The 72,089-nt window shown below is 40.4% G+C and overlaps 4 protein-coding genes across 9 annotated transcripts in view; 2 read left to right on the top strand and 2 right to left on the bottom strand.

Moving 5' to 3' along the window:
- Window positions 1–443: 443 nt before the first annotated feature.
- On the bottom strand, window positions 444–30,983 carry TFDP1 (transcription factor Dp-1). Of its 3 annotated transcripts, none has more exons than XM_053455228.1 (12): window positions 30,965–30,983; window positions 26,904–26,973; window positions 19,389–19,455; window positions 12,617–12,723; window positions 9,026–9,147; window positions 6,652–6,817; window positions 6,357–6,503; window positions 6,152–6,220; window positions 4,725–4,876; window positions 3,934–4,100; window positions 1,876–1,951; window positions 444–1,620 (listed from the first exon to the last, which is right to left on the bottom strand). In XM_053455228.1, exons 2-12 carry the CDS (start codon window positions 26,913–26,915, stop codon window positions 1,470–1,472), a joined length of 1,236 nt encoding a protein of 411 aa, XP_053311203.1. In that variant the 5' UTR covers window positions 26,916–26,973; window positions 30,965–30,983; the 3' UTR covers window positions 444–1,469. The 3 variants fall into 3 exon arrangements, with proteins under 3 accessions (XP_053311203.1, XP_053311202.1, XP_053311204.1); XM_053455227.1 differs by lacking the exon at window positions 30,965–30,983 and adding an exon at window positions 30,295–30,580; XM_053455229.1 differs by lacking the exon at window positions 30,965–30,983 and adding an exon at window positions 29,471–29,544.
- Window positions 30,984–37,626: 6,643 nt separating this feature from the next.
- On the bottom strand, window positions 37,627–50,482 carry TMCO3 (transmembrane and coiled-coil domains 3). Its single transcript, XM_053455223.1, has 13 exons — window positions 50,182–50,482; window positions 48,495–49,028; window positions 47,562–47,741; window positions 47,222–47,407; window positions 46,242–46,370; window positions 44,575–44,667; window positions 44,102–44,288; window positions 43,387–43,504; window positions 42,333–42,528; window positions 41,683–41,833; window positions 40,670–40,749; window positions 39,429–39,578; window positions 37,627–37,972 (listed from the first exon to the last, which is right to left on the bottom strand). Exons 2-13 carry the CDS (start codon window positions 48,942–48,944, stop codon window positions 37,859–37,861), a joined length of 2,034 nt encoding a protein of 677 aa, XP_053311198.1. The 5' UTR covers window positions 48,945–49,028; window positions 50,182–50,482; the 3' UTR covers window positions 37,627–37,858.
- A 610-nt stretch (window positions 50,483–51,092) lies between these two features.
- DCUN1D2 (defective in cullin neddylation 1 domain containing 2) lies at window positions 51,093–60,497 on the top strand. 4 transcript variants are annotated; one of them, XM_053455239.1, is made up of 8 exons: window positions 51,164–51,196; window positions 53,009–53,049; window positions 53,784–54,000; window positions 56,642–56,810; window positions 58,232–58,362; window positions 58,912–58,994; window positions 59,230–59,326; window positions 59,967–60,497. In XM_053455239.1, exons 3-8 carry the CDS (start codon window positions 53,826–53,828, stop codon window positions 60,044–60,046), a joined length of 735 nt encoding a protein of 244 aa, XP_053311214.1. In that variant the 5' UTR covers window positions 51,164–51,196; window positions 53,009–53,049; window positions 53,784–53,825; the 3' UTR covers window positions 60,047–60,497. The 4 variants fall into 4 exon arrangements, with proteins under 4 accessions (XP_053311211.1, XP_053311214.1, XP_053311213.1 ...); XM_053455238.1 differs by lacking the exon at window positions 51,164–51,196 and adding an exon at window positions 51,363–51,939; XM_053455236.1 differs by lacking the exon at window positions 53,009–53,049 and having other exon boundaries at window positions 51,093–51,196.
- Window positions 60,498–71,353: 10,856 nt separating this feature from the next.
- ADPRHL1 (ADP-ribosylhydrolase like 1) overlaps window positions 71,354–72,089 on the top strand; it is a 13,410-nt gene continuing 12,674 nt past the window's right edge. The window contains exon 1 of the mRNA XM_053455233.1: window positions 71,354–71,636. Coding sequence (XP_053311208.1) covers window positions 71,423–71,636 — 214 coding nt within the window. The 5' untranslated portion in view covers window positions 71,354–71,422. The remainder of the gene's footprint in view (window positions 71,637–72,089) is intronic.

A 72,089-nucleotide genomic window follows, 5' to 3' on the forward strand; every position in this document is an offset into this window, starting at 1 on the left:
CCTGCGGCCACCACACAACTGCCCCCAATGTGTTGCAGAGGATTGCCCACAAACTGGTGGAACAACTTCACGCCTCAGGCTCTGTGTCTTAAAAGTCAGGCACAAACTTCACCTGCGCATCCATCTTCTTCCTACTACGCCCCAGAATACGACATCATAAACTGGTTCTTCACCTCTTGCGGCACACGATGATACCACATGCTATGGAGGCTGTGCTAGAAAGGCACCTCTTGTGTGAATGGGGCAATTTCAAGTGAGATCTCGGAACTTTCCAACTGGCCCATTACATGCTACTCCAGACCTGCTGTTAAGCCTACTCATCTCAGGCCACAAAATGCCACTGACCGTGGTATTGCTTAACATCAATTAATCATTTATACATAAAGTAAAAAAAGCAAAACAAAAACATACTATACAAAAATCCTGTTAGAAAAACACTGAGCTTTTTTAAAATGCCCATGCATGTTTTATTAATAAAACTAACAGTGCCAAGTTAAACAAATCATTTAATAAGTCTCTGTATAGTTAAAATTACATAAGTGTATGTTTCAATAAAAGGAATATGATTGTAACAGGCAGCCGTCAGTTCTAATTTTGAGAATTGTCCGAAATCACCAGCGTCTGCTGTTAAATTTCTTATATAAAATATGAACTGTTAAAAAGGATTTGTAAATCTTGGGTTAAAAAAAACAAACTGTTAACGCTATAATAATTTTAACATAATAGATTACAGGTAGAGGTTTTAGGAAACAAATACAAAACATTTGTTTCAGTACATACTTTAAATGATACTTATGTAAACAACTATAGAATTAAAAAAATCAAACATTTACCTGCAAGAATTCAGGCAAATTTTACTAAAAGCAAAATATAGATATTTCATATAGCTGCACCAGCAATGACTTAAAATGTATTTTTTTTCTCCCAAAATATACATTACATATTTTTTTTTAAAAAAACACACAGTTCAGGTTAATTCTGAACTCCCAATTCATTTATGGGTAGGGGGTTAAAAAAAAAAAGTATATTTCTTTGGACAATGCATGATTTGAAAAAACCATATTGCCATTTTGAAATTACTGGCATTATTGAAACACTCCAGATAATTTTTAATTAGATGAACCCATTTATTTTTTACATATGAGGATACCATTTAATTTTTGTGGCTGAAATACAATATTATAAAGTGTAGCCAATTTCACTGGGGGCAAAACAAAACATAAATAAAATATATTTAAAAACTCAAAAGGGGCTTGTGAGAAATAACATCCACACCTCAAAAGGGGAAAAAAAAAAAAAAAAAAAAAAAAAAAAAAAAAAGTTACAAGCAGTCCTTGGTTGGTAACTAGGACTTATTAGTCTCAACAATATTATACCAAGACTGTTGTAAAAGAAAGTACACCTCAAATAACTGAACACAAAAGATTCCTGAAGCTTTTTCAACTGAAGACACAAACACCATCTACAAATCATTCATCATCATCATTTTCATTGAAGTCATCTTCCTCGTCGTCTTCGTCCTCTCCAACGTAAGACACAGGTGTTTCTACTCTGGAGCTACTATACTGAGATCCGTTTGAACTAGTTGCCAATATACCATCTGTACAGCCTGTCAGTTCACTGCACAAGGAAAATAAAACAAACACGTTACACCACAAAGTCTACTGTACGAGAAGCACAGCTTAACTAAATATATGCAGCGTTTTAAAAACTAATATTCTGCACTTCTCCAAAGCCTTGGAAACCTGTAGAATAATCTATCCATTGGCAATATAAATGTATACTTGTACTGGATTAGACAATATTTGCAATAGAGTTGCTTTATTAACTTTATGAAGTGCATAAATCATGTAGATTGTTAAATCGTCTCTGTACCTTGTAGAAAACCTCCTTCCATTCGATACAGAACCTGATGAGACATACACACTGCTGATCGATCCCTGAGCCATTTCTGCAAAACAAACACAAAAGGGATGTATATACACAGGGGAATTTGAAAAACACATTCTGTACAGTTTGCAGCCAAAAAGTTATGAAAACCGTTATCGAAACATGAGTAGTTTGATGCACACAAAATACCCCCCCCAATTATGTTATTTTATCACAGACTCTTATTCTGAACTTTGGGTAGTATATAATGGAATAAGGAATAAAAAATTTGGTTGTATGTCAGGTTTGGCTTTAAGTACCAACGATTTGGTGTGTGAGCCTTATTTTTTTTTTTTTTTACGTTATTATGCTTTAGCCTCTGAGTACTTCAGCAAAAGGGGGTTCCCTCCACTCCTGCGGAAGTACCCAGATAACGAAGCTGATACCCAGGAGACGGGGTGAAGAAAGAACTGCGGAACAGGAGGCGGGGACACAAAAAAGGTCAGAAGACATTGACTGAGCAAGTGTCTAAGTGACAAAAGCAATAAATGGTTTTCATTTTTTTTCCTCAATGGTGTCATCATCTTATATTCAGGCATTTACTTCAAGATGCAAAGTTTTGGGGGCTTTTGAGTAAATACAGTAAGTTCCATGTGCAAGTAGTCTAAGTCAGGGCTCGACAAATCCCAGGCGCCAGGTCGCCATGGCGACAGAGAATTTTGTCCTGGCGCCTAGGTTTTGTCAGCCTCTTACATCCAGAAAAAAATGTGGATGTAAGAGGCTGAGTCACCACACGGGGGCGCTGCTGCTGTCTGCCCAGGAGTCTGGGCAGACAGCACAGCCACTCCGAGCCCGCCCCCGAGCCTGAGATCCCTCCCACGGAGTCAGCCTGTAGGCTGAAAACGTGGTTGCTGCAAAACCAGCAATCGTGTTTTCAGCTGCCACAGGCAGCTTCAGGGAAGGAGGTTGGGTGTTAATTGGGTCCCCACACAAGTGTGGGGACCGGACCCAACACCCCCCAGCTGCCTGATCGCTCCATGAGAGCGACAGTGCAGCGTTAACCCCTTTAATGCCGCGATCGCGGCATTTAGGGGTTAATTCCCATTTTTGTAAGGGGCTCTGCTGCCAGGCAGACCAGCAACAGCAAAAACGAGCCCCCACAAGCCCTTTGATGATTCCTGTAGGTATGGAAGCCTACAGCAGTCATCAGAGACTCCCCCTTTAATGGCTGGTCTATAGACCAGCAATTGAGTCCCAGCTGCCAGAGGCAGCTTCAGGGACAGGGGAGAGGGTTCTTCTGTCTCCACATGAGTGTGGAGAGCAGCCCCAACACCCCCCTGCTGCCTGATCGCTCCCTGAGAGCGACAGTGCAGCATTAACCCCTTCAATGCCACAATTGTGTATGACACATTCGTGGCATTGCAGGGGTTAACATTTGTCCCCACAAGCTTGTGGGGACTAAATATCAGTCAATGCTGTGCTCCAATGGAATATCAGCATTGAAAGGGTTAAAAAAATAATAATAAAAACAGCACTGACCTGAAAGTCCAGGGTGCTTCCAGGTCAAATGCTGTGAGTTTAGTAAGTGGGCTGATGATGATCGGATCACTCCTGACCATCTGTTAGTTTAAAAAAATCCTGGCTCCTAACTTTTTTACCTGGCGCCTAGATTCACAACAAATTTGTCAAGCCCTGGTCTAAGTGTACTTTATACTAGTGATGAACTGAAATGAAAAGTATGGACCAAAACCGAAAATTCAGCATTCACTTGGCCGAAACCAAAAGTGACCCCCGACAAAAAAAACAAAACTGTTTTAATGAAAGTATATCTATACATATATAATTGCTAACAGCAATAACATTCCTTTCATGCCAAGGCAGCCAGTACATGCTAGAACCTGGGCATGATAGGAGTGTGATTACAGCCTCCCTATGTCATGCTAAGCACCCACCCTTACACATCCATGCTAATGCACACACTCATTTGCATTCATTCATGCACACATACTTGCTCCCTACTTTATACAAAAAACGAATTCAATCAACAAAGGAAATACCACTAACCTGTCACATACGGTTCTAGAGCCTTTGGCACCAAACTTCGTGCTATCCTAAGGTCTTCTGCAGAGCAACTTCCGGATTCCAGTCCACAAGCCATACCCATCCTTTTTAATACTTCTATGTCATCGTGAATTTCAAATGTGTTGTCGAAATTAAAGAGATATTCAAATCTTTAAAAAAAAAAAAAAAAAATCCAGGCTTATTATTCATATAGGTCACTAGTCACTCATTTACAATTTGTAACAAAATTGAGCACAGCTCAATTGAAAAAGTTTCTCGGGTAACAAAGTTCCTTGAACTGTTAAATATATACATAGTATTCACACCATTCGCACATGCAGCTTTCAACCCTCTCAAAATGGGCAAAAAAAAAAAGCTATATTGTAAATAGAAGACAAGGAAGTACTCAATACCAGCCTAACCCAAGAACAGCCCTGTGAGGAAATTAAGTTACTACTGAAGAGGTATCAAATTAAGGTGTTAGCAAATTCAAACCACTCTACTTACATGCTATACTAAATTTCACTGCTTGTGAATGCATGTTTTGCGTAGGTTAGTGATTTTGAATTACATTTACAGACATCTCTCTAAAAATGCCTTTAAACATACCTCAAGTATAAAGATAAAAAGTACATAGAAGGTAACACTACTGAGAGATCATGAGTCAACTTATCGTTAACCTGTTGAAGGTGACCTTGTAATGGAGAAAAATATTTTACAGACTACGCAAGCGTACATTATCACAGTATATAATTTAATGCTTATTCACAAAAAAAGCATCGATATTAACATACTTGTCGTTAGAAATGCTACAATCAATTACGGTTTTCTTGCTGGTGTTCACAATAATAAACGGTAAGTGTATGACTGAATTGGCTGGAGGAGGTCTGTTTGCCAGCAGCTCTGTCTGACGATTTCTCTGAACTAGGTTCTTGAATGCAATTTGCTGGAAAAATAGAAAATTAAAATTAGAGCACAAAAGTATATTTCTAATCGTGGGCAGATTTTGAGATGCTCTTTTTGTTTTATATTTTCTACAAATACCAGGCAAGAACAACCCCCCATATGCCATTTTTTGCAATTTCTGATATTTTATCAGTTATTGAGTTTGTGCAGCTTAGTTTATAAGAATACTTCCTGCTGTTTCTATGCACATTCTGACTTTTAATGCTGTAGAACCCTGAAACTGCTCCAGAATGTTTGCTATGTGACAAAATCCCAAACAAAGGACATCAGGGGAGGTAAGAGAAGCAGAGGGATTTTGGTCCCAACAAGGTGATCTAACCCGCCTCCCCCTCCAGGTAGGTCAACACTTCAGACCTAGAAATATGCTACTTCTCCACAAGACTATACCAAGCAGTTGCTTAGGATGTCCAGGGCTATGTCTGGTCCTGAACAGTGAAATGACATTAACGAAAACTAGGTCTTGTGAACATTTAACTGTGTTATGTTAAAATAGATTGGGACCTTTCAAAGAAGGGCTCCTAAAATGGTTGATGGTCTACAGGATAAAAACTCAGGCAACACCATTTCAAGTGCTTTTACCTTAAAACATGTGGCAAAAAACCCATTAGGATGTACAGGTACATCCTCACTTTGGCAAGGACCTCTCCCTGCCACTGCACAAAAGATTGTTGGCTTCCTGCTGTCTGATTGTGTGTAACTGCACGAGTGCCTGTACACTAATTCAAGGAATGTTTGATCACAGCTGACATCCACCGCAAGTTCGCTTGAGATCAGGAGAGCCTCAGCAGGATCCTTCTAGACCCTGCTGTGCTCTCCCATTGCTTTCCCCACTGACTGATTGCAATAGGTAATGCAGTGTTATGTTTTTCCTCACACTTTCAAAATTTAGGTAAGAATTTACAGTTCGCTGTATATGTTACTGTCAATACGTATTTAGCAATATCTCTTGAGTACAGTGATATCATCCATGCAGGGGTTTTTGCGGTTAAAAGGGCACATTTGGCACATGAGCAATAAAGTTTTTCAAATTGGTATTTTGACATGGGGTCATTCTGCCCCATGTCCTATTTGGGACATCTTGGAATCCAGCCAATTCATTTATGTATTCAAAAAGATATGGCTTTATGGGGTAGACACCACATGGGTATTTCATGCCAGGATATACACACACACACACAACTCACACTACTCTACAACCCATCACATTTTAACACTCACGTATGAAGTTTAAACATAGTGCCGACATTTTAATCACCTGTAGTATAAGTTCTTGGAGCTGAGACTGTTTTTGCTTTATCCTTTCAAGCCGCCTTTGTCTCTCAACCTAAAGACAAAATAAAATATTTTTATAAGCTTTGCCATTTCTGGGCACTTCAAAGTGCATTCTTATTCAAGAGCGACCAATCTTGCATTTATTTTATCTCAAACTGAAGGGCCAGTAAATTTTAGCTACCACGTACCTCTAAGTTCTGACATTCCTGAGCAGAGTTTGTGGGTAGGCCAATCCACTTAATTTCTTTCTTTTCCTTAGAAATAATATTCATTGCCATAAGCACGTTTAAGGCATCATAAACTCGACGTCTTATATTCTTCTGATCATACGCTTGCTGAAAAACAGATGGGAAAGAATGAAGTCAAAGCTTTCCGCCTGATTGCAGCAAACATGAAACTATGATACAGCATTTCTGTACAAGATGCACAAAACTGAAACATTTTAAAAAAAAAAACCACAGAACTCTGAAATCACATATTTACCGATTCATTTGGTGATATATGGTTATCCGCTGAGCTAAATTCTGCAACTAACTCATCTGCCACTTCATTGTACGACGTAGTTCCCTTCTTCTGTACCTTCTCACATACTTTCATGGAGAAATGACGCAACCCCTTTCCATTTTTTTCACCTTTCTTACTTCTCTTCCTAAACAAAATGAAAACAAAAAAAAAACAAACAAAAAAACACATTAAGCATAATAAAATAAAAAACAGGCTTACTTAAGTGTTCAACTGCAAACCTATTACTTGGCAATTAAAACTATACAGAATTTTGTGGAAAAGCCTTTGGTACAGCACATTTCCAGATCACAGATCTCATATACATCATGAAGGGACAAGCCCTTGCACAGTTCTTCAACATCAATTGCTGAGATGACCTGGTATCATGCATAGTTCATCCTATAAGCTGTTAGCTGTACAATAATGTGTAATGTAATTTTTTTTAAAGGAAAGCAGATTAAAGTACATGATTTTGTAAAACTTAGGGAGAGAAGGAAAATAAAATCTCCAATGTAACATCTCCTCCATGCTCTGACATTTAACAGTGATCGGTAGCATGAGGCAGCCAATCAGTGGCTGGAAAGTTCTACTGTTGAAATCAAGGGGGATCTTTCTTGTGCATGCGTTTTCAGCTGAGCACGGAGGGTGGTCTGGGGCCGTAAAATAGCAGGGGAAATGAGCAAATGTATACAATGGGATCCTACAAAATGCCCCATTTATTTGCAACAAATATTTAACTATATATTTGTTTCAGTAATAGTTAAGCAATGTATAGATTGCTCCTGACACGAGATACACTTAACACAAGAGAGCTCCAGAGCTGCCGTGGCAAATACTGGGGCAGGGGTGTATTATGTGCATATGCGTGGAAAGTGCCTCCTTGTGGATATGGTGTACATTATGGGACTCCAATAATATGAATTGCTGACAATACAAATTGAATTCTGTCAAAGGTTGACAAACATCTCCAGACCATCAACAGTTCTAATAGACTGCTTCAGGAATTCTGCTACCTGCGGATACAAATATTTTAAGGAAAAGAGTTTGTGCTCCCCAGTCACGAGAACCAACAGCACTGGCAACTGTCATAATTTTTAGGCCCACGCAGAAGAGAGCCTAATTCAATGTCACCGTGTAGCCACCAGACAGGGAGAAACTTGAAAAGGCAGAGGGGCAAGGGAGACAAATCCCAGAGCAATAATGAAATCATATAACTGTCCAAGGAAAAAGCCTTAAAAACATGTGCTTAAGAAATTAATAATCTTGGGTAACAGATGGACCAGATACCGCATTATCATAATCCTGGCAGAAAGACCTTCACTGTTCTGGAATGGATAATAAAGTTTAAGAAACTGAACTCCAATCAGACATTATTTCTCCACAATTTATGACCCAGCACAGCCTTTAAAGAATGCACCAAAACGTGATTCCCTCTTGCTTTTACTAGGCACTAGTAGCAACAGCTGCAAGTATGCCGCAGTTATACAGCTAAGGTCGTTTTAGGCAGAAGCTTACCTTGTAGAGGCGACGTCTCTCTCCTGTGAGGGCCACCTAAGTTGCCTAGGAAATACATATTTCCAGAAATTTTGAAACTTTAGCGTTTCTAATGGCTACAAATAATTTGGGCTGAGTTCATGCCCACAAATGCTAAATATATTTTTAAAAATGAGAATATATTCTTATAAACCTACATCTACTTATTTGTTTTTGCAGGGCAGGAGGTCAGAGTGGGGCATACCTGTGAGATCAATTGCTGCCACACTATACAATATATGGTTGGAAGCCTGGGGCCACTTTGCCTATCACATAACATGTGCATGAGCCCTGTTAGGCTCATTTAAGAATTTCAGTGGCAACATATGCTCACTAGTTTCCCAGCAAATCTCAGGATGTGTATAAGATGGCACTACAAAAAGTCCGTTTCACTGGTTTAAATTCTACTTGAAACTCAACATGAGAGGGTTACACGTTTACAGGTGTGTATGCAGGCAACATACTTAAGTGCTTTTTTGAGTCACTTTCCCGTAGGAAAGCAGACAAGAAAAAAAACAAAGAAAAAAAAACCATTGTTACATTTTGCGACTGCCCATTAAACATGGAAGGTATGGCATACGACATGCTGATTGGTGCTTTAAGCTAGTTCCAAAACAATTGGTAATACACATTATAGGTTAGGCTTTTTTAAAAAGCAATTCTATTGCAAAGTTTGAAAACTGGTCTTATCACCATAGGTACTGGAAGTCCCAATCCGCAGGGATCTTCCAAACTTTTTAACATTGCACTAGAATCACTTTTTAGTGCTTTTTTTTATATATAGCTGTCACAAAAATGCTTCTAAGAAAACTCCGCTTACCCTGCAGACCAAGGTGAGGACTCTGTAGTTTGGTTCTGCGATACAAAGTGCGTGTTAGGGGTATGTGGACTTCCTAATAAGATTGTACTGGCTGCAGATTGTCTCTGGGGTGTTCCAATAACCTGCGTTTAATTGTGAAAAAGTAAAAATATGTAAATTGCATATTACAAGTCAATAAACATACTCAGACTTCTATAAGAAACCAATTTAAGAAAGCGTATCTGCGTCTAAGGTTTTAGTCTCTCGGCAGAACCAACAATGCCAAGTAATACGGCATACAATTCACACGGCAATACAAAGCTGTTATCAGATATTCCAGCCGAGTAGCTACACTTTTGATTTAAAATCATCTTCAGGTATTCTTTAGTAAGTAGGTATAACTACCTTCCTGTTTTATAGAAGATGCAGATTTTTGGGAATAGTGACTTTGTAAGTAAGGCCCAAATGTTGACAGCGTGCTTTGTTCAGGTATGTCAGATTAAACGCAAGATATGAAAATTGATTAGAGAAAAAGTTTTACTGCCCTTCTAAAATTCATAAGAATAAGGAGAACCCCCCCTCCCCCAGGCTGAATGATCGTGTCAGGTATGAATTTAAGTTGTTTTGTGAATTAGGTATTAGTCACATGCTTTAAATATATCCTCTGACCTTAGAGATACAAGAGAGGAGCTACAAATACTGGATAAGTTTGCCATTCTTCCTACAGCTTGGTTGTCTGGCTTCCATGTAGCTTCATACTACAGTAAATTTATTGTAATATTTTATTTATATAGCTGCAATGTATGCCACACTTACAGGTAATATATTTAAAGCATACGACAAAACTAGAGTTGACATGCTAAGATGGAACGGATACAGTAAAGAGTGTCCTGCTCCAAAGTTTTGAATCCGGGTGGATGTGGTGTGGAACATCACAAAGCATGGAGAAAGGGTCAGATAGTGCCGGATAACATGACATTTTAGGCAATAACATTGTGCACGTCTCTGAAGTAGATATGGAGGTATTTCTTTAAATATTAAGACGGAAGGTGAAAGTGAGCTGCAGAGGAATGGGGCACCATGACAGAAGGCTTGTAGGCAAAGAGGCGAGGAGGCAGGCTGAGAGCCTTCGTTTGTGGGAAGAACGTAGAATAAGGGAATATTGTGTGATAAAGGTTGGAAATTATGGGAAGCGGTACCATGAAGGGCTTTATGCGCACGTTAGTGTGATATTTTAAATGCAATTCATGATGAAATAGGGTGCCAGTGGGGGGCTTCCATATTGGGGACACAAAAAAAAGTTGTGTAAAAAAGATAAGCCCAACAGTAGCATTTTCAATTGACCGCAGAGGAGAGAGGTGGGTTTGGGTATCCCCTGCATGTAGGGGATACTGGGGATAATCTAAAATATTTTTCCAAGAGATCACGTGTAGACAGAAGAGCGTCAAGGACTGATCCTTGAGGGGAACAACTACAATTTGGTTGGGTTGTTACATTGACGTCTTAATTTGGACAGGTTCCTAAGAAGCATTTCACAAATTCGTGCTCTGATTGAATTCAAATTCCATTGGACTTGAAGTAACATCAGTAATAGACCCTGATGAGCTGATGTTTTCAGATTTGAAGATTTCACTGTTATTTCTGAAGGAGATGGTGACAAAGTTTGCTACATGTTGATCGCAGCCATCCCAAATCTACCAAGGACGTTGAGGTCAGGTGATATAGCATCCATTGTGAAGAAATTGCAGAGATATCATTAAAGCTAAAACCTTTATGTCAGCATTCAAGGGAGGAGAGTTACTCTAAAAAGCCCTTCACCAGGCCTGGAATCCTGCTAGGGATAAGGATGCAGAGTCCCAGGATAAGGATGAAGTGATCATATGTGTGGGATGCTAGAAAAATACTAACACATCTTGAAATTGAATTCTTCCTTCAAATCTAAATTATTAGAAAAGCATATAGTGACATCACTGAGGGAACATTACATTAGGGATATATTGGTTCATTCCCAATAGGAATGATGATAAAATACATCACCAACTGTTTGAACAGTGGAAGTCACAATAAGTATGTGGGGGTAAAACTATTAAACCACCAAAAAACAGAATACATATTGGTTGCATGCTGGGGTGTCTATTACATAACAATGATGCCACTTGTCTGACACTCAGTTATTGAAATACTTATGGCAGGGCCCAGGGGTGAGGGCTGATGTGCGAGACTTTAGATGTTAAAAACTTTGGCAACTTTAGGCATCAATAAGGAGTTTAATTATAAGCCTGTTTTACTATCCGGATAGAATGGATTCAGTTACCTGTTACGCTGAAAGCATTATTTAAAGATAGATAGTTTATCACATTGTAGTTGTGAGACTGGTATCAGTACTGTCATTTGGATAGACATTATAGATTAGTGGCAAGTGATATATCCCAGTACAACCTGAAGTTAGTAAAACAGCACAAATCTATCTTGAATAAATAACTATGCTTAATATGATATTTAAAAAATATATATATTTATATCCATCTTAAAATGCACTTTATTGTGTAAGTTCCCCATAGCAAATCTATCCAGACATTCACCAGGTAACCGACAGCTCTGAGTTACAATGGTTAAAATATAGGATAGGGTACTTTAGGTATATTTGAGGAAAGATCATTTAGACAGCCCCACAAGTAGACTGACCTAGCCTGCAGTGTTTAGGTTGTTTTACCTAACGTTGTTTACGTTATGTTAGACATGCTTTTTCTGTAGAGGAGAGAGCGTCTTTGTATTCACCACTTTGTATTTTAAGTAAAGGTTATGTTTCAGAAACATTTCTTAGTAAATCCATGTATTCATGACTACATTTCCTTCTTTATACCTTGTTTGGATAAAAGTGGTAGTGGTGTTAATGATTTTTGTTCTCGTCAGTTTTTGTTAGCAGGTTGTAATTTGGCAGTTTCGGAAATATATGGAAAACCAGAGGTAGACATTACAAGGGGCAACCGTGCAGCCCTTATCTATGCAACCAATTACAAGAATAGAATATATATTCTATTCATATATATATATATATATATATATATATATATATATATATATATATATATATATATATATATATATACACATATACATATACACACTAATTTATTAACAGAAGAATATGCTGCTTTGATGGCAAATGCATACCTTATATTACAGTAATTCATTTTGCTGCCAAGGACCAAGGTTAAAAGCAAGCACTGATTCATAGAAGATAATATCTTGAGTTATTTTAAGCTAGCTATCCTTTTGTTCTCCTCCTTAACTGGATAAATGCACTACTTACCATGACCCTATTAGTTGCTGAGAGAGGATTTTTTTTATCATCTGCTTTAAGTCCAGATGACCTCGTTCAATGTTAACTGCCCAAACCAGTTCCATAGAGCATCACAATCAGCCAATAAATTATACAAACTAGTGCACTCAAATTTGTTTTTGAGAAGGAAAAAAAAAATTGACAATTTTTTTTTTTTTAAGTAATTGCTTAAAGCATAACCTGCTCCAAGCGCAATAGTTTTAAGGGTTTTCTATACAAATGAGACCCAGCTCAGATGAGCCCAAACACAACTATTTTGGAATGCTTACCACTTGCTGAGAAATGTTAACAGTAGACTGTCCAAAAGTTTTCGGCAGGAGTTGCTTTCCGACAGAATTTACAGACGTTGGATGTACAGCCAATAACGATACTACACCTATAAAAATATTGAAATGATTACAATGCTTCGCAATTATACCATAAAATGTTATCAGTGTGAGCATATACACATATATGTTGATATATCTTTATTTATATAGGAACACAATAACAGTGATAACATTACCACACTATGTTACTGTACAGAGGTGCCCATGTGTGCTGCTCGTGTGTGTTACATGTTTTTGAATGTTGAAGGCCCCCGGCTATGTCTGAAGGGTTACGTTATCTATTTCTGTAGCGTGCAGGGAGGAGATGGACAGCCGCTTGGTGAAGTGTAAAGCGGCAGTGGAAAATCAAATTATCTGGATCAGATTTTCACACGGTTGACAGCTTATTACACTTTCTATGTCACATATTTACAATGAATACTAAAGTAGTAGTTGAGATCAGAGCTTTCCTGCACATTCTCTCCACAAAGAGTGCAAAATAACATTTTAGTGCCCACTTTGAGCTTTATAGAAGAGATTCTAAAAACATGCACAATGAAAGAATTCTGGTTATGTTTTCAGGGCTTGTGACATTTGTTTCAGTTAATTTTGAATTGATGGGGTTGAAAAGTTTAAAAATGGATGATTGAGAAAAGAGGCAAAAAACAAGTTCTTGTTTAAAGCTACTGAACTTATAACAGGCAAGGCAGAGCTGATGAGAGGGGAGATTGGCGTTCATGTCTGGAGGCACCCGTAGAATCAGCTGATAAGAGACAAGGGGAGGTGGCGTAGGATAAGGGCAACAGCAAGAGAGGTTTCTTGCAGGTAGACTTATAGCGCAAGGAATTGGATTGATGGTATGTATAAGAATACAACCATTTACTTCTGTGCGCAATGAGTATTGTCAATCAATTTCAACACCCTACATCCAAATAAGAGCGATATTTATAAAAAAATACACAAAATTATATCTAATTTATTTACGCAACGCTTAATACAATACATATATTTGAAGGGGTATGACAAGACGAGAATAGACAAACCGATACTTTAGGAGGAGAGAGCCCTGCTCGCAAGCTTACAATCTTGTACATGCTTGTAATCATGCAAAGTCTGTAAACAAGTCAAACAATGTAGATCATCCAACTCCAATGCTGCCCTACATTCCTAGATGAGCTGGTAGCCCTTTCTTCGGTTGGATCTGCAAACAAGCTAGGTAGAATGCTGCCAGAACATCAGTTAATCACTGCCAAGATATACTATATGCAATTAGGAGGGCTGTCCCCATGCTTTTTGTCAGAGTTTAGGCGTTTCAGTCACACCCATGGCTAACTGGTGCATGAAGCACATATGCAGCCACCTCCTTAGACAAACAGTAAATCCATCAAACTGAAGAGCTCAATGGCTTTAAAAGTGGCATGTGATAGGATGCCACAAGTCAGTTTGCGAAATTTCATCCCTGCTAGGTCTGCCCTACTACTATCGTGAAGTGGAAGCTTTTTAGTCACAAAGCTGTTGACCATGCACGCTCAGAGAAAGGTCACCAATTACTGAAGAGCATAACAAAATACTTTGTAGCATCACTCACTACAGAGTTCCAAACTGCCTCTGGAAGCAACATCAGCACAAGCACTTTTATTGGGTTTTCATGGCGGAGCAGCTACACAAAAGCCAAAGATCGCTATGTGCAGTGCCAAGCGCCAACCGAAGTTGTGTAAAGCACACTGACACTAGACTCTGGAGCAGTGGAAACGTGTTCTCTGAAGTGATGAATGTTACAGCACACCAAGACATTTTATAGAATGCTATGCTTCCAACCTTGTGGAAGGTCCTTTCCTGTGCCAACTTCACTGTGCCCCAGTGCATAAAAGCAAGGTCCATAAACCAATGGTTGGATGAGTTTGGTGTGAAAGAATGTGACTAGCTTGCACTTAGCCCTGACCTGAACTGCATCTAATAGCTTTTGGGATCAACTGGAACAGAGATTGTGAGCCAGGCCTTCTCGTCCAACATCAGTGCCTGACCTCACAAATGCTCTACTGGATGAATGGGCAACAATTCCCACAGAAACACTCCAAAATCTTGTGGAAAACCTGAGAACAGTGAACGTTTTTACAGTGCCAAAGACTAGTGGGTAAACGCTATACTAATGTCCTAAGCTCATTAGGGCCGCAACTAACGATTATTTTAATAATCGATTAGTTGGCCGATTATTTTTTCGATTAATCGGATAAAAAAATGCAATTTTTTTTTTTTTATTTAAAATAATGTAATAAAAAACGTACAATTTACACTTTCACCTCTTTATTGCAATGGCCTCTCTATTCACCTTCTTATTTTACTGACATAATAAAAGCTACAAGAACCCAAACAGTGTTTCTCAAACTAGGTTTTAATACAAATATTAATTCATATGTTAACTATTTTTCATATTTAATAAAAACTGAGAAAAAAGCCTTGTTTATATTTTCTTTTATTTACCAAACTGCCCCCAGTTATGCACATCTGACCCCCAGCTTGCCACTCTGCCCCATATATGCCTTATACCTCTTATATGCCAGAGATTCCACTGGGCCCCCAATATGCCTTATACCCCTTATATGCCAGTGATATCCAACTGAGCCCCCTGATATACCTTTTACCCCCAGATATGTCTTATGCCCCCCTGATATGCCTTATAACTTCCAATATGCCACTCGCCCCCATTTATGCCTTATACCTCCCTATATGCCACTGTGCACCCTGATATGCCACTCCACTCCCCATAAATGCCCTGCACCACCCTGAAATTCTCCCTGATTCACCATTCTGCCTCCCCCAGATATGCCACTCTGAAATTCATTATACCCCCCATACACCACTCTACTTCCCCCTATACACCACTCTAACTCCCCCAGATATGCCATTCTGCCTCCCTGATATTCGTTATACCCCCATACACCACTATAACTCACCCATACACCACTCTGCCTCCTCCCCCTCCCATACACCATGCTGGTTCCTCCCCCTCCCATACACCACGCTGCCTCCTCCCCCCTCCCATACACCACGCTGCCTCCTCCCCCCTCCCATACACCACGCTGCCTCCTCCCCCCTCCCATACACCACGCTGCCTCCTCCTCCCTCCCATACACCACGCTGCCTCCTCCACCCCCCTCCCATACTCCACGCTGCCTCCTCCTCCCATACTCCACGCTGCCTCCTCCTCCCCCCTCCCATACTCCACGCTGCCTCCCCCTCCCCCCTCCCATACTCCACGCTGCCTCCCCCTCCCATACTCCACGCTGCCTCCCCCTCCCATACTCCACGCTGCCTCCTCCTCCCCCCTCCCATACTCCACGCTGCCTCCTCCTCCCCCCTCCCATACTCCACGCTGCCTCCTCCTCCTCCCCCCTCCCATACTCCACGCTGCCTCCTCCTCCCTCTCCCATGCTCCACTCTGGCTCCTCCCCCTCCCATGCTCCACTCTGGCTCCTCCCCTCTCCCATGCTCCACTCTGGCTCCTCCCCCTCCCATACGCCACTCTGCCTCTACCCATGGGGGGACAGGGGGTAATAGTTGCAGTATCTACCACAGGCAGGTACTTTTTTGTCAAAAAGTACTTTGATATTCCTTAGTAGGGACAAAACTATTACATCTGTAGTACCGAGCTGTAGCAAACATTTGTGAATTCTAAATTTGGGAATAAACTTTTTGCTTAGTTGTACACATTTCCTGTTACCTCTCCATCAAAATATTTCTACTTAAAATTAATTTTCTCACTGCAGGTCTTTACGGTACCCAATGGTCGGCAAGAGGTCCATACATTGTGTCCGCCACAAAGAATTCTGGTGTCACCACTGGAAAATTAAAGAGTGCCACATTGCGGTGACCTAACTTGGTGCCACCATGTGGTCTTTTTAAAAGGCAGTCTTCTCTCTTCACTGCCCACTAGAAAGTGATGTAATTTTATTTTGGGTTGCTAGGATTTATTTCAATTTAATTGGTGGTCGCTCATGCAAGCGATGCCTTCCAGTCCCTTTTCTCTTTTATCTCCCCTTTACTGATTCTTATATCATTTTGCTATATGTTTTAATTACTTCTGTGCCTCTTTTTTCTGTTTTTCAAGCTTTCCTGTTCTTGCGTGTAGTCTAATTTTTTGCGGTCTTGGATTGACATACAAAAATAAGGCAGAAAAAAAGGACAGCAAGAGAAAAAGGGGAGAGGCATGAAAAACAGAAAAAAGAAAAGTCAGCACAGAAAGATATAGCAAATCAGAAAGATTCAAACGGAAAAGATTGCAAGGAGGTGGCAGTGTTGAGCGGTGTCACGTCAGAAAGACTGGCTAGGACTTCACGATAGTAAGAGTTGTGTGTGGGTATATTAATGTGGTGACTATGTGTGTCTCTATAATGTGTATATATATATATATATATATATATATATATATATATATATATATATATATATATATATATATATATATATATATATATATATATATATATATATAATGTGTATGTGTGTATATATATATATATATATATATATATATATATATATATATATATATATATATATATATATATATAATATGTGTATGTGTGTATATATATATATATATATATATATATATATATATATATGTATATATGTATGTAATATATATATATATATTTGGGCTACTGAAAGTTAGGGGAGGTGGGGGTTAATTTAGGGGCAGTTATGGTTAGTGGGGTGTTTAGGGTTAATTTAGGGGCAGTTATGGTTAATTGGGTGTTTAGGGTTAATTTAGGGGCAGTTATGTTAATAGGGTGTTTAGGGTTAATTTAGGAGCAGCTGTGGTTAATGGGGTGTTTGGGGTTAATTTGAGGCAGTTGTGGTTAATGGTGTGTTTAGGGTTAATTTAGGGGATGCTGTGGTTGATGGGGTCTTTAGGGTTAATTTAGGGGATGCTGTGGTTAAGGGGGTGTTAAGGGTTAATTTAGGGGCAGTTATGGTTAATGGGGAGTTTAGGGTTAATTTAGGGGAATCTAAATCCTGGGGGCAGTGAAGTGACATATCTGGGGGTATAAGGCATATACAGTATATAAGGCATATGTGGGGAGGGCAGTGTGGCATGTCTGGGGAGGACGGAGTGGTGTATCAGGGTGTATAAGGCATATCTGGGGGTGGAGTGGCATATCTGGGGGTAGAGAAGTGGCATGTCTGGGAGGCAGGGTGGCATGTCTGGGGAGGATGGAGTGGCGTATCAGGCACAGTGGCAGATGTGGGAGGCAGCGTGGAGTGGCAGATGTGGGAGGCAGCGTGGAGTGGCAGATGTGGGAGGCAGCGTGGAGTGGCAGATGTGGGAGGCAGCGTGGAGTGGCAGATGTGGGAGGCATTGTGGAGTGGCAGATGTTGGAGGCAGCCTGGAGTGGCAGATGTTGGAGGCAGCCTGGAGTGGCAGATGTGGGAGGCAGCATGGCGTGGCATATGTGGGGAGGGCAGGGTGGCATGTCTGGGGAGGATGGAGTGGTGTTTCAGGGGGTATAAGGCGTATCAGGCACAGTGGCATGTGGGGGGTAGAGTGGAGTGGCAGATGTGGGAGGCAGCGTGGCGTGGCATATGTGGGAGGCAGCGTGGCGTGGCAGATGTGGGAGGCAGCGTGGAGTGGCAGATGTGGGAGGCAGCGTGGAGTGGCAGATGTGGGAGGCAGCGTGGAGTGGCAGATGTGGGAGGCAGCGTGGAGTGGCAGATGTGGGAGGCAGCGTGGAGTGGCAGATGTGGGAGGCAGCGTGGAGTGGCAGATGTGGGAGGCAGCGTGGAGTGCTGTGGTAGGCAGCGTGGCATATGTGGGGGGGCAGCATGGCATGTCTGGGAGGCAGAGTAGCAAGCCTGGGCTCAAATGTGCATATATTGGGGGGCTGGTTGGGAAATAAAGACAAGAAATTTATTATCAAAGTTTTTTTATTCTGCTGTTTGTATTTAACATCATTTGTTTAGTAAATAATTTTAAATAAATGAAAAATTTACATTCATTTTTTTAATCCGATTAATCGAAAAAATAATCGGCCAACTAATCGATTATTAAAATAATCGTTAGTTGCAGCCCTACATTATACATCACTTTTTAAAAAGTTTGAAAAGTTCAAACCATGGAATCATTTGCAAAGCTATGGGCCCTTATAAAGGGAATATAGTGACTGTTACAAATAGATCATTAAAACATTAACAAAGGGAGTCTATGAAGGCTTGCTTTAAATGAATAAAAAAAAAGCATTCTCCACCGATGCAGTTGGTTTTAAAAACGTCTACCGTTAAACATGTTTGTGATTCCACCTCTATTAAGCTTACAAGAAAACTCTAAAACCACAAACCTATGTATTGCTCACCTTGTATGTTGTAAATTCCTAACATTACAGCAGCGATCAACTGAAAAATAACAGGATTTTCACTTTGCCACAGTGCCACAGTGTGGTAGACCATAAACACCACCACACAAAAGCGGCAAATACATACTTTATCAGAAAAGCTCTTTGGCTGGTGCGGCCTGACAGGTAAAAGTGGACACGACATGTGGAAAACCAGAGGGTTTTGCTTTAAAGTAAGCAGGGAAAAGAATGGATTCCCAAAAGCAGCAGCCTAGGAATATGCCCCTCTTGCTTTGGATATCCAGGTATCATGTGTAATTATAATATCTATACACACACACTATAGCACTTTATGGTTGTTATGATTTCAAGAGAAGTCAGCAATTGGCAAGCACAGTTACCTTTTCCAGGACTGAGATTTTGATCTACAAAAACCTTGAGCTCTCCATTTGCTTCAATTAGGCCAGCCTGCCAAAATAAAAAAAAATAAAAATCACTGAAGCAACGTAAAGTTATTTGTACAGCATAACACAACGGAAAATATACATTTCAATTTATAGTCTCGGCAATTTCAACAAGAAATTCAACTCTTGGTGCCAGGGATGCAGAGTTCCCCAGTCATAGGTGGTGTTAGAATGAGAACATTGATAACATTCACCCCTTATTTCCAAATCAAAATTTGCTCACATTTCATACCCACAAACATGGTATAAATACAAGGTGGGGAATGGGTTGTTTAGAAAGAGGATCCTCCTCTCTGGCATCCGGTGAACATCTGCGCGATGCGCTCAGACAGCCTCCACTGCTGCTGGCCCGTACTTCTGCTTGGGCTCCTATGGTGGAGCACTGGAAGGTCACGTAAGGCCAGGGCTTCTATAAACTGAAGCGCCGGCAGCAGCTGGGGTTGTCTGCATCGCGCAGGCATCCTCCAACTGCCAGAGAGGATCCAGGTCCCCAGAAGTGCTGTCTTGCAGCAGGGCAAAAAAAAAACCCGGAACTGCTTTTTTTTTTGCAAGTTATACGGCAATAAAGTAGTCTCTTTGCTATTGTGTTCTGGGGTGGGTTTTTCATGGCCGATGACAAGACCCGCCTGCAGGTTGGAGGTCACTGGCATAAAGTAGCGACATTACACCTTACCAGTGATCGTGAGCAAACGATCTTTTGGGCAACCCCCGAAATTACCAAAAAAAAAAAAAATATCATAGTTCATGGTCTAAAATGATCTTTCCCGTTTAAATGGTGCACAGACAACCTAAAGCACCAGGGGTTCTGGCTCACCAAAGATCTGTCACTTTTGTACCAAGACAATTTTCTACCTCTCTTGAGCACTTACTACAGACCAACATAAATGGAGAGACTTTTCTGACTTGGAAGGGTTGCATAAACACCTTAAAAAGCTGAACATCCTGCCAAACTACAGTCTCCTGGCCCTCAAAGCACAACAGCGGGGTAGTGCTTCCCGATTTCCACAAATACTTCCTCGCTACGCACTTCTTCCCAGTGGCTGCGTGGGGGTCTACAACAACGCCTAAGCTGTGGGGCTCCTAACTCCCATGGCTGGATCCCAAGATGTGTAGGCCACTGGTTAAGGGACAGGCTTTGGTTTGTGCCACTGCCGGATTGCAGTAAATATATAGCACTAAATTTCATCTTACCACTTTCCCTTTGCCCCTTACTACGATGCACTACAACCCCACTTTCCCATGTTGGGAGGGCTCCCCAGATCGAGTGTTATATTTGCCCAAATTGAGACATTCACTAGGTTAGCGGATGAAAATGGCATATGCGATCTTTAGGGCCTGCTCTTGCACTAGATCCACCAGGCACTTCCGATACCTGCAGATCTGTCACTACATATGCTCCATCCCACATAGGCAACTTCACAAAGGAATTCACTCCCTTTGACAGCGAGATTCAACTACATCATTTGCAGACTACCGATTACACAAGCATACGCTAGCCCCATCTCAATTCAAATATAAGGAGTAAGCACTGGGGAAGCAACTAACCCAGAAAGAGGAAAAAAAAAAAAAAAAAAAAAAAGTGTTATACTCTATCAACATTGCTGCGCATTTACGCATAGCCAAGAAGACACGTATAAGCTCCAATACTATTCCCCAGGATAGGAACTTTGTTGATGCTGTGGTACAGATCGGGGCTCTACATTAAATCTGTGGTAGAGTTGCAGGGCTCTCAGAGCCTTTTAATATTAGAATTAGAATATAAGGGATGCGTTATCAGACAACTCGCCGCACTTCCGCCCTACACCACATCAATTTTTCCATTATAAGAAATCTATACTCAAAACACCTACTGAACACCAAACTCCTGATTCTCTCTCGGTGGGGGGGGAGGTCAAAAAACCCAACCCCATAGCGCAACAGATTGGATGGAGGAACAGTGCCACATAATCACTTTGCATTAGCTCCAGCCAATGGAACTAAGGCAATGCCTCACCAATGGTGAGCGTGTGTAGGTGTTGCATAAAAGGGAGGAAAGGGAGAAAAGGAGACTCACTGTCTCTCTTCCATTTCCCTCCTCCCCCTTTCCCTAATACTTCTATTTCACTTGGCAACACGCATCCGATTATCCAGCTACTTATACATGAACAGCAACAAAACAAAGCAAAAGCAGAACACATTGTAATCTATTAATTTTCCTTTTTTTTTTATTACGTGGGACATTGAAATGTAACATTGGCAAATTTTTAAGGCAGTGATGTGTGTTTTCTTCGACCTTATGATCTATATTTTGAATGTGTGTATACCTGAGAAAAGCTCAAAAAAAAAAATTTCAAAAAAAACTGGCTTACTAGTATTAGTAGCACAAACATTCCACAACTATACCAATATAAAAACCATAAGAACTGTGCTAAAGTGTAAAAGTGTGCCTTTACACGTACAGATGCCACCAAAAAAGCAGAAATTAGCACATCCTTGTGGTTACACCAGAAAGGAAGGAAGTTTATGAAACACTGAAAGGAGTGTTAAAATGAGACATACCGTAATCTAAGGCAGGTCTTGACAAATTTGTTGTGAATCAAGGCGCCAGCTAAAAAAGTTAGGAGCCAGGATTTTTTTTTAAACTAACAGTTGGTTAGGAGGGATCTGATCATCAGCCCACTTACTAAACTCACAGCATTTGACCTGGAAGCACCCTGGACTTCCAGGTCAGTGCTGTTTTTTTATTATTATTATTTTGATAACTCTTTCGATGCTGATGTTCCATTGGAGCACAGCATTGACTGATATTTAGTCCCCACAAGCTTTTGGGGACAAATGTTAACCCCTGCAATGCCACGAATGTGTCATACACAATTGTGGCATTGAAGGGGTTAACGTGGCACTGTCGCTCTCAGGGAGCAATCAGGCAGCAGGGGGTGTTGGGGCTGGTCTCCACACTCATGTGGAGACCAAAAGGACTCTCTCCCCCTTCCCTGAAGCTGCCTCTGGCAGCTGGGACGCAATTGCTGGTCTTTAGACCAGCCATGGCAGGGGGAGTCTCTGATGACTGCTGTAGGCTTCCATGCCTACAGGAGTCATCAAAGGGCTTGTGGGGGCTCGCTTCCAGGCTGACCACCAGCAGCAGAGCCCCTTGCAAAATGGGAATTAACCCCTAAATGCCGCGATCGCGGCATTGAAGGGGTTAACGCTGCACTGTCGCTCTCATGGAGCGATCAGGCAGCAGGGGGGTGTTGTGTCAGGTCCCCACACTTGTGTGGGGACCCAATCAACACACAACCCCCTTCCCTGAAGCTGCATGTGGCAGCTGAAAACACGATTGCTGGTTTTCCAGCAACCGCGTTTTCAGCCTACAGGATCACTCCGTGGGAGTGATCTCGGGCTCGGGGGCGGGCCCTGAGTGGCTGTGCTGTCTGCCCAGACTCCTGGGCAGACAGCAGCAGCGCCCGCGCGTGGTGACGTGGGGGCAATTTTTTGTAGATGTAAGAGGCTGACAAACACCTAGAAGCCAGGACAAAATTCTCTGTCGCCATGGCGACCTGGCGCCTGGGATTTGTCGAGCCCTGATCTAAGGGATTATTTTGCTGAAGCAGGAGTCTGCCGGGTGAGTTGCCGTTTCAACTTGCCGCCTTCACAATGCAATAAAAGGGGCCAGCCTCAGTAAGCGGCTTCTACTCTATGGTCCTTGTAGGCAACAGTTCAATCAATTAGGTGATTTTCAAGAGTATTTACCGTTATATGTGGAAAACATAGCAACTCATTAAAGAAGCTTAAGCGAATAAACCCAAGTGCCTAAAATCTGAAAATGGCAGGTTTCGACAAAGCCCAGGTCACCGTGGCAAGAAGAAATCCCTTGCTGGCATCTAGTGATTGGCAGTGAAGCACTCGGTTAACTGTACAAAAGTACAACGTGATGCGCTAAGGTGGTATAAGAAAAATCATACTGTTGAAGCAGTGAGGATAAATTACTTGCCAGAGTTTGAATGAACATATTTTGTTTTCATGGGAAAAAAATGCCTCTGAACTGCCTCGATGCAGGTGAAACTAACAAAGCACAACCCTTGTATCCAGTTTAAATGAACATTTAATGATACAACAATGTGGTTTATGCTCACACAAGATCTTAATTAACATAAGCCATTGATTTATCGAAAGCATCAATCAAAAATCGTGTTTTGGAAAATTTAGATACAGCCGGCGCAATCAGCAAATTAGGAGCTACATGGTACTGAGATGTGATGACTGACCTGAAATACATGACCAGCTTAGACTGAAAAGGCTACATACACTCCATAAATGCACACTAGCTCATAAAACTTTACTCTTCCAAAAAACGAACAATGTCCCTTGAGACCAGTGTGAGTCTCGGGTGAGAAAAAGGGTTTACACCTAAAGTAGAAGCTGCAGCACCCAAATCCTGCAAAATACATCCAGGTTGCAAATTATTTACACACTTTCCGCACACGGGGGAACGAGGATACCCTATCTGCAGAATTCACTGACACAGCGCAGGAACAGACTGGAGGCAAGAGTTCGGCCGACACTGAAAATAGCTGGGGGTGGGGAAGAGGCAAGAGTCCGTGGAGAGATTCTCAAGGGTGCCCCCTTGCAAGGTTTCATGTGCATTAAATGCCCCACGCATATCTAACTGCTCGTGGAGCATCTTTCACATTTGCAAGACGAACACAAAGATTTTGGGGTCAAACAAGAAAATATTTCTAATACACGTTTCAATGTGAATAATATAACCTGGTACTTTTATTCCTCGCGGCCTTATTTCCTGTTTGGTGGATTTTAACATTACATAATCAGGGTAAATCTGTATTAGGTGGTCTAGTATCAATACTAAGCAATAGAACATGCATATGCATTCAAAAATCAATTCAACTCCTAGGCATCTGTACAGGCGAAAGTAGCCAAAATGTTATGACTGGCAGCTATTTTAGAGTGACTATTATCTCTATGCATGTACATCCATGCATGGCTCCAACTAAAGAAAGAGTGGTTTTGTCTCCTCACAATACATGGTATGCAAACCCCATTTAACCATGTGAGTTATTGTACTCAGGTTAGTAAATTAGGAGCATTGTTTGAATGTATACACTCAGAAAATTCATACAACAGAAACTATAAGCTGCATAAAGTTTTTTTTTTTTTTAAATAAGGAAATTTATTTGAAGCTGAACTGATAATTCCATGCTATTTAAAGCTATTTCAGTGCCAATTATGGACAAGCAAGTAGAAACGATGGTTTAAACGATTACCAGACTACAAATGAGTTCCTGCAAATTGCATGCAGAATGCGGAAAATGAAACGCTTCCTGTACTATATAATGCTGCTTCTAATAGCGTATGTAAAATCAGTTTCCCACCTTTCAGCATTAAAAAATAAATAAATACTGCTACTCTCTTTACAGAAAGGTTTGATGTGGATGCCTGCTCAGCATGAGGGTCATTCTGCAAAATGTGTTTTGCAAAACCATGTATATATTGGTGAGTGTATAACTTCTCATTTGTGACAAGTTATGAATCATCCCAAATTGCAATCATACTGTATATGCTCCCCCCCACTATGTTCTCTGAATTTTGGTAATCCTAGTTTCCCGTTTTCATAACACATAAGCACGTAACTGATAGGAGGGGAGGTCAGAATGATCGCTCGTAGAAATGCTACACCATGAATATAAAGACTAATGAATTTCAAATTTAAATGGACAGTTTAGTGCCCCTGACAGCCTCACCAAAGAAAATTAAAGTACTTCATGAGAACAATATGCACTCCTCAAAGACGTGCCAGGCATATCACAAGGGATAAATGGTGTTGCTACAATGCATCAATGTCGAGGCATTCAGGAACACCAAAATCTGCTACAGGGACCCCATGTGGCCTGTTCTAGGGCATCAACATCTACAGACATCGGACTAAAAAAAAAAAAAACACCAGAGGACACACTGATCGCTCTGGAGAGTCACAAGCGCCATTGAGAGATTTTACCTCTCACAAGATATCAGCGCACATTAAAAATTAAACAAGTTTCAAAAAGACCAGACCCTCCTGAGAACCCTGGGCTCCCCCTACAGTTTGAATACAGGTAATGCAGCTTTCTAATCACAAGGTGATTAGTAAAATCTATTAAGAATAACTTTTAAAAGAAATGTGTGTTAAAAAAAAGAAAAGAAAAAAGATAAAAAACTTTAACAAAGGCTGGCAGTAGAATTATCACGTGGAAGGGTTAAAATAAGACCATCTGAAATAACCTGTGGTATCTACTAATGTGGTTGGATGGGTTCAAAAATAGCCCGAATAAGACATGGGGACAGAATGACCAGATGGTAAAATTCTAAATTGAAAAACTCACACCTCCCAAATGTGGCCTTTTAGCACCCAGTCATTCAAACATATGCATGGGTGCTATCACTGTACTCAGAAGTTTTTGAACATACTGGGGTGTTTTGAAGAGGCGCATACCAGGAGCTGTAAGTTTATACCTGAAGTACAATTTGTGTGGAGGAAAAAAAATTTACTACCACAAACTTTGACAAAGGCTGGTAGTAGAAATGATGCATGAAAAGTGTTAAAATACCAGCATTTGAAATACCCTGAGGTGTCTATCCCCATCAAACCATATATATTTTTGATAACTAAATTGAGTTGTCCGGCTTCAAAGATGCTATATACCTTTCAGGAAAAAAATTGGGTATTTCTAAACTTAGGACAGATATTAGAATCTATTTAGCATGATTTTTTGCAGGCTAGTAAAAGATTTTTTTCCAATTTTTACCATTTTTTTTTTATAGGAAATTAGATATAATCAAAAGAATGGTATCTAAAGAAAGCAATTCTTGTTCTGAAAGAGTATATAATTTGTGCGGGTACATAAAACAAAAGAAAAATACAGCTAAACACGAGCAGCACCAAAACATTAAAACAGCCCCTGTCACAAAGGGTATGAAAGGAAAGAAGAAAAAAAAGAAAAAAAAACTCCCCACCACCATGATTCAATGGGAAGCCCCCACCTGGCAACATGTACCAGGAGAAGTGTTTCGCTAAACACATCTGTACAGAAATAGCTGGGGCATATTCTACAGAATCCCACCAAATGCATTTGCAAGAGGGCACCACTTCAATTTAGGTACTTTACAGCTACATTAAAGGGTAAATAAGGCTACAGTGTCCATTGAATGTTTGAAGCACCACTTTTGGAAACCAAAGACTGCCTATATAAGCTTGCCAGTCACTGCATGTTTAATTTAAAGATTTCAAAGTGTATGTGTATATGGTATGTATGCATTAATATATATTATATACACAAATTACATGTATAAAGATTTTGAAGAAGGCACCAAGTAAATCTAGAATAGATTGAAGGCATAAGAATATGTATTAGTAAAAAAAAAATAAATAAATAAATAAAAAAGCTACAGCTCCTTAGAGCCAGGAAAGCATATACTTACATCTTTTGCCATGTTACCAGGTACTTGAAGTCAATGAGATGTCCAGCCCCCCAGTGTGTTGGAATTTTGTCTAAAAGAGGAAAACAAAGTTGTAAATCAAAGTAACTGACAGTTTTATAACGATAATGGACAGCTATAAAGAACTATAAAAAAAATTTAAAGAGGACCTGAAAAATTACAGCATCACGTATACCGCCTAGTGACGCTTTGGTGATCAGTGATCCACTTGCGTTCCCGCATTCTTTTTAGCCACAATGGAGGCTGTGCACAGACAGCTATGCAAACTGCTCTAAAAGGCACTTTGTGCCTTTAAATCAGGGTCCCAGAATGACGACATATCCAAGCTCTGCACAACAAAGATGGGTGCTGCCTTGGGTCATGCCTAAGGTAGTCCCTGAGCCAACAACTCAGACTCAATCACCCAGCCTGACAGTCTAATGTCCAGGGAGGAAAAATATTTTATTGTGCAAGCAGGATTAAATTAACTTTGCTATAAATTAGTTCAATAAGGCGTTTGAGAAGTAGTAGAGAAAATAGCAGATCACCAAATCGAATTGGAAAACCTGGGAGAAGAAAAAAAGTTGTCTGTGACATGGCAGAGAGGATTCCAGGTGCACACGCAGCACACCGTTGTAATGCAAATTTTGATTACATATACATATCCTATTGACTAGCACCACGTATTCGTAGAGAATTAATCTACAAAGTGACACCTTATTTTGAACGAGTAGGTTGTCAAGGATGGAGTAGCAGTTTTGGCTTCCAGTATTTACTTCCTATTTGAAACTTCAGGCCATAAGGCTCAGGTCTGTAGAATTTCAAACCCTTCCTTTACCAAGAGAAATGTGATTGAAAAGTGTGGAAACATTGTTAAATTATTAAACGCTAAATCTTTGTAAAGAATATAACAGTGTACGATCAAAACCTCACAAAATGACATACTCAAGGATTCCATGATCACCTGCTTTAGCATTCATAACCTGGACAGGAGTCCATTTAAACAAAAACTAATGAGAATACAAATCTTAAAGCGCCGTATGTAGAAAGGAACAACCACATGGGGACTTAAAGGGGAGTTGCACATTTATATAAGAAAGGTTTGTTTATCTGCAGTTTTGGCAGTCATCTCAAACAGGCGGAACATATTCTTTATGGCAATGTTAATTAAGCCCTGCTCATGTTAATGATGTCTACTAGTTCTTCATGGGCATTTGATGACACTTAGGTGATTAAAGGTATACTTGTGCACTTTCTTGTTACTATTTGTAAGCTTCGTGCCACAAAAGCTAGTGCAGAGTGCAAAAAAAAAAAAAAGGGTGGCAAGTATTTTTTCATGTCTTTCTGACTGGTAAAACGTAACAAGCAAACATTCTGCAGCTTACTACAAGGCAGTATGACAAGGTAGTGGCTATCTAGATCATGGATATTCGCTATGCCGCTATACAGACATGTCATTTTCTGTTTTAGCAAAGAAATTTCACACTTTAGAACAGTTTTAGCGACACGTGAATTATGGGTGGGCTATGGTGGGATATTGCTGAAGTGAACAAGCATATAGTATAATAAAGAGTGCAAAGATTCAAGAAGGAAGCTGGTCAAGCTCCATTCTCTTTCAGAGTTCTGCACATAGAGAATAGCCTCTCAGATTCTGTCCAATCATCCAATAGCCTAAAATCCCTGACAAACTTCTAAATTAAAATTCCTGTTTAATTACAAACTCCTATTTACACTTCTATACTTGGTTTAGCCGGTATTCCTCCTGGTAAAACACTTTCTAAATAAAAATAAGATATAAACACCTTAAGAGTTCAGATGCGGATTGTTCTAAGAGGAGAGAAGCAGAAGAGTGATGAGTTCAAGCCCTACTGCTCTCCATATGTTCCCAAGACCTGATTTCAGATCAGAAAAGCATAAAACAAAATATTACGCCATAAGATCGTGTTTAAAAAGTAACCAACTACTTTCCCTATGTTCTATTCGCATTAATAGGTTATATCCATTGTAGAGTAAGACCATAAACAAGTTTAAACATTTCTCCAGCTATGTAAAACACGAAGCTCCCAAGAGTGGGCCCCAGTCTCTTGTGTTTAGCTGCCAAAAAAACCAAACTCCTTGAGAGCATGTTGGTGGGAGGTTTCGGGGACGTGCAGCCAACCAGTACCCCCTGCCAAAGGAGAAGCCAACTGTACCTAAACTGTGAAAAATAAAAAAAGTTTATTACAAAGCAGATGAGCACCCACACAGAGCTATGTGCCCCATGGCAATAATCAACTGATTAACTGGTAAAGCACCAAGCACACTTGCAGTCCTGATTCTACAATTTACGCAGCAGCAGCCAGGGTCACTTCAGGTCGGGGGATTGTGTATCTGCTCGCCTCCCTCCCGTCCACCTCCAAAATAAGCCGAGGGCACACAGCAACCCTCACACGAAGGATCACGCATACACCGAGCACAGAGAGAGAGGGAGGGAGGCAGGCAGGATGGAGTCTCATGGAAAAACACAACGTACATGTGCAGCAGCTTCACCGTCTACACACAGAAGATGAGGACACTGATCTTCTCCCTACCTTCTCGCAAGAAATGTCAACATTCCATGACCCCTCCTTTGCAAGGGCCACGGGTCCCACCTCCCCAGCCAAGCCTAGATCACCAAGCAAAGGAAGAGGAGGTCTGAATCGAAAGCCAACAGGAAACCTACAACCAGGGACACCAATACAGGCCTTAAAGTGTGGTAGCCAAGAGACATGCCCCACTCGCGAAACGCAGTAAAACAGAGAAAAGTGATCCATTCGTATTAAGCCTCCTCAGTAACGTATTAACCGCATGCAGCTCAGAGGCTAACCCGATATCTAATACAAGCTTAAAAACACAAATAAGGCCACATGCAGTTTGTGCGAATGGGGAGGCGAGCAGATGGCAGAGCAGCGCGTAACTTCTGATGCACACACAAAATAATGGAGCAGGGCAAACTGAGGGGGATTAGGTAGCCATTTTACCGCCTGAAAAGCACTCATTCACTTCAGTCACACACCATGCAGTGGCAATTGGTATGCAAGGACCTCATGTCAAGGCTCAGGCCTGTACGTGCATGCATAGCGCATGATCATTCTTACTTCCAAATAGCACATAAAGGAGCAAGAGATTCCGAGATAGTAGGAGAGGCAGCTTGTGTACCTGAGAGGAAAGCAGCACGGAGCAATGTGTTAGGCCTGAGCACACAGCACAATGCCTTCAACAGGCCATAGGGTTGAAGTGAACATACGCGCCCTACAACATGCACCTTTAAGGTGAGGAGTACAGTTTCCTCATCTAAGACTAAACAGCCGTCCACCAGCCCTTTATCCCACACGGTCCCAAGCCACCCCACTCAGGCCTAGTGCAGGATACCAACCTCCTAGGTAGCCACAAGAGACGCCACTCTATTACTTCCGAGCATAAAACGGGCCTGTGGATCCAGATAGACCCCGACTCATGTGAGGGACAGTAAGCTGTTTGAAAACGTGTGTATGGAGGGGGGGCGACAGGTGCAAACGCCCCACGGGTGTAGGGAAGCGGGGGCGGGAGGGCAGCGAGCAGAAAGAGGAGGAGCAGGGGTTTAGCCGCAAACTACAGAGCGGACAGATGGTCCCCGAGCCTGAATGACACAGGAGGGTTGGGGTGTCACAGTGCGCAGTGAGGTGGTGCTGGCGCGGTCAGTCTGCCTTGCTGCATCTTCAGTGCCAGGAGACTATCCCGAGTGCCCGCTTCCACGGGGGTACCGCTGCGAGAAGAGTGCAAACAGGTTCCCGCGCAGTGTCGCCGCTTCCACCCAGCGTGCGGTCGTCTCGAGTCTGCGGGTCCCCTTTATAGCCTCGCACCTCTGCACGCGGTGTCCGCGTTCACTGCTGTGGGAAGGCGCGCCAGGCTGCAGATGTTCTTCCTGTTTACACTTGGTTCCGGGGTGTACCACCCGCGTTCACTTCTTTAGAGCTATTACTAGTTATAATTACTCGCACTGCAACTATTCTACCCCCAACCCCTACTCCTTTCCCTCTGCTCGCTATATCCTCCTTTCTCGTCACCTCAAACAAAAAACCGAGCTTGGCGGCGTCTGGACCATGCGCGCACCGATTGGTTGGTTGGTGCCTGACGTAACGCAACGTAGCCACGCCTTGCGCCGGCACCGGGAGACTTTCTTCTTCTCTGTTTGGCTGGGAGATATCAGCTTGGAGCTTCATCCGTCCGTCTAGAAGTTGATTGGTTAGAATCAATGTCATTGAAAAGGAAGAGGTGTGAGTTAGGCTACTCGAGCACGAAGTGATGACGTAATTAACCGTCTGCGTTATTTACGAGACAGTGTTAACTCCTTAGATGCTGCAGCGTGGTTTCTGCGTTTTTCATAAAAGTTCAGGCTGCACGGCTATTGTGTATAAACTGTCAGAGAGGGAAACCCTCGGTACTCTGGCATTGAGGTTAATGAGGCAAGCATCATGAGGGGTAACACAGATGTGTTTTGGGGAGGAATACCTCCCAACAGTCCTGGTTTTGGCCCATTTTATAGGCAATGTGGAACATGGGCCTGCTTGGGGAAACCTCTGATGTGACCTGCAGCTCCAGTGAAATTCTCACTTTGCTTCCTCACAATGCAAATGGCTATTAGGTTAAGACAGGCTTGCTGCCCATTTAATTCTACGACTGGTCTTGCCATTCCTTGCCGCACCACCCTAAATGAGTGTTTAGATCTGGACACCTAGAATGTTACTTGCGTGCACTGTGGCGTGCACAGCAAGTAGTCCAAAAGCAACTCTCATGATTCTGATCAGCCGTGTGCCGGTCCATAATTAAGCTTTTTTGGCTACCCAGTGGCCAAATGTGGCTTTACAATAAGCCCTTTAGTCATCCCATACTTAACAGTGCAATATGCCGTTTTATTTTAGGTGTCTTTTGACACTTACAGTTTTTTTATAGGTTGATCGTCGTTGACTGATGAAATAGTAGTAATTGTGAACCGGCTACATTTCAAGAAAATGGAAATGCTTTCATTAAACCCCTTTGGACCCGAGGGCTTTTCATGATCTAAAAAAATATATACAGGGTATGACGGATGTTGACACCTTGGACATGGCCCTTGATGCCGATCTCGGTGTTGCTGAATGCCTCGACATTGAGGCATTACAGCAACACCGTTTAAGCGAAGAAAGTGATAGTAAATCACTTTCTAAGCTTGTTTAATGAAATTATGTGTCAGGCACGTCATTGGCCGTTAAGTGACCATTTTTGCGTGACGTACCTGACCCGTCAATGGATGTTAGAGGGTTAAAATCATAGAAATACATAATACAGAAGTGATAAGATTAAAAGAAATTGTTCTTAAATATGGGGCCAAATTTTCTTTTTTGCAATTTTGCTGAAAATATCTTCTACACTGTAGATACCACAGCTGAACAATGACCCAATTTGTGTTCAGCAACAACTTCTGATTACAGTCATACACCATATATTTTCAAGAGGGCCACAGCTGTGCCTTACATATTACCTTATATTACATAATTTTGAATACCATCGGCTTCACAGGTTTGAAAGTTGTGGGGGGTTTTTAAAAATATTTTTTATTCATAGTGATAGAGCTAAGGAGCGTTTTAAAAAATATGTATTTTTAATATTTTTTCCCCCTTTTTTTGGTTCCCTGTGCAGTATGGCTCGAGATCCCTTTGAGGAACTTTCATACATTTTTTAGGTCATGGTGACATAATTGAGTTCCCAATACGTTATATTTATGTTATTTCCCTTACTTTTTTATAAGAGGAAGAAACCTTTTCCTCACCCTCCTCCTGCTGATCACACTGTCATCCACAAGCAGGGCTCCATAGTTCTGTATTGCTGATCACAATACGTGCAATGGGAGTGAAGTTCTGTTCGGTGTCACTGACACCTACCGGAAGTGAATGCCTGATCGCGCGATCAGACATTCGTTGTATAACAGTGTACTGTTTCTCACAGCAAGCGCCGTTGTAGACAATCGGTCATCAGGAAGCCAACAATGCTGGCTTCTGCCAACAGGAGAGATCAGGCTGGCAATAAAACAGTACGTCCTAATTGCCAGCTTGGCACAGGTTTTTAAGGACGTACTGGTACATTTTAAGGGGCCTAAACAAGTAAAACATGTTGTATTGGTATTTAAAATGAAGAAGAGATAGAATATACCCATCTTATACAGATGGCCTCTGTATTTCTGTGATCTATACGCTAAAGGGAGAGGTTGCAGGAGAGTTGTAGTTTCACCTTCCTCGCTTTGTTGCTCATTACAGAGGGCCAACACTCAGGCATAGGTTTCTCCAGCAAGAAGGGCTGAGCTGGCACTGCATAATGCATAACTCAAGGGGCGAAGAAGGCTCTGATTTAACTGTACATTATACAGGCCAGCCATGCTCTTCCTACAGCAGGAGCTCTCTGGGGATGGCTCTTCATGCATAGTGAAAGGAAGGATTTGAAACCTCATCTTCCTGTAACCCCTACTGGCAATTTTCCCTTCAGTGAATAAATCCAGTAATCCAGAGTTCCTTGACCGTGGGCTTCTGCTGCAGCAGAGGCTTGCCTGGTCTTTTGTAATACATAGATAAAATAGCAAAATGTCTTCACCCATTAAAGTATACATTATACAGGACCAGCTCATCCTTTTGCTAGAGAAACGTGCCAGTGCCGACTTTTTATAATGAATGGTAAATGAGAGAGTTAAAACCTCATCTTTTCCTTTAGTGAATAAACCCCACTATGTTTATACATTCAATTGTGCCAATAAGATAAATAATTCTTCTAGAGGTCATGTAAAATTATACCAATAACAAAAGTTATGGTGGGTAAAGGTGAGGGAAAACCCTTCCACTTAAAATTAAGGGGGTAGTAGAAGCATTGCTTAACACTACTAATGCTAATCTATCTATAATGTGAAATTATACAAATAGCTGTCTATATCACAGGCAGAGAACGTTATTGGAAAAGTACTGATCTCTAACTACTATAACTATTTCTTATACATTTTATGTATGATTCTAAATAAATTCTGTCTTACATACACACAGTATCAACGATGCACTGAAAAAACCCCAATATATAATAATGTATGGATGTAGTAAACTGGATAATTACTGTTGAACAAATCATAGTAAAAATGGCCTGGTCTTTAGCCCTCATAGTTAAGGGGGTGAGGGGTTAAGACAGAAGGACTAGTTAGAATTAAAGTTGAAACTAGAATATATGCAGTGGTCAAAAACCATAACTTGTTTGTGCTAGTTAGCATATAAATATTCCATAGAAGAACAATAAAAAAGGAAACCAACCCAGTGGTAGAAGTTTTGGCATCCATCAAAGTAACTGCATTGCCCATATAACAGTGCATTTTTATTAAGGATAGACTGGACAGAGCTTATGGGCTGCTGCTCTGTATTATTACTGTTACAATGAGGAGGTTGTACAAAAAAAACTCATATATATATACCGTAGTATATATTTTAACAGTAACACAACCCTAGGCTGCCCTACTCTTGCAATCTTTCTGTTTTACAAATGAGTAATTCCTCAGAATTGTAGTGTGTTTAACGTGTAAAAGGTACTATACTATACACCCATCATATACATGCAGATATTATCATTTGCTTCATGAGGTTATCAATACACAAACACATGGCTCGGGTGTGGTTACATGTCTTTTTGGCAGTTAATTGCAACTTGCTTCTTTTTAATCAAGAGCACATTGTAAGGACACGGAACATGGGGAGCTGGTACGCTCCATGGACTCAATTCAATGACTCTCCTCAAACTCAATATGTTTTAACTGCATGCTTGTTTTGATATTCATTTCCACGACTAAACTCCAAATTTATAAGGAATGGAACCATGAAATGACACTTCCTTTTTCAGTTTCTGAGCAGCCACGATATATACCTTTTCATGGAGATTATGAAGAGGCAATCCCGGTTAGTTTCTGCAGTAGGGAAGAGCTTGGCTGGCCCTGTATAATGCTTAGTTAAAGCATTATGTCTTTAAAGTCTCCACACACATTGAAGACAGAGATAATCTACCTTTTTTGTGGCCAATGCCCATAGATTGAAGTGGATGAAGGACACGTCTGCACATTTCTCAACATTGGGGGGTCAAGAAGTAGTCAGTAGCCTATAAGGTTAGTGGCTTCTTCCATCTTAAAGAATCTCATGGACTGGAAAGCTCATTCTGACACCCAAACTCACAATGTGAGAAGACTAAGTTGCTTCTACCAGCCTCTGTGGCTTGCTGGGTACACTGGATATAGTAATTTGGTAAAATAAAAATCTGCTACAAGCAGTGGTTGCAAGGCAAGATACAATACTTTGTGTCTCCAAACAATGGGGTTCTACTCCATTGTTTCCTTGTTCCAGACTAGTGGTAGACTTTGAAGATGGAAAACCTTCCCCTTGTTCTCACCCTCGTAACCCTATCTTCTGATCATACCATAATTAGGATGCAGGTGACAAGACAGAGCCAGGATTTCCCAGGGGGCTCTTACGCTAAGGATTTCAGTAAACCCTCATTTTAATTGCAATTTAATGTTTCAACAATTCTAGCTGCACTGCTGGTGATCAAGCCAAGATATCCCAAAACCTCTGGCCGAGATGCAGCCTTGATTATTGGGTGCCCACTTCTAGGGATAGTAGCCACGATATCCCATTTAGAAACAGTCTAATGTGGACTAATGAATATGTAAACTCTTTTAGCTTACTTTGTAACTCTTTCCAGCTTCATGCAAATCAACATTTCTTGATTGTAGGTCTAAGATTTCTTAATTGTGAGGCTCGGTTTAAATCAGCAGATGCTTCTTGAGAACAGCAAAAGTAGCTCTATAACAAACCACCAATTCCGGTTCATCGAGTGGACTTCAGGTTTGCTAACTCCCGACTCCAATTTGCTTTTGCTGAAGTGATTGGCCTAGGGGTTCACATACGTTTATAAACTAACACTGTGAATGTTTGAATTATGTATTCAATATAGACAAGAACAATATGGTAATTTGTGTGTTATTAACCCCTTCAATCCCCTATAGACGTACCGGGACGTCCAAAAAACGCCCACAAAGAAACCCCTATGGACGTCCCGGTACGTCCAGCCCTTCATGCAGCGTCAGGGACACATCCCTGCCATTGCACGGGAGACCAGGCTGTCGTTTGACTTCACTGACAGCAGAAGCCGGCTTTGCCCCCCCAGGGCAAATTGTGACCAGTCTGGATAGCGGTCACAAGTGCTGTACCAAGAGATTTTGCCTCACGAAAAAATGGTGGTTCCTGTGAAAACCCCCCCCAAAACTAACAAGTTCCCAACAGGGTCTCACCACACCTTCCTGAGAACTCTACACTACAGGTACTGCATTCAGCCATTCAAGTCAATGGAGCCCAGCTTTCTTAACACAAAAATATTAGTAAAATACATTTTAAAAAAAAAAGTTTACAAAAATATAAAAAAACCGTCCAAAAATATATAAAAACTTTTTTTACGTATTTTTATGAGCAAGTCTGTATCTTCACAAAAATCCTGTCATGGAAAGAGTTTCAGGGACAACATTTTTTGCCCATTGGATCAGTTAAAATAAAAAATAAGGCAGTGGAAGTAGTGTTCTTTGGTGCAGAAATATGATACCAAAAAAATTAAAATAAAAAAACTTACCAAAGTATTGTTACAGATGTAAACACAAGCATAGTCGCAGAAGCAGTGTGTATAGATTAGCATTTATTTTGTCTCTTCCCCAAAGCTCTAATACATGTTACTTCCCAACCCAAGCACAACACAGACACACTTTATACACATTTCTATATATCTATGAACAGGTTTCTGTGTTTAATTTAGGACATTGCAGAGGCTGGTATACTGGATTAAAAAAGTTAGAGTTCGGGAACAGTTTGTTTAAAAAAATAAAAAAGTAAACCTCTTTACATCTATGTCCTCTGGTCTGAGAGTTAACTATAGCAGCATTTCAACAAAAAACTTCTGCATCAACTGTGCACATACACTTTTGTTGTCCCCTTTGGTCTCCACGGACATAACTGAATTTGTTAACAGTCAGTACGATATATATATAAAAAAATAAAACAGTACAATTGGTACTTTGTGCAACAATAGGAGTATTGTCCCTATATTTAAAAGAATTAACAGAAAATAAAACAACATTTTGATACGTTCACCCACTGCAATAGTTGCGAAGCGCTGCTTATAACAATAATGTCTACAGAACTGAACTGTATAGAAGTAACGAGGCAGCCCCTATCTCACCTCCTACAGAGAACGCAAAAAAAAAAGTGATGAGACGATCTCACAATGTGTAGAGGTACTGTTTATGGTTTTCCTTCACCTAAAATAAATCAGTCTGTGAACTTTAAAAATGTACATGGTAGATATTTATTGCAGATAATTTCAATTCTCCAGCTCCCTAATGCCTCGTTAGACACATTGACGATGTTTAGTCAGGGTATGCACCAGAGACAGTCCACAGATAACCGCATTTACATAAGTGCACCGTCACCTACTGACTCTGCCAATGCCATGACGAGTGCAGAAAATTACAGACTGTAATTATGCCAAAAAAAAAGTAAATGGCATTTTGATAAAAAGGCACATTGGGGAAAAGTTTTCAAGGCTGTCTTCAGGATGTAATATTCTATGCAGGAAATAAGTAAAATATATATATATATATATATATATATATATATATATATATATATAGATAGTGTCACGGGCCATGGCCTAGAACTGAAATTGTGAGCATTTCCAATGGTTTTTGAAAGCATCAACCTAAACCAGTTCTGCTTTCTTTTGTGCTGGAAGAAAAATAAGATCTCACTGGCGTGCACAGTTCTTCCATGAGAGAAGGTATACTAATACACTGAAGATGGGCACGACATTGAAAAAGAACAAGGAACAGTCCTTTCACCATTCGTCTCCAATAGAGGCTTTACTCAGGTGATCACTCGTTTCTCTGGCCTTGGAACGTACCTGGTGATAGCTACTCTCCAAAGAGCAGGTGCTAGCAAAAGGCTTAATGTTGTCACACTCAGGATGAGTAAGTAGACCTGAAATAATAATAAAATATTGTCATGTCTGAACATTAGACACAAAACAATCATACAAATCCCAGGCCCAGTTTTAGAAGCTCATATGTAGAGATTATATATACCGTATTTGCTCAATTATAAGACGAGGTTTTTTCCAGAGCAAATGCTCTGAAAAATACCCCTCGTCTTATAATCAGGGTCGTCTTATAATCAGACCTCAAATAGGTCTGATTATGAGACTAAGATCCAGATCCCCCGCAGCGATGCAGGGGACCTGGATCCTCCTGTGTTAACCCCCCCCCCCAACTTACCGGTGCTTCTGAGTCCCCGGTGCTTAGTCCGGGCTGCGTGTAGAGCTCTACACGATACAATCGCGTAGAGCTCTACACGCTTCCCGGACTAAGCACTGGGGACCCAGATGCAGGGGACCTAGATCCTCCTGTGTTAAACCCCCCCCCCAACTTACCGGTGCTTCTGAGTCCCCCGTGCTTAGTCCGGGCTGCGTGTAGAGCTCTACGCGATACAATCGCGTAGAGCTCTACATGCTGCCCGGACTAAGCACCGGGGTCTCAGATGCAGGGGACCTGGACCCTCCTGTGTTATGCGCCCCCCCCAACTCAGAAGCACCGGTAAGTTTGGAGGAGGGAGGGGGAGTGTTAAATGGGGGGTGTAAGGCATTTCTGGAAGCAGAGTGCTCTGTGAAATGCCTTTTAACCCCTTTAATGCCACTCTGCCTCCTGAAATGCCTTTTACCTCCCTTTTATGCCACTCTGCCCCATAATATGCCTTTTAACCCCCTAAATGCCAGAGTGGCATATAGGGGTATAAGGCATTTCTGGGGCAGAGTGGCAAGCCTGGGGGCAGATGTGCATAACTGGGGGGGGCAGGTTGAAAAAAAAAAAAAAAAGGAAATAAAAAAACAAAATATTTTTCTCAATCATAGCTTTTATTAACAAACAATTGTTCACATAGTTTACATGAATTAACATTTACTGGTAAAACTTTTTTCCTACAGGGTCGTCTTATATTCAGGCTTTTTCTTTTTTTCATAAGTTAATATTCAGATTTTGGGGGGTCGTCTTATAATCAGGGTCGTCTTATAATCGAGCAAATACGGTATATATATATATATTATATATATATATATATATCCCAAATTAATTCGCTCAGTTTGTATGGGAGATCTGCTTATATTTGTATTGATTAAGTGACAAAGGTAATAGAACAATCTGCATTTGTACTAGGTTTAACCATTCTAAAATGTTTAGCAGGCAGCCAACTATTTTTAGTTTTTAAATACAAATAGTTGAAGAAAAAAAAATGAATCCTTAATGCCTAAAACGGCACTTTTTCCCCACAATATTTACATAGTAGTTCACCAACCATTCATCTAAAAATACTCTTGCTTAAGAAACCCTCTCTGATCTAGATGATGTGCACCCTCATACACATGAAGCATGAAATCTTGACTTACCTCTCGGGAAATGATCCCTGCTCTGCGAGCTCTGCTGCCCAGAACAAAGGAGAACTCGCTGACCTGCGCCAGACCTGCAGACACAATCCATTTGATGTACTGGCTGCTTTTGGGCAGAATCAATGACAGTACAAGCACAGCAAGGACAAACTGGCAAAAAAAAAAGAAATACTGTCATCATCTTTATATACGTACTTTTGCTACTGCAAAGCAATCAACTTTCTCAGTGACAATGGCGTTACCTCACTTTGTAGGTACCTCAAAAAGTCGACAAGGTTTATGCATTACACATTAGTATGTGGCATGTCTAAGCATCACGGATGTACAGTGAGCTACTTTCTAGGTAGCTCAATATTTTATCCGTGAATCTCTTGGTTTTATATTAGTATCGATCCTGGACATTATTACTTTTGTACCTTTGCATACAATCTACAATTCTGTAAAGTCACTCCACAGTAAAAAATAAATAAAAAGAAAAAAAGATTCCTACCTAAAAACGTGCTCTTACAAATACTCAGCAACTGCAGCATAATACAAAGGGTATAGGCACAGAGTTTCTATATACAGATATCAAATACATGATAAAAAAAAATTTTTACGAATCAGGGCTCCACAAAACCTGGGCCAAGTTGCCATGGCGACTAGAAACCACTTCCTGGCGCCCAGGATTTTGCAGGGCTGCAATCATGAAAGTGGTGTAGCGGGTGCTGAAAGCCACCCAGTGGGGTCACATAATGCATGCTACGTGACATCACTGGGTGCCTCACGTCACTCGCTTCATCGCACACCCGCAGGAAGCCATAGCATGCTGGCTCCTAGATCCAAAACCAAATTTGTTGACCCCCACCTATGAATGATGCTTATACAATATTAAATGAATACTGCAGTCAATTTTGTCACAGACTGGTTCAGACAGTCATTCAGTCTTCAGTTACTGGACTAAGAAAATGAGACTTCTGTCTCATTTAAGCCCTCTCACAGCTAACTATACTGGAAGCAGAGAGTATACTCCTGTATGCTTTTGGAAGAGTAAAGCAAAGATATTTTTGGGGATATCGCCTATAATGCTCAGCTATCTACCTGCATACCGCTCTTACTTCGGGAGAATGCATGACTATAATGGGAGCTGCTGGCTACTGTGCCTATTACAGTGCTTAAGCCCTAGTAATTACTTTAAACATAATTATGTAAGCGTTTATCCTGCACAGCACGGTTTTATTATTTTCCAAATATAAACATACCTTCATTATCACCAGTGAAAACGTCAGGGACAACAGGATTGTTAACTCATAAATTACGAATGTTGGAAACACATGAAGCCCTGTAAAAAAGGTGGATAAGGAAAGAGGTTAATAATACAGAAAGCTTTTACTAACTTAACCCCTTTTGTTGTAGTTTATTTTCAAAATGTTGAATTTTTTTTTTGTTATTTATTATATTTTACTGATCAGAGTGATCAGTAAGCAGGGCTCCACCGCTGAACGCAGTACCTGTGATTAGCTTGCAGTGGGAGCTCAGAGGTCTCAGGTAGTCAGGACAGACCCTCTGAGAAACTTGTATGTTGACGGTTTCTGGCCAGCAGAAGAGTGCTGCCTTTCAATATGTGGACTCAGATCGCTCCAGAGAGATCACACCTCGTCCTTAATTGTCATTAATGGGATGCTTTTGACACAAAGCAGCTAAAGGGACAGTCTACTTCCCTAAATGCCCTCATCATACATTAATGCATAATAAAGTATTTAGTAATGAGGGCTGGAGTGTAATTTTAATTCCACCATTCTACTGGTAGTACCAAATAAAAGTGTATTCAGTGAGGCCTCTTTAAAAGCACATTTCTCCGTAAAATGGACAGCTGGAGTAAATTAAGTTACCGTACATACCATGGAGCGCGAGCTGTGTCATGTGACCCCCACCGTCCGCTATCCTTTTATTATTTTCAAATGTTTCACATATCTATTAACATTAACATAGAAAATAGTGGACTACGTATATATTTTCAGTGGGAGAGTGGGCTTCGGGCCTTCTAGCCTGTAAAATGTTTACTTAAAAATTAATTTATTTTGACAAAACCTCACCTAAAGACCAGTAAGCTTTAATGAGATGTAGATTAAAAATGAAGGCATTTGTGTCAAACCCCAGCACCGTTTCAAAAATGTGGTTCTTATCTGCCATAAGGGAATTTATGTTTTTATTTTGTTCTACTAACTCCATAAGAAACCATTTGGTGTCTATTTCTTCAGTTCAAGTTGATTACCTATAGACGCAAAGAAAATAATAGCCAAGAAATCTCGTATAGGCTCGATGCATGACATGATTTCTTCTGTGACCATGTGCCCTTGAGAAGATACAAGAGCCCCAGCTAAGAAACACCCCAGTTCCATAGACACATCCAGAAGTTCTGTCAGCTGCAAGAAAACACAAAAATATATACAGTTAAGACACCTCATGTTACAAAGAATCTGACAATTAGGAGGAAGAAGCGAGTCTTTCAGCAAAGTTTAAAAATAAACAAAACAAACATGCATAAGTTAGGTAATGAGACAATAACGAGGCCCTGGGAAAAGCCACCACTGACCAGTGCTGTAACGTATTGTGGAAACCCCCAAAAACAATATTAAACTTAATGTATAATGCAGTAATGTGTATATGTGTATGTATGTATGGGTGTGAGGCTGTAGCCTTATAACCAGATTGACAGGGACAGGGGGGCAGGAATTTTATTCTGCCCTGGGCGACCATAACTCGACATACAACGATGCACTGGCAGACAGGCACACTCACTCTTTTCTAACATTGCCAGCACTTTTAACAAAATAGTTTTCATTCATACATGATTTTATCTTGAAAATAAACATCCAGTGAAAACGTAAAATGGCAAGAAAACATGAAAGAGCTTCAAATTACCGTTAGCATGAGAAAGACAAACGCAGAGATCCCCATGACAAGAATTTCCTTGTTACCCTTGCTTTCCGTATGCAGCTTGCGATAATACGGACCGATCAGATAGGTCTTCATTATGACGCAGATGAGAAAAGCAGCCACCAAGGAAAACAGAATTTGCCCGATCAGGGCTAAAATTCTAAACGCTTCCAGGACAGCACTATGAATGGCAAAATAAATAAAGATTTTATTAGTTATGTATACGAGTATTTACCCTTACCACTGCTGTATAGGTTGCATTCAAGTGACATAATAGAATGCTATATTTACAGTTATTCAAATAGGTTAAGAAAAACAATCATTGTTAGAAACCTTTGAAAACAGTTTATATAAAAGGCAACAAACACATTTTAATGGCCTTTTAATATACCTCAAATTGGTCCTTAACTTATACAGCATAGACTCAAGCTTATCGCATGCATTTATAATGGCGCAAGCGAGTGTTAACTGGGTTCTCAACCCTGTTCTCAAATCGCTGGGGACCTTTTTACACAATTAAAACTAATATTGTATTAATCTCAACTACTTTTGCTGGGAGGCTGTTCCACTTACCTACGACACACTTCGTAAAATAAAATCATAGGTGCCACAGGAAGCTGAAGAAGAGGGTTTTTGTGACATCCCCACCTTGCTCATTGTCCAGAATGTAATAGGTTGCACCTACTTTGATCCAAATTACAATAATTTTTGCTAAGGTACTCAGCAGTAGCGGTACTTTTTTTTTTCTCTCTTTAAATTCTGAATGTATGCAGAATGTAAGAACGTGCAATAAAACAATTAGAGGTGGAAAAGATGGTGTATCCATGTTTCCTTACACAGTTCTTCATATTACAGCATTTATCAACAGTCTCTTACCCTGGAAGGTTCACATGGGACTCCTAACAACGTGAAAACAAAAACCGATATTCAACACAGCGATATTTTGGTATTATTTGCATTATATTTAGTGGAATACTTTGCTTTCTTACAGCAAATTGCATTTGAAAGAAAATATTTCCGTAAGAAGATGTAGCGTTACCTGGAATAATTGTTGCCTCCTGCTTGCATTAGCGTTGGCATAACTGCAATGAACAAGCTGAGCTGAACATCTTGCATCACCAGCATGCCAAGCAGTACGCTGCTATAGTCAATCTCACCTGGACAAAACAGAAGAAGATTGGATCTAGACCTAATAATGCTCTCTTTTTCCCCAACAAATTAAGATTAAAGTAAATTTAAAACCTAGAGAAAATCTGTAGCTGTCTGTATCGGCTTTCTAAGGATCAACTTTGTGCTTGTGTTGCATGTCCTGCTCTTCTGTGAATGTGATGCTTTTACTTATGTGTGTTTCCATTCACTACACACCACCTTATCTTATCCTTTCTCTTCCTCTCTCTCATGAAGTGGGCACCACGAGGTCTATATTTTTTAATGAAGAATTTGTATGCAAGTTTTTAACAGCCCCATATAAATGTACAGCATTGTACAATTTGTTGGCGCTTACTAAATAAAGGATGATAATAATAATGGCGTTATTTATCCACTAGGGAATGAGCTTAAAAAATATCAAGGTGCTGCATTTTGAACATTTCTATCCAAATGGTGGCTTGTCAGGTCTTTATACGACCCCAAACAGAAAACGCCATTTTACACGGCCATGCAGTCTATTCTTCCCAATGCTCTATAGCACGTCCACATAAACAGACATTGGACAACAACGCCTCACGTAATTGACCAGTACTTAACATACATACCATCTTTATCACCACGAGACCCGCCGGCAAGGAATCTGGACACTAAAGGTGTACTTGACAAAGACAAGCAAGTAGAAATAAAGACGCTCTGTGTTGGTCTGATCTGCAGGAAGTGACCCCACAGCAAACCAAATGCAATCATAAGGACTGTCATAAAGCATGGTCCTTGGACAGCAATTTTCCATACCTAAAAACAAACATGACAAGCATGGTGGGTCAATGTTTAATCTGGTCTCCAGCATATCCAGAAGAATCAGCCTGAAATAGTATCCACCCAGCTTACTCTCAACTCAAGTACCACCTGTACCTTCTTAATATAATGAGTACCAAGGATGGACAACCCCTTCTGTGCAGTTTTATGTTCATTTCAAAGAATACTTTAATATCAAAAGCGTACCTTCTAAGCATTCTTATCACTTTCTTATTCTCGCATGCAGAAGATAAAAAAAAAAAAACCCTGGAATCAGACTTACCTTTCTGAGCCTTTCAGGAGAGAACTCCAAACCAACAAGAAATAGAGTAAAGAAGACACCAAACTCCCCCAAGGTCTCCACTTGGACAATGGACTGCAAAGACATAATGGACCAACAGAATGATTTACCAGGCATTTAAACTGTATATAGGCTAGCACATTTCTCTAATCACATGAAACATGAGCATTAAAAGGTCTCTAGCATTGCACTATAATTAACATCCAACAGATTGCAATCTCCATATTGCATTTACTTCTTGTGAACAGGGACGTTCTTTGGAAACCATAATATATGTTCGCCCATCGTTTAGCATAAAATACAAACAAATAATAAAGAAAATATTATTCTTTGATAACCAATACAAATCGCCCCACTAGCCTAAAACTAACCCCTCAACATGAGAAACTGCAATGACCCCAGAATTATATAGTGATCACAACAGATCCAATTATCCTAAGAGATTAAAGAATTTATTATGTTGAGTATACCGTATTGGCTCGCATATAGGCCGCCCCCTAAAAGTTTGGTGCTTTTTTTAAAGAAAAAGTTTTTTTCTTTAAAAAAGCACCAAAAAAACATGCTGCCACTCTGTCTCCCCCCCCCGAGATATGCTGCCACTCTCCCCCCCGAGATATGCTGCCACTGTCCTCCTCCCCCACCCCGAAATATGCTGCCACTGTCCTCCTCCTCCCCCCGAGATATGCTGCCACTAGCCTCTCCCCCCCCCAACTTACCAGAGCAGACTCCCGGGTGTCTTGCGGGGCCGGCGGGGGACATCTACGCAATACGCGCATACAACTTCCGGTGCCGGAACTCAGCGGATGTGCCGGCACCGGAAGTTGTATACGCGTATTGCGTAGACGTCCCCCGCCGGCCCGCAAGACACCCGAGAGTCTTCTCTGGTAAGTCTTGGGGGCAGAGGAAAAACGCATCGTGCGGACGGTCAGCCGGTGACAACCTCCCGTGCCGGCGCCCCCCCCGTGGAAAGTGCTGGCAGGGGAGGCTGTCTGAGCACATCCGAGAGTAGGATGCAGGTCCCCTGCACCGCTGCGGGGGATCTGTATCCTAACCCCGCTGCCTGCCCGGCGCCCGGGACTGCATGTCCCGGTCGTCGGGCGCTAGACCCCGAATATAGGCCACACCCCCACTTTAAAGACTTAAAGTGGGGGAAAAAAGTGCGGCCTATATTCGAGCCAATACGGTATTTTGGACTAGATTAAGGTGAGGGAGAGGGAGATTGAACATTTGCAAGCACACAATGATCTCAATGCTTGTGATCACACAAAAAGGGGCAGATGCAATGGGAACCAGCCACTCAATTAACCCCTTAAGGACAATGGGCGGTCCCAAAACCCATTGAAAACAATGCATTTTGAGCCCGTACATGTACGTGCTTTGTCATTAAGGGGTTAAAAGCTAAACTTTCCATGCAGTCACGATGGATGTATTCTGACCCAAAAATCATTACAAAATAGCACTTCACTAGAGATGCCAAAAGTGTTATTTAGTTAGACAGAAATAAGGCAGGTTGAGATAATTTGTAGGAAATCCGGCCAACTGTGCTTTCCACGGGATCCTGGTATTCAATAATTTATCTTTGTCCCTCATAGAACACAACTGAAATAGAGACAAATGAATAGTTTGATAGCAAATACACATTTTCTTACCTTTATGCTATTTAATCCAGAGGGCCCCAGAAGAACTCCACAAATGATGTAGCCAAACATTGTTGGCAGTCCTATTATCGTACACATCCATCCACAGGGCAGCGACAACATAACAATAGTCACAATGTCCTAAAAAGCAAACATTACATTACAGTTAATATACACAAGTGGCATTTTTGCGTTTTCATACAACAGTATTGTGTTACAGTGATCGCTGGTGTATGAGATAAAACTGCATAATCTTAACATATTTTCTTGTAAAACAACATTAATGGCAATAATAATAATCTGCAGGCCTAGAGGCTGCCATCGTTGTCTGTCATGTGATATTGCGGGTGACCTTCCATGCTCCAACACAACACTAAGCTGATCCTTTACGGTACTGCTAATGAAGACTGTTCCTATATATTATAATTATTATTTATTGTTTTATATAGCGCCATCAAATTCCGTAGCACTTTAGTTAGTTAAAGTTTGTCCAACTAGTGATTAAGACTGAGCCATTCTTTCATTTACCACAGGATGTTGATAAGGAGTCAGGGTGTTCATCAAGTAGATTAGGTTAATAATAATAAAAATAATAAAAAAAAAACATACAAATTGCTGTCTCAAAGCATAATGCAAAAACTAAAACTGTTTACAATAAATGTAAAAAAAAAAAATCATTTTTAGAAACGTATTTAACCTGAAACTAGTATAAAATAAATAAATAAATAGGTAACAGACTACACACTTCCCATGAAATTTGTGACTTTTTTAGCACAAGCTTTCAAGTCCCTCTTTTTAATCACTGAACCTTTAGATGAAATGCACTTGCATCACAAAAACCACACACTTACAAATACTTCGAGTCAGCAGGCAGTCTCTTGTTGGTTTTATTATTTTAAATACTGGCACAAGTTAGTAAGTTCTTCTGTTTTTTGTTATAAAGTTTCATCAGCCATTTAAACTGAAATAGAGTATAATTGCACAAGGATTACCTTGATAAAGTGGTGGTCAGCCCGGGGGATGGTCGAATCTCTTGGTTTTGTCAATATATACTGGTTATTCTGAGAATCAATGAGCATACTGAGCCCCAAATCATCCTCCACATGATGCTCGGAAGAATTCCTTTTTACATCATCTTCTTCCACTCTTAGAACAGCTTCTACATTTACTCCTCTTACCTACCGAAGCATACAGTGCATGTGTGAGAACATGTAAGAAAGCACCGTGCTTACTGCAATACATCTGTAAAAGTCCTGAACCGTTAACAGTTAATACAAGTATAAATGTTTCACATGCTCCCTTATTTGAAAACCAATCCATCTCTATGCTTACAGACTTATTGTCATCAAACGCGTGGTCTTCTATTTCTTCTTCCAGCCGATCCGCAGCTTTCCGGACTTCCTCAAGGATGGCATCGAGGATTGAAAGGCTCTTGTTCTGGTGCTGTATGTTCTTCAGAGCTTCGACTTGATGCTTCTCAGCTGCCAGAAGTTCCACATATTCTTTCTCTTCCTATGAAAAACTAAAATTAATCCTAGACAATGGCGATCGGGAAATAGATATTTATTTATACTACCGTAGAGGATCATCGTGTTGGTAGAGCATTTCCAAACTATCTCCCTGGTGGCTGGATTTTTTAATATATTTAAATTTTATTAATTGAATATCGGACTAGTGTGTATCAGCTGAGAGTTACTACTACATACCAACTAAGATCACTCAGTTAACCATCCCCTACTTTTGGATTATACGTTAGCCACGATCGTCTTCCACCTTTTTACAGCTTTACTTTTCATCAAGTAAAAGGCTTACTGTTTTGGGGACAAATCTACTGCACAAGGTTTGCCATCGTAACCAACTTCAAACAGAGTGAAAGTTCCTTTTGTTCTTTTATACTACGAGAGAGTGCTCTCTCCCTTTTACTGGTATAATGGATATAGAAAATCTTTAACTGCAATTTTAAAGGCATATATTTAGAGGATTATTTTAATCTTTTTTAGATTTTTATTTGATTTTATATGTATTAATAATAATAATAATAAATAATATTATACTAATAAAATTATTTTAATATAGTGCATCTCTCCGTATATAGTGTTTTAATACATAATTTTTTTTTTTATTATTTATTTATTTTTTTAATTAGACTAAAATGTACCTTTACTCTTATAACATATTTAGTTATCAGGCGCACTTACACTACATTCACATTCTATTTTTACCTACGCAGACCTTTAAATTCTAAACAAAATATAAATTGCTAACCTTGATGGCTGCTTCTCTTAAGGCTTCCAGACGCTGCCTGCTACTTTCCTTCATGTTGACTACATCTTTGTAATCGCCTTGCAAAGCTCGCCTCAGTCCATGAACAGCTTGAAATACAGAGTTTTCGCTCTCATTCAACTCTTTCTGGAAAATTTCAAACGTGTGAACCTGAAACAGCTTCTCTGCAGGCGACAGCGCAGGGTCTTTCTCCACCGCCCTGATGGCATTCTTCAGTTTGTTGAGGACTACATGCTTCTGGTGAAGGAGACCAGACAGTTTCCTACAGTTGTTCAGAAGCCACTCCTTGCGTTGGCTGGCGGTGGCTCCCTTTCCACGATGCAACTTTATGGCATGCTTTGCTACTCCATCGTGGTCTGCAGACTGTGCTCCATAGAACAGCAGCTGAAGAGATATGATCCACAAGATCCAGGACCGCATAGCTCTCATCATCAGGGCAAAGCTATCGGTAAAACATGGAGTCTTCAGCGGCCCCCGTCTTCCTCATGGTCATGGCCCAAAGTTCTCAAACACATTCTGGAAAGCAAAAATCCATTGTTAAATAGTCATTTGTTAAGGATCCTACCCATAACTAAAATATCAAATAAAGCTTAATGGCAGCAGAGAAACAATACAGTTCAGGTACAGATGACAATGCAGGCGGTGTTCACTGACCTGTTAAAAAAAAAGGAACCCAACAATAAACCTCTTTTCAAATTCGATTTAAGAACAATGATCATGTAAGTGTTCCAGCAGAACGCTTAGGTGAATGCTTTGGCCCAACCCAGAGTAATATAATGTAACAGGTGCAACGTTCCTGACAGCAGCCAAATGAGATAAGAGCTGAAAGCCATTAAATTACAAGCAGTACAATGAGAGGTAACACATGTTGACAGAATGGCATGAAGAAAGAATGGCTATTCAAATTGTTTTAAGCAAATCATTCTTTACATTGTATGGAGAGGAAAAGGTGCCCAACAACATAGTGTATGTCTATTAATCCAACTACTTCCCCAGATGTGTAGCAAGAGAAAGATACATACTAATATATATATATACACCGTATATATATATATATATATATATATATATATCAGACATGCAAGAAAAGGTATCCATTCTAAGAATGATTTTGCAGTATCTGTATCTATACTAAGCCAAAAATTAAAGAAATAAAAAGAAACATGCGCACGCACACCTTACACTGTCTCTCTCATTATATATCATTATATATATATGTATGTATACATACATACATACAACCTATGTACATATATTTTTTCAGCCCAGAGTTTCAGATCAAGATTAAACTTTTTTTTAAACTTTTCACAATGTTAAACTCAAACCCACCAAACAAACATGATCTCCGATCCCCTACTTCCTCATGTCTGAACATCCTGGTGTTTATAGCACAGGGACAGATAATACACAGCTGTTGATAAAAGGCTACAACATATTTGCATTGTTACATGGTAGCTGCTAATGTTATTCGTTATTGCTTATGTTGTCTCTAGTGTGTAGCAGCTATAATAATAATAACCCATCGCAGGCATGCATCGATCTTGGCGTGTCTACCGTGGTTATGGAGTGGGGAAGCATAGGGTTAAAGCAGTTTTGCTGTTATACGGTCTATATTGAAATCTGTAAAAAGAGAAGGTACGATTTGTCAGTAGGGTAAAGAAGCTCACACCTGTGATACGAGCCCCACTGCCGGCGAAATGTGCATCGAGTCTGCACACGAAGCCGTCAGTGATCCCAGACAGGCTCTTGGAAACGGCAACTCCTTCCTGATCGCCTCATTATCCCTCCTCGGGGCGGCTGCTATAGAAGCACTGCCAGCATCAGCAGGTAATACACATCGCAGGGAAGAGCCCTCATGACAGAGTACTAAGCACTACTTGGTACGGCACTGCGCCCTACCAGTTTGTCTTGGGAATATCTGTCTCTGTGTCTTCAGTGAAGAAATACTGTAACAGCGGCCATGTTTCTGAAGACCAGTATTCGACTGCACTTAAGCGGACTGGCTTCGCCTAAACGGCTCGTAAAGTGAAGACAACGCGATGTAAGAGTATAGTCTCTTGCATTTAGAACTCCATTAAGCTCATTCGCGAATCGTCAATAAACCGCGCCGCGCATGAGTGATGCGAACAACAACAGTCAGGCCACTGAAGTGGGCGTGGCTATAGTGTTAGCCTGGAAGCCATAAATAAATGTTTAGCGAATACATTATGGGAAATGTATAGAGTACATGACGCACAAAATACCATGTTTGCGTATACACACTGGGCTGTGTTCACAGAAAATTAATTCTGCAGCAAAGCTGTAAATGCAGCGCCACTGGCGGGTGTATTCGCCGGGTTTCCAGGTTAACATTAAACTTTTTGTTTGCGATTTACTCTTTATAAACGTGGCCTAAAATGCTCCTCGCATTTCACAGACTGCAAAATTAAAAGATGAAAGGGCGATATCCGATTCAAATATGGCGATGAAATACTTTGTAAACTTAGGGCCTTTCAGCCTTGCTCCACCCACGTCCTCAGGTGGCTTTCTAGAAGCGTTCTCCGTCTTGCACCCGGGGGACTACAACTCCCGGCACCCCCCGCTATACCAGAGGCCTGTGATGGGAGGGGTAAATGTTTGGCACTGCGCATGCGCGGCCGCCACCTCTGAACTGTGAAGTTGTGCGACCCGTTGGTGATAAAATGGTAGGTGTGGGATGGGGGCAAGAGGGGCTGCAGTTGAAGGGTAATAAGAGCCCGCTTAGGGGATGCACATTGTCATACGAATGAGCTGCCGCCTGTGTCTGTACGCAGGAGGAAGGTCACCAGCCGGACAGGGGGCTCATATACACCCGGTGGGGAGGAGGAGCCAAACTTTACCTGCTGCTCACATACCTAGGAGACCCCCTCTTGGGGTACATTGGGCTCCCTATTATCATGGCCTCTCCTGTCCTTTACGGGCAGCCTCCTCCAAGGTGTAACAAAAGCACTCTCTCATATTCGGCCTAAATCAGGTGTCCTGTGTACAGCCCACTCCAATGCTTTCGTTCCCTGCTGTGACTATAGGAAGAATGGCTTTCCTAGTTCTAGCCTCCAATCTTTGCGGATCAGATGAATGAGAAGCAGAGGTGGCAAGTTTCTGCCTGTCAAAGTGGAGGGGAAAGTTTGTCTGGCAAGTTGCTGTGGGCTGGACTCTGCTTCACCCCCAGAGGGGTGCTGACACACGCCAGGCGCTCCGCACACTGACAGCAGAAGGGGGGAGTTGCTGGTATTTTGAGAGCTGTTACACACAGCACACGCTTTGCCTTTTTTGGGCTCCGCTTTAGGTGTGTAGATACGATAGCCGTGCTGGGGGTTCAGGCTCTGACATCTCCCGAGCTGGTTTATTCCCGTGACATGTGACGTGCTTTGCTTTCAAGGATCCCAACCGGATAGGAAAGGAGCTGAAGGTGAGGCTTATTTCGGCCGGGAGGGTTTCCTTCACACTGGGTTACTGTGTGGTGCTTGAGCGCTCAATAGCCCTACTTATACGTGTGGTTTTATTTGCGATCCATAGCTTGTTTTGACTTGATAACTAGTTCAGGCTATTTTTGTCCAGTCATTCCACCCAGTGCAAGCCACTCCTCTTCCCAAATCCCGGTAGCCAGACGAGGTGGTCATGTTTGCTCGTTCAGCGTCTCCCTTTTTGACACTACCTATTCCATCTTGTTTTGATCAGATCCACGTTTTTAAGCTTTGCGTAAATACTGATGGGTATTGTCGCACCCCATTCACACATTCTTCATGTACCATTCTTTGTCCAGACATTCCAGCAGTCAAGCCTTTGGTTTTGTTATGAAACTTGCTTAGTTATTACAGCTTTTGTCTGTGTCTGATCAGCCCTGTTTTTCCAGAATGCGAACGTTTCCATGGAGATTTTTGTGGCATCCAAAAAGACGTTTGAGTATTCTGTTGCAGCATTACTTGACATAGTTGAGTATACAACACATTTTACAGTTGAATGTCTACAAAAACATATAGAAAAACAACACAACTACCAGGCAGGTGGCCTCATGGAATATCCGCTTCCCTCTCTTTGTATGTTCAAGTTAGAAGAGTTACAAAAGTATCGATGGGTTTGTCCTCCAAAGGGTTGGTTTACTATAAAGTTGCAGTTTGAACCCCCATCACGTCACTCTTTATTACGGAAGGATACGTTTCTCTAACAAAAAGGGTTGTGCTGTCCTTGGATAATGATGGAAGGCGACTTGGAAGACAGCTCACTGGTTTATACATTGTGCAGGGCCCATTAAACTCACTGGGGTTCGTAATGTATAATGAAGCCAATACATGGAAAACACAACTTTTCCTTTAGTGAATAAACCCCAGGGTTTTATTAGGGATATATAGTGTAATCAAGGAGTAAAAAACTAAAACTCTCACATTAGTGGAACAACCCCCCCAATATTGATCAAGAATTTACTAAGAAAAAGGAGTTTTGGTAAAATAAAAAAAACTTTTCTTTTTTTTTCATTTTAGAAGAATAGAAACACCAGCCTGTTGCAGCCATAAATTGTCCGGTAGGAAGCGACTACATTATCTTTCAGCGCTCTTGTGACTTTTGATTAAATAAGGGTTTAGCCGATAAACAGAACAATCTTGTAGATAAATGTTTTTACCCCGAAAATGTTACAACTGAAGTTATCTGAAAACAAGCGTTCTTCTCATACTGTAATAATAATAAAAAAAATAAAAAAACATCTAACATTAGGCAAATGTAAGCACACGATATATTATGCATTCATTTTTTTTATTTATTTTTTTATAAATATTGTTTTTTTCCAGATGGGCAAGTTTTTTGTTTTGTTTTTTGGATGATTTTTTATTAATATTCACAGGATATTAGACCAATATTTAATCATTCTGTTTCCAAAAAGTGCTGTCTTACCGTTTCAATGTTTTTTTTCTTTGTATTCCTTATATTTGTCTCATTACCTTGCCAATTACAAAATGTATAGAGGTGGAAACAAATGCATGTTTACAATTGAAATAACCTCTAAGCTGGCATTGAAATTCATGGTGCTAGGGGACCTACTTGTTACCATTTGGTTCTCATGCCTCACATTCTGCTTTATATATACGGTAATAGCAAAGTGTAGATATCCTTTGAGCTTGCAGGAGGGAACTTGAAGAACAAAGCTCTTGTTGCATTATGATGTGAAGTATACGCACGGAGATCTAATTTTGTGTAATTAATAATAATAATACACGAGTACAATATTGAAACATCTGCTGCTTCTCTTGCATCCTAAAGCATAAACTTAAGTCGTCGCAGAAGGACAAGGTGCGTCAGTTTATGGCATTTACCCAAGCTGGAGAAAGGACTGCAATATACTGTTTAACACAGAATGACTGGAAACTAGAACTGGCCACAGACAACTACTTCCAGAACACAACCTTGTACTGCAAAGACTCAATGAAAAGTACGGTAGACAAAAAGAAACTAGAGCAGTTATATAACCGGTACAAAGGTAAGAAATTGATTTTAACTGTCAGCTGTAATAGAACTTGGTGACACACATACATAAACATTTATGTGGCATAGGCACGGATGTATTTGACTTTCAGGATTGGCATTGCAGGTATCTTTCTGCACAAGCACCAAGTAACAAAGAGTCCGAGCGTTTACTGTGTTCAATTTTTTTTATTTGTATTGTAGGTGGGTTTGTTTTCTCATATTGAATATGGGTTACTTCATATAAATTAACTGTTGGGTGCCAGCTGGCTCCGCAAGCCAGTCCAACTTTTTCCAAACAGGACTGGTCCTACTCAGGCCTGTCTGCTAGGGAGGCAGCTGTGCACAGTTGAAATCTTTTGAATATTGGCCAAAAAGTCCAAAAGAAGGCTAGTAGATCATTCGTAATTTCTTTTCTATCTGTCCTCCTAAGAGACGGCAGTTGTCGAGCCAAAGAGCCTAAATCTGTTTATTTTACATGGTTAATCAAATAACCTATGTATGTATAACATACTGTAACTTATCTTAAGTGTATTGAATTAATTGTATCAAATTGTATACTCATTTGGGGTATTTTGCTATAAGACTAGCCATGTTTACAGATCCAAGAAAAGTAATTCTCAAGAAATTGTATAAGTAATGTTGTTAGAGGGAACAGTGAAATAATGTCTCAGATTAAAATATTTACCCCATTGGACTAAAATGCGCATAGCTGTATAAAATAATTAAAATGGAATTCAGTGCTTATCAGCGTTTTGTTGACCACACTGTATAGAGGAAGGTTATTCACCAATGTGACTTGATAATTCATGTTAAGGAAAATATATACCGGTATTGCCTTGGGGAAATATATTAAGACACAGCTTGCAACGAGTCCTTTGTTGCCATATATGTTGCCAGTTTCAATGCAAAATAATTGAAGAACTCCTAAGAGTTGAAGCTGGCAGTAAATGGGCACCAAGTCCAGGGGAGACTAATTACAAGTTCAGCTTAGTAGCTCAGCCCAGGCTGCTGTCAATGTGGAGTAAACCTAGAATAACACAAACGTCGGTGATTGCGAAATTTATTTATTATTTATATCTGGTTTGACTTAAATTTAACTTAAACATTAAATGTAAGTTTATCAAGTTTAAGTTGACAGGAAGAGACTTATAAAAAGTTCCATAGCAATGCTACAAATATTTCTATATCTTCCATATTTCCTACAGTCAGCCTTTCGCAATAAACATTGTAGAGCTGACCCGATCACTGATATATATATAGTTAGTACTCCGCAAATGTTTTAGGCAGTTATGCGCTAAGAATGGTTTCAAAAATGTTTATAGTTTGAATTTTGTCAAATGATAAAAATAAAGTGAGTGAACAGAAGAAAAATCTATGTAGTGTACGATTAAACAATTATACCAAACAGGTGCTAATGATCATCAATTTAATATGGAGGTTGCTAAACATTAACATTAACTGAAACAGAAACAGCTGTGTAGGAGGAATAAAACTGGGTGCGGAACAGCCATACTCACTAACAAGGTGAGGTTGCTGTAGACCATTTAATGTCAAAATTCATATGCCATGACAAGAGTGAACACAGAAACAAAACAAGGTATTTATACCGCATCACCAAGGTCTTTCCCAGGCAGACAAGGCGTTCCAGTTGCTCTGTCCCAGCTCTTTTGAAGAAGCACAAGGAAAAGGGCACTGTTAAGGGCTATAAACACAGTGGTTGGCCAAGGAAACATAGTGCAGCGGATGAAAGATACATCATGCTTACTTCCCTTTGCAATCAGAAGATGTCCAGCAGCTCCATCAGCTCAGCATTGGCAGGAAACAGTGAGACCCGGGTACACACATCTAAGGAACTAAGGTGTAGAAAAACTGATGAGTCAACAAGTTAAAATATTTTGCTGTAGCAGAAGGCAGTTTGATTGCCGAAGGGCTGGAGAGCGGTACAGCGTTTTGAAGGCAACAGTGGAGCCTGGTGGGGGTTCCTTGCATGTTTGGAGCTGCAGTTCTGCAAATGGAGTTGGGGATGAAGAGGTACGGGCAGAAGTACAGGCAGATGATGATCCATCGTGCAATAGGCAGATGAATATCCATCGAAGAACAAGGAGTCCAGGAAGTGATGCTATGGCTTTTATGGAACCCTGATCTTAATATCAAGTCTGGGATTACATGAAAAGAGAGAGAAGCAACTGAGGCCACCTACATCCACAGAACTGTGGTTAGTTCTCCAAGATGTTTTGAACAGCCTACTGGGCACGTTCCTTCAAATACTGTGTGCAATTGTAATTGATGCTGGTTTGAAGGCAATGGGTGGTCACACCAAATATTGATTTGATTTAGATTTTTCTTCTGTTAACTCACGTTGCAATACGTCTATTTCTGAAAGCATCCTTTAAAGATTTTCTGCCTAGAACTGTTGCACAGTACTGTGTACATGTAAAACATATATTAATGGCAAACACACACACGTCGGTGATCTGGCCTGCTCTATAATGTTTATCATGAAAGGCTAAATGAAGGAAATATGGAAGCCGTGGAGATATATTTATACAGGTATATGAGTATCATGAGCGTTTTGAAAATCTTTTTTTCCTTTTTCTGTGAATTAGTCATTCAGATCTGTCTATGTCCGTGTGATTTTTATTTTCTGTTTAAAGACCCACAGGATGAAAATAAAATAGGCATTGATGGGATCCAGTTGTTTTGTGATGATTTACACCTGGACCCTGCCAGCACCAGTGTACTAGTAATTGCATGGAAGTTCAGAGCAGCTACACAATGTGAATTCAGCAAAAAGGAGTTTATAGATGGAATGACAGAACTTGGGTAAGAACACCTGTTTGGAGCCCGTGGTATACTGAAGATTCTGTGAGGTCCAGTAAAGTTTGCAGAAGAGTTGTGGTTTCAGCTCCCTCACTGCACTATTCATTATAAAGAGCCAACGATTTCAGCTTTCTCTTGCATGTTTCTCCAACAAGGGGTCAGTTGGCCCTGTATAATGCATAATTCAATGGATGAGTAAACTGAAGAAGTCTCAGGAGTTCAGTCATGCATTATATGGGGCCAGCAAGCAACTCTTGAATGGTAGCTCACTGAGATTGTATAGTGAAGTCAAACTGCAACTCTCCTACAAACGTTCTCTTCTTCACCATTTTTTTTTAATAAGATCTGATCTGCAATAAGTTACAATTTACACATTAAATGATCTCATAGCGGTAAAACTCCTCATTATGGGTGCAGGCTGACTTTTTTTTTTTTTTTTTTTTTTTCCTACCGATTCCAAATATCGAATGGTCCATTTAGCTTCATTCCTTGTTTATACGTTTCCCCAGACAGGCAATCTTTAGAGCGACAGGTGTTATGCATGAGAAGTTTGTGATGCAAACATTCACAATTCTCTTATTTTCATAACAACAAGTGGAATGCTTTTCTATAGTTCTCATTGTTTCCTAATTATATCTGAGTTTTTGTTGGCACACAATTTATTACTTTTAGAAGTAGGGATGCACCGAAATGAAAATTTAGGATTCACTTGGCTGAAACCGAAAATGACCCCCCACACCTTTTAAATAATAATAAAAAAATAATAGCCACACTTTTAATAAAAGTAAGTAACACACCAAAATTGGACAAAAAAAATTCAATACCGTTAATATTAAAATATATATATGATTGTTAATAGCAATCACACTTCTATCATGCCCAGGCATACCCAGATTCCAGCATGTCCTGGCTGACTTGGCATGATGGGAGTGTGATTGCTGTTATATAATATTGTTATTGTTTTTTCTGTCCAAATGGTGTTACTTACTTTTACTAAAAGTGTGGTTAACACCAAAATTGGACCAAAAAATTATTTATATAATTGGTAACGTCAATCACACTCCTATCATGCCCAGGCAGCCAGTACATGCTAGAACCTGGGCATGATAGGAGTGTGATTACAGGCTCCCTATGCCATGCTATCCCCCCACTTACACATCCATGCTATCACACACGCACTCATTCTCAAACATTCATTCCCTTAATCATGCATAATTGCTCATAAAAAAAATCCTCCAAATCTAATAATAAAAAATAGAATAAAAATGTTAGGGTACATGCAATGACACTACCTTATGCATTCATTATGGTACTGGATTGTTTTAAAAAATCTGAAGCGTCCCATGTCTTTGTGTGGTGTGTGCAGGGAAGTCACACACCTCTGTACATGTATCTAGAATGCATCACTGTTCTGTTTTTGGTAGGTGTGACAGCACGGACAAGTTAAGAGCTCAGTTACCACGGCTAGAACAAGAACTCAAGGATGCTCTGAAATTCAAAGACTTTTATCAGTTTACATTTAATTTTGCCAAAAACCCTGGCCAGAAAGGTCTAGGTAGGTGCAATGTGTATATGACACATATATCACACACTGGCTTGCTTTATGTCTGCATTTATTCTATTATCTTTTTTGGCCTTTTATTGAATCTGGGATTTTATGTGTAAGTGGCAATAATGTTGGTGTAAGTCAGGACCAGGCAACGTGGCGCTCTGATGCTGTTCAGCTACAGCTCTCTTGAATTTCAGCCAAGAGTAGCATCATGGGAGTTTCGGTCCAATAAGAGCTAGAATATATGAATGTTCTATATGTCCCCAGAAACTGTGCTTAGACCGTAATGAATAAGTGGTCTGTTTTACCCTTCTTCAGGGTACCTCTCATGTTATACTGTTTTTCTTTAACTATAAACGTTTTCCAAAGCTGAGGCTTATTTTTAAATAGGTGATTAGGTTGTTTCATTGGCGTGTCCCTGAATATACAATATTTACCAATTTAGTAAAAACATTCTAAGAAAACTTAGAAGTCATAAATAAGAAAAATCCTCCATGCAGTAGCTTTACCTATGTAAAGAAATCCGTTGTCTTCTACAACCTCTTTTTATTTCAGATTTGGATATGGCTATTGCATACTGGAATTTAGTATTATCAGGAAGATTCAAATTTCTAGAACTATGGAATACATTTTTGTTGGTAAGTACACATTGTTTGCTGTGCAGCCCTGATAAAAACTGATTCGTAGTCACTCTTCTGTCCCGTGTTAAGCAATGCAAGCACTTTATTGTCAAAGTATTACCAACAATCTGTCGGCTCACCCTCACCTCATGCATGTCTTATGTCTGCTCGGCGGCACTCTCTTAAGGGGCTAGCTTAGGCTCTTGACATGTTAATGCTGATTCACACATGATCTACTTCCCCCATGTTTTAGGAACATCATAAAAGGTCAATCCCAAAGGATACCTGGAACCTTCTACTGGATTTTGGAAACATGATTGCAGATGATATGTCCAACTACGACGAAGAAGGTACTGCGTTTTATGATGAATACTTTGCAAGCTCATATTTGGTTTGTGGAAGTATATTAATGAATGGAAATGTCTTTCCCAAATCATTCGATTGATTGGGTATTATATAAACGTGATCTCAGGGTGTACCCATCTTGGTAGGTTTCCAAGATCTCTGAATCATTAGCTTTCTGAAACTTGCATTTCTGGATGTGCATTGAGGAAATTGTTTGTGACTGTGGGTAGAGAGGTTGTTAACTAAATAGTGATTGAAAGAGAGCGCGTCATAGCTCCTTGACTTTATGAAGGGCCGACCTTCTCCTTCACAAAGCTTTTGAAAAGGCAGTAATGCCCTTTTTTTTCCTCCAGGCGTCAGTAAGACAATGCGTGCCTTACGGATGCCATTCATTTAGCCTGAGCAGTAATTCACAAGTGTTTGTTTACTGGTGCTGGTTGTATACCTGCGCAGGTATTGATATGTGCTTTTGGACACTCCCAATGCATTCTTTCTTAGACATATCGAAACACACTGCAGGGAAGAGGCAGACTGGAGGCGCTTGTTGGATCAGTAATAGAAGCACCAGTTTCTGTAGAAACAGTATTCTGTATAATAATAATTCCGTGTTTATGTAATGCTTAATGTTTTATTGTTTTCTTTCAGGAGCGTGGCCCGTTCTTATTGACGACTTTGTGGAGTATGCAAGACCATTGGTTACAGGTGGAAAACGCAAACTTCTTTAACCATAGACTTCTCAAATGGACTAGTGATGCTTCTGCCATTTCATTAGACAATGGAGACTATTTATTGGCCAATAACTGAGGAGACCCTGTGGCCTAGGCACCTGGATATAAGGGGACAAAGTCACACTCAGACGTTCTGCCTCAAAACATTCTGGTGGACAAGCTATATGGACAGCTTGCGAAGATGCCCAAAAGAGAGCACTGGCTGTTTGTAGGATGCTGGCTTCATATCTTATATTGGTTGTATCATATAGGATGTAGAAATTGCATGATTTTATACTTTGGCCATTTTATTAAAACAAACAAAACTATACAAAAAAGTAATTTAAAGAGCATGCCATTCAGTTTACAAGCCAGAATAAACACCAGCAGTTACTGAACAGCTGTATTATATTGTATCTATATAAAAAGCAGTATTTGTGGTATAAATTAAATCTCTAATGGAAACTTATATGGCATGTTGTATTTTTTATCACTAACTCTTGGCTACCGTTACAGTAATAATACCCAAAAGACCAGGTGATATTGGAAGTATGGGCTCGGAGCTAACCACAAGCTTTGTATAATCTCGAGTGTGGAAACCTGGTACACCAATTAGACTGTAAGCTCTTTGTAGCAGGGACTTGTTGTGGCTGTGTGTAAATTAACCCATTAAGTGCCAGATATTGTTTGTAACACAGTGGAAAAATAGTCCGTTGCACATTCTTCTGGTCAAAAAGGCTAAAAGAAATGATAGTTGCATAGTCTTAATGTACAATGACTTGCCTTGGATTTTTATTTTTTTTTAACTATTTAATTAAAATTGTTTTAATATTTTAAGGGATTAAATTTTTAATGCTTGCTGTTAAGGATTGGTTAAAAAGAACACTGGCATTAAATGTGGCTGACTTATATTGTAAGATGTAAGGCACATTATAAATATCAAGCTCATATATTTCAAACTTTTATTATTCACAAGTCTGTCATTTTAATTTCGTCACCCCATGCCCTTATTCATGTGCAGTAAAGTACTGTTGCTATTGTTTATGGTTTAGTCTATGACCATTTAAAAAAATCACATATTTTGTGAAATGATGGACAACATCCGTTAAGTACCTCACAAACTGGAATGGCCAAAAACAAATTAAATACATTCAGAATAAACAGTTTTTTTCTTTATTTTTATTTTTTAACAATGGTAGTGTAATGTATAATGCCCTATTAAATAGAACTTTAACAAATTTACTTTCAGTACACACAGCTTTTGTTTTTCAACATGATTAACGTGAGTTGGATCAAATCATGAGAAGCACTACTGTTGTATGTACATTCCTCCCTTTCAGTGAATGAATTGAAACTTAACCTGTGTCGGCCTTGTGCATGCACTGATTCTGGCCTTTCAGGTCGAGGGGGTTCCGCTGGTGTAAAGGTTTTTTAATATAAACTTTTTTAATATAAAGCTTTCCCTTGACGCAGTGCCTCGTCTGCATGTGAAGACATGGAAGCAGCATGCTCCAGTGATGGGGTGACCCATCGTTTGAAAAACCCTGGTGTAATTGGTATCTGATATGGTTCCTGTCTTTGCTTAAAAGGAAAAGTTAATTTCCCATAGACTGGTCTATAGAGGTTGCTAAACTTAAGAACACCAGCTCTTTTGGGCTATAGTTCCTATGATGTGCCTGTGATCCAGAGTGTTGCTCAAGCCTTAGAAACCGTGACCATTTTCTAAAACACCTTACAAAATCACAGGGAAGAATTTCTAAAATGCTATCCAGTCGTGTTCAACATTGTGTAGACAGGTTCTTCACCTGGCTAGTGTGCAATATGGTCTGATGTTGATGCACACACTTAGGGTTATGTATAAGGGTCTTGCAAGCACACCAAAGATACAATATCACAAATCATGTTTAAATGAGATTACCAGTCCTTATATATACAATTGACTTAAATGTTGTCGCAAAAAATACTGTCAAATTTCAATACTATTGTGACACCTTTATACGTACTATGGATCTCTAGCTAAGTTTCAAGATAAGGCAGTTGCTTTTGGCCTGTGTTGACCGTGCACATCTCAACACTGCATGGAAGCCATGGACCAGAGAACGTGATGGGCCAAAGATAATCAATAACGGGTATGTGACATTCTTAACAACATCCTATATATGTGTGTCCTGGAATAAAATGGTCAATATGTTGATATGTAGTAGCTGGTGAATCTTCTCACAGACTTTGCAATGGCAGCACCTGAGCTAACGAGAAGTCTTACCAAGTTGAGTAGCACTGCAACTCTGGGTTTAGGGACCATACACAGAGTGGGGAGGTGCAAATTTCAGTAGAGCGTAATATGCAACTATACAAACATTTGGATATTCATGTTGGTATTGACTATATGACATTTGAGGCCTCATGACAAATAAATAAACTCCCCTCACCCCCATATCATATATCTTCTGCCAGCAGGGGTCAATCTTTCTCTGTAAAATTGGATTAGGAAAATGTCAACATCACACTTTGACCGCGTTAACAGAATTATAAATTGATTTAATATTTGTTAAAACAAAAAAAAGTACACAATCACTGTCAATATTGAAGTTGCACCTGAGAGTGATATGTAAATAAAAACTCACACAAGATATGGGTTATCTGTAAAGAAAAAGACCTGTATTGGGGAGCGAGTTAGAGAAGACTTTAATGCGCCTCTTCACAGCCTGCATTATGCATAAATGAATTTGCCTGCATTTATGTTTATTTTACATGGTCTAGATTTGGTTTTGGAAATGCAATTCTAAGTGCCTAAACCATAGATATGCAGGCAATGTCTCTACCTAAGTTACTTGGTATCAAACAACAGACATATCTGTCTGTTCCATGCTATCTAGGGTCATGAGATACATGCCTAATGAACTATATATTATCAATAATATGGCTCTTGAATGAATCCTAGTTCATTCCGGCTTTTGTTCAATAAACTCAACAATTACCACGCATATAGTTCCAGAGCATTTTTTGTTTAATTTTAAAGGTGTCATTAGTAAAGACGGTTTTCATCACTTTTCTCGCTCAGCTTCGTGCCTTGTTTTACTATGTTCCTTGGGTGATTCAGATGCCTCCCATTACTGCGCCTGTTCTCTGTTGGACATGCTACTGGAGAAACTTACATTTCTGTATTTCTGTCATGTGGGATTACTGAATATATCGGAAACCATCACGTGATCCTTGTTAGTCTACAAGCATGCTTAGCATCCTTACTTTTACTTACCGTTCCAGTTTTAGGAATGGTTAATTCTAACTTTACTGTCTGAATTTTGCTACTTTGATATACTTTCTGTAAATTCCCTAACAGAAAGTTCTTTGGATTGGTGTTCATAGATCTGAGTATTGGTTCACAGTCTGGAAGTACAATCAAAGGAGCAAAATGATCATCCTGTCCAGGCCAATTTCAAACCAATTCACAATTCCTTGGACTCCAGTCCTGAACATACATCATTTATGTTCACAGGCCACAGCAAGCAGAGTTCCTGTCCCGGACCTCACACTTATGTGGATCCGTAGTGCTTATACGTATCACATCTCTCACTCACACTCGTGGTCTGTATCGTGGACCACTACAATGTTTCACATCATATCCCAGGGCTCAGCTTCCTCGGCACAGATCATAAGAGCACAGATAGAGCAGTACCCCTAAGAAAGAGAACAAAAGGACCCTAAAAAAGCTCCATGACCTGGGCCCCAGAAACCCATAGGCAGCCCCGAGTACATGAATTAATAAATGTTTTACCTGCTCAGCATACCTTTCTTGTTTAACATTTCACAGCAAAACACATATATGTATATTTCTTATGCTGCCTTATAAAAAAAGTTACAACCTATCTTATGGAAAACTCAACGGAATAAAATCCTAAAATATTTCAGCTGTTACTAATCGTAAGAAAGGGTCATGAAATAACCTTTAGTGTAACCACTGCATGTTCAGAGTGTGTAACAATCCACAGAAACAGTTACCCCCTTATCTTTATATTGGAAAATTTAGATTTAGTAAGAGTAATCTTAGCTTCAAGAAAGCTTTTGATAATGGATGCCTGCCCATTCCTAGAGAAGACACAGAGTCACAAGAGGACAGTTACGGTTTTACAATGATGCTCCACCGGCTGTGATCTGACATCCACTTACCCGTCGCTGTTACCCGTTATCAGTGGTCCTGATAATTGTATCTAAGAGAGTTCAGCTCTGAGTTTGCCCATCCACTATATAACAGAGAACTATAAGTTGTGTCTTCGAATGTGTTTCCAAAAATGGTTTGGATGTGACTTTTTTTAAGGTTGCTGTTAATCTTCTCAATATGCATTGAATGCCAAGCAAGCATTTTCCACACATATATCAGCAAGCATAAAGGACAAAATAAAAAAGAATGTAATATTTATGTTTTCTTATTTTTCTGTCTTGCAGAATTCCATATGTCAGATATGCATGACTCAAATTTTCACCTATTTACAGTATATTAGTCATATATCATGTTAACATTTCACTTATCTATAAATAAAAACAAACGCAGCATTCGCCCCATGGGGACACCCCAGCTACAGGACCCAGAAATAATGAAGACAACAATGTGTACTAACTAGACTTGTGCATTCGTCTTCGGGCGAACATGAAAACGAGCACGAAGAGGCCGTTTTTTTGTTCGTTCCGAAGGAACGTAGAACAGAATACAGTGCCGGCAAACCGTAGGCGAAGACGAAGACTCACAATCACGAAGAATCGAAGATTCTTCGTGATCGTCTTCGTTTTTGCCGCGCAACCGCCAAAATTTCAAACAGGAGTGAGCTGATCCTCGTCTGTCCAATCAGCTCACTCTTGTGACGTAACGCTAAGGGTCTCGTCCAATGCCTGTGCTGCTGTTTTTTGAATTCTGAAGGCGCCTTTATAAGACCAGAGCTTGCCTGAGAGATCCATTCATTTTTCGCTGTGACTGCTTTGGCAACACTGCTGTGCTGCATCCGAGCGTTACAGAGAGAGATTGTTCTGTTCTGTGTGAGACTGGTAAGCCTTTCTCACAGTGTACTTCATCCTCACTTCAGTGCTACTTAATATAATTAATTTAATAATAATAATTTGATTAATTTAATTTTTTTAAAATTAATTTGTCATCAACTTTAGTGTAAGTGCTGTTGAGTTGACAGTGCACCCAGTGCCTCAGTGGCACTGGGGTGCCCTTGCCCTGGGCTGGCACTAGTGCCTATTGCCTGTCCTGCTTAAATAAATTAAATAGAATTTATAAATTACAATTTAATAGAATCTATAATTTAATAGTTCATTATAATATATATATATATATATTTGTCAGTCATATATATATATATACTATAGTATACTAGTGTAGAGTGTACTGTAGACATTCATCTACTAGTGTCTAATTTAAAATCAGTAATATTAATTAATATAATTAATAATTGAATTCATTATAAAATATATATATTTGTCAGTTATAGTTAGTAATAGTATACTAGTGTAGAGTGTACTGTAGACATTCAGAACATCTACTAGTGTCTAATCTAAAATCAGTAATATCAATAATTCTCTAATTCTTTCTTATCTTAATAGTTAATTAAATTAGCTATAAATAAAAGTAATAATATTAATTAATTACTACTAGCGTATAGTTCAGCTAATCTTATTAGTACTGGTGCTGCAGCTCTATAGTTTGTGCTTTGTTTTAGCAACAGTAAGAGACCAAGTCAATTTTTCTTAATTAATCTTTCATTTTATTTCATTTGTTTTGCTCACCTCAGTCCATCAGTGAAGTGAACTTGTTGGGCTAGTGAGTGCAGCCGCATAAGTGCTGTGTTTTTTTTTGATCAGCAAGCAGTGACGTTAACTGTTTTGCAAAGATTTTCTCATTTATTTTACATTTTATTTCAATTTTATTAAAAGTACCCTTAGTGTTTTGCTCACCTCAGTCCATCAGTGAAGTGAACTTGTTGGGCTAGTGAGTGCAGCAAGCAGTGAAGATAACTGTTTTGCTGTGACATTTTATTTTATTTCTAATTCTTTTCAAGAAAAATTGACTGTGACGAGCTGTACTAAGCAAAGCTTCAAGCTACTAGCTGTAGTACTAAAATAATTCTAATCTTCTTTAATCTTAATCTATAATATATTATAAATAATAATATTCTAATTCATAATCTATAATATAAGTAATTCTAATTCTAAATTCTAATTCATAATCTATATTCTTCTATCTATAATACATAATATATAAGTAAATTAGTTCTAATCTATTAATATTATATAACTTAATATTAATTAATAAATCATATACTGAATCTGATTTAACCTCACTTTAGCTTAGTGGGTTTGAGAGCGTCTGCCTAGAGGTAGACTTATAGTAAGGAAATATAGCTTTAGGCTAGCATAGTAGTAGGCTAAGCTCTTAGGCCCGTGTAAATTCAAATTAAAAATAAAATACTGCTAGTTATTAAATAGTTAATCTTGAGTTAATAATTTAAATAACTTTAGGATTTTGGCAGATTGCACACAGCACAGTGCAGTAGTGCATAGTTTTACTTTTTAAGCAGTAGCACTGAAGAGAACTTCCTCTAATTTTTTTGTCTTTAATTCGTTTTTCCTTTTTTTTATTTTTATTTTTTTATTTTTTTTTTATAGTTTTTTAAACACTACACTACACTACACTACACTACACTACACACACAACACAAAATTTGAAATGGATCCTCCTTTTGGGACTAAGGAGGGACAAGCTCCATCTACCACCACCACCACCAGCACCACCACCAGCACCACCACCAGTTCTAAGATGCAGCCTTTGCGTCAGTCTAGTCGGCCAAGTAGGCCAAGCTCTCGCTTATCATTTGGGGAAGCATTGCTTGAAGGATCATCAAGTAAAGGAAAGGCACCAAAAGCAGGCAGTAGTAGTGCGGCTAGGCCCACAAGCTCTATGGTTTTTTACGGAAAGCCTAAAGCACCAGAAGCACGTTCAAAGTTAAAGGGTAGCACAAGTAGTACCAGCCCAGTGACTAAAAAGAAGTGCCTTTTGCCCCAAGCAGCATCTTCCCCATCCACCAGCAGCATGCAAGGTACCAAGCAGAGCCAAATTAGCAGCAAGACTCAGAGGGGTCCCAAACCAAAGCGATCTCATTCCTTTGTAGGGAAAACCACCACCACCACCCCCACCTCTACCGCCTCTACCACCACTAGTGCTGCGCCTACTGTTCCCACTGGTACCGCCACGCCATGTCCTCCTAGTACCTCTAGCAAGCCACCAAGTCCTTACAAAATTTTTGTAAAGACAGTTAGAGAGAGGGCTACACATAGTGGAACTCCACCTAGCGAGGTAGCAGAGGAGCCTGAGACTGAGAGGCCAAGTGCAGAGTCTATTCTTCCTGCTCGCACTACTACTAGTCACGAGTCTCACGACGATATCAGTCTTAGCTCCAGCCTAGCAGGAATTCCATTCGATCTGGCTAATGAAGAGCTAGACTATGAGCCAGAGGAAGTAGAGGAGATGAGTGGTCAGGAATCAGATTCCTCAGGGAGCAGTGTCCAAATGACTAGTGCACAATTTTCCCCTGAGCCTCCACCTTCTCCGCTACGATCATCACCATCACCACCACCAGCAGCAGCAGCAAAACCTAGCAAATCTAAAGCAATTAGCAGTCCCACTATGGCCAGTACTGTTACCACCAGTCCCACCACCACTAGTTCTGCCTCTGTTCATCCACCCCGAGCAGTAAGAGCAGCACCCAAGGCACACTCCAAGGCTATGCGCGCCCCAATTTGGGAGCACTTTGAAAATGTTGAAGAAGGGCGCTATGGAAAGTGCAAACATTGTGGGAAGCTAATAAGCAGAGGGAAAGTGTCTGGCCATTTTACCAGTGCTAGCATGAAGCATCACCTCAGCACTCAACACAACGCTGTGCTATTGGGGAAAGATGCAGAGGTAAAACTTAGTGCAGGCAGCATAGCTGGTGGCCGTGGAAAAACCCCAACAGCTTCTTCTTCTGTTTGCGGTGTGGCAACGCCTGCTACCTCCGCCGGAGTGGCCAGCTTACGCTAGGGCCTTGTGTCTGAGCTCTGGAAGTCTGCTGCCAAACGTCTAAGACTGACAGTGTTTGGGTGCTTTGCCCTGGGGTGAAACAGGTGAGTGGGTCGCCAATTGCCCACTCATTCGCCTTTCCCAATTCTGCTGCTGCTGCTGCTGCTGGTGGTGCCAGTGTCTCTTCGATGCCAGTTCGCTTCCTGGCTAGTGTCATGAATCAAATGTCCCTAATGGTAAGGGCAGTTTCTCCCCCCTGGCTGCCTCTGTCTGCGGTGTGGCAACGCCTGCTACCTCCGCCGGAGTGGCCAGCTTACGCTAGGGCCTTGTGTCTGAGCTCTGGAAGTCTGCTGCCAAACGTTTAAGACTGACAGTGTTTGGGTGCTTTGCCCTGGGGTGAAACAGGTGAGTGGGTCGCCAATTGCCCACTCATTCGCCTTTCCCAATTCTGCTGCTGCTGCTGCTGCTGGTGGTGCCAGTGTCTCTTCGATGCCAGTTCGCTTCCTGGCTAGTGTCATGAATCAAATGTCCCTAATGGTAAGGGCAGTTTCTCCCCCCTGGCTGCCTCTGTCTGCGGTGTGGCAACGCCTGCTACCTCCGCCGGAGTGGCCAGCTTACGCTAGGGCCTTGTGTCTGAGCTCTGGAAGTCTGCTGCCAAACGTCTAAGACTGACAGTGTTTGGGTGCTTTGCCCTGGGGTGAAACAGGTGAGTGGGTCGCCAATTGCCCACTCATTCGCCTTTTCAATGCTGCTGCTGGTGGTGGTGCCAGCATCTCTTCTCTGCCAGTTCGCTTCCTGGCTAGAGTCATGCCCAAAATGTCCCTAATGGTAAGGGCAGTTTCTCCCCCCTGGCTGCCTCTGTTTGCGGTGTGGCAACGCCTGCTACCTCCGCCGGAGTGGCCAGCTTACGCTAGGGCCTTGTGTCTGAGCTCTGGAAGTCTGCTGCCAAACGTCTAAGACTGACAGTGTTTGGGTGCTTTGCCCTGGGGTGAAACAGGTGAGCGGGTCGCCAATTGCCCACTCATTTGCCTTTCCCATTTCCTTTTCCATTTCATTATTTTCCTTCTGATACACAACCAACCAAACATAACACACACAATAACACATATAACACATATAACACACAGTGACATCACACATAACACACATACACACACACTTACAATGCACAAAACACAAGGACGTTTTCCTTGTTATTTGCCCTGGCCTTCACTCACTAATAGCATTACATTAACACTATAACTCACACTTCACCCTATAACATTTTTCCATCCACATACCTGCCAACAGACCCAACTTTTTCAGGGACAGTCCTGCTTTTTTCCAGTCCTGTCCCATCTAATTTAGCTAAACTAGGTATGCAAAATGCAAATACACATAGGTAGTTATAGCTTGGTAGGTAACGCTACTATAAACATTTAATAAATATAATCAAGTACTAAATAATAAATCTAACTTTAAAATACATTTAAATAAACCCCTATTTTTTTTTAAAAAAAAAACATTAAAATTAAATTATTATTATTTAGACATAATCCATCTTTAACCAAACCAGTGCACTGCTACTAATCTTAAACATAACCGTACATTAACCCTAAGCTATTTTTTAGTTCTTGTCCAACATTTTTCCATCAGCATACCTGCCAACACACCCAAGATTTTGGTGGACAGTCCTGCTATTTTCCAGTCCTGTCCAATAAGTAAGTTGGGTTGTTGCAAAGTATGCCATTGTAAATAGGTAGCAAATGTTAGGCATGTAAAGTGGTCCAAAATCAATTTAAAAATGTAAAATATTCCCTATTCTTTTATTAAACATCTATGGACAGTACACCTCGGTATGTGTGTGCAACTCTATTGGTCGTTTCGGCAGGGGGCTCGCCTGCCATCAACGAATGAAGTGCATTCTGCAGTTCTGCAATTCACTCGTTGATGCCAGACCAGCCCCCTGCCGAAACGACCAATAGAGCTGCACACACGTACCTTCACGGCAGCTGCTGCTGCTGTGATGTGTTATTAACCCCGTATTAACCCCTGCTAGGCAACCAGGAGGAAAACGAAGATTAAACGAGCACGAAGAATGTCCGCGAATATTCGCCCGAAGAGAAGACAGGAACGGGCGAATATTCGCGGAATACGAAGATTTTTTTTCCCCCGAAGACGAGCACGAAGACGAACACGAAGAGCCCCCTGGTGCCCAAGTCTAGTACTAACCAGTTTCATCTAAAACACTTTGACAGGAAAGGATTGAGTCATTGAGCAAATTCTTCTTAAAGACACTCCAGACACCCTGGTGACTCTATATCAGGGAGGGCTGGCAAAGGGGCAAGTAGCCCTTGAGCTGCTCTCATATAAGGATTTTAAATAAAAAGAGCTCTAGGAAAAAAAATGTATTGATAATGTAAATCCCTTCTGCGTTAAACTCTTACAGAAGAGATTCTATAGTAGCCATTGGCCTTGCTGCTTCCAAATATGATTAAGGCTGCTTTATTACTGGGCCTCCTGGTTGGGCTTGCCCCCAGGGCTAAATGACACTAGCCATCCACTGTACTATATATTATTTTAAGGTAAAAGACACAATAAAGGTTCCAGCAGTGGCCCAATGTTTTAAAATCTGATCAGCCCAGGAGTCCATTGACCATTGCCCCCCACATATGGCAGCTGCCCCCAGGACAGTATTAGGGAGCTGTCCTCTTGCCACATGACAGCCTTGACCTTAGATATCTGAGGTGACCGCTTTACAGAAGAACTGCACAGTTTTATATAATCGTGAATCCTGTCACCTTGCTACTTGGTCTTCCAATATGAATGCAAAGAAGTCTTCTCTGCGGAATGAAGGGAAATTAAGAAACATTTGTGTATAAGGCTCAGACTAAACTCTAGCTGCAATTTATAAATATGAGTAGCTTAAAAATGTAGCACATATGTGACAGCTGTCTCACTGCTGAATTCGCTTATGGTTTTATTCTAGATATGAGAGTTACGCTTTGAAGAATAAAAAAAAAGTACATTACAATGTCAGAATAGCACAAAGCCTCTAGTGTTATCCTTTATCTTGAACATGAAAACATGATTAATAGTTAGATGGCAACATGTCCAACCGATAATCTGGAAAACAAAGGTTAAATGAATGATACCTTGCGTGGTAGACATTGGGTTAAGTGACACTGCAGCGGGTATAATTACCCAGTGCTTAACAAGGGGAGGATGGACCTGATTCTGATAAGGAGAACATAACCTTATAGAGCAAGTGCTATCCTGAGAACCTGGCAGCAGAAGTGACACACTAAACTTAGACCGGGAACTTACAGACAAAAGAAAACCACAAACCTAAAGCAGCTCCCATCATGGAGAAGTTCAAAGCTGCAATGCTGCTGGCTGGGGTCGGCGATTCGTTGAGCTCCAAAAACTTCAGCTGGGAAATATGTTCTTCTGGGTTAAAAATTCAAGAGGCGCTGAAACAAATGGGGGGCCTGGACAATTTGGTCTTGTCAGTTGACAAATGGCCAGTGAGTGATAATACAATAATGCATATGGCCACCGCAGAGGCTCTAGTGTCAGGTAAGGTTTGACCTTCAAATTAAAGGCGATGTTTTATCATTGTATGTATGCCATACTGTATTGTTGTGTTTCCATGCTTCCCTAACCTGTGATACGTATGCTGCCTAGGTTCTTATTAAGCTGCAAGTTACTTTATAACACCTATATTTTTGGAAGGAAATAGATACTTCTTACAAAGAAAAAAACACATTAGTATTTTTTTTTTAAAGTTTTGATTAAATCATTTTTTTGCATGTATATCAAACTCTGTTACAGAATAAAGAAATGTTTTGGTTAATGACAAAGATATTACAAGCTCAAGGGAACACCAAGATCATTTCATTCTATGTGACGTCGATACTCCGTTTACAGAGTTATATACATCATAATGCCAAAAATACAACACAACATAAAGATTGAATATTTCAAGATAATCAGTTGCAAAGATACAAGGAACAAAATTATAAGAAAGTG

The sequence above is a fragment of the Spea bombifrons genome, chromosome 2 (genome assembly GCF_027358695.1).
Source record: "Spea bombifrons isolate aSpeBom1 chromosome 2, aSpeBom1.2.pri, whole genome shotgun sequence".
Lineage (NCBI taxonomy): Eukaryota > Metazoa > Chordata > Amphibia > Anura > Pelobatidae > Spea > Spea bombifrons.

Coding starts and splice junctions, on each gene's coding strand:
- TFDP1 (XM_053455228.1), bottom strand. Junction 6,818..9,025: donor TCCTCACCTTGGTCTGCAGG/GTAAGCGGAGTT, acceptor CATTTTGTTTAG/GAAGAGAAGTAAGAAAGGTG. Junction 1,952..3,933: donor TCTAGAACCGTATGTGACAG/GTTAGTGGTATT, acceptor TTTGTTTTGCAG/AAATGGCTCAGGGATCGATC.
- TMCO3 (XM_053455223.1), bottom strand. CDS start 48,944: ATGATGAGAGCTATGCGGTCCTGGATCTTGTGGATCATATCTCTTCAG. Junction 44,289..44,574: donor CTCCTGAAAGGCTCAGAAAG/GTAAGTCTGATT, acceptor GTTTGTTTTTAG/GTATGGAAAATTGCTGTCCA. Junction 43,505..44,101: donor GTCTCGTGGTGATAAAGATG/GTATGTATGTTA, acceptor TGTTTTGTCCAG/GTGAGATTGACTATAGCAGC.
- DCUN1D2 (XM_053455236.1), top strand. CDS start 51,125: ATGTTTGGCACTGCGCATGCGCGGCCGCCACCTCTGAACTGTGAAGTT. Junction 51,197..53,783: donor GACCCGTTGGTGATAAAATG/GTAGGTGTGGGA, acceptor TGCATCCTAAAG/CATAAACTTAAGTCGTCGCA. Junction 56,811..58,231: donor GATGGAATGACAGAACTTGG/GTAAGAACACCT, acceptor TGTTTTTGGTAG/GTGTGACAGCACGGACAAGT.